This window comes from Diabrotica virgifera, chromosome 6 (genome assembly GCF_917563875.1).
Source record: "Diabrotica virgifera virgifera chromosome 6, PGI_DIABVI_V3a".
Classification (NCBI taxonomy): Eukaryota; Metazoa; Arthropoda; class Insecta; order Coleoptera; family Chrysomelidae; genus Diabrotica; species Diabrotica virgifera.
This window is the reverse complement of record NC_065448.1, coordinates 230,056,517-230,117,464: the sequence shown is the minus strand read 5'-3', so window position 1 is coordinate 230,117,464 and position 60,948 is coordinate 230,056,517. Positions and strand designations below refer to the sequence as shown.

The 60,948-nt window shown below is 32.0% G+C and overlaps 1 protein-coding gene across 2 annotated transcripts; it reads right to left on the bottom strand.

The window, feature by feature from the left end:
* Positions 1–213: 213 nt before the first annotated feature.
* On the bottom strand, positions 214–35,900 carry LOC126886782 (juvenile hormone esterase-like). Of its 2 annotated transcripts, none has more exons than XM_050653819.1 (11): positions 35,742–35,900; positions 32,464–32,679; positions 31,965–32,096; positions 30,929–31,085; positions 17,232–17,417; positions 16,988–17,184; positions 12,639–12,816; positions 10,001–10,167; positions 5,981–6,110; positions 4,382–4,514; positions 214–414 (listed from the first exon to the last, which is right to left on the bottom strand). In XM_050653819.1, the coding sequence occupies exons 2-11, from the start codon at positions 32,677–32,679 to the stop codon at positions 255–257; spliced, it is 1,656 nt and encodes a 551-aa protein (XP_050509776.1). In that variant the 5' UTR covers positions 35,742–35,900; the 3' UTR covers positions 214–254. The 2 variants fall into 2 exon arrangements, with proteins under 2 accessions (XP_050509776.1, XP_050509777.1); XM_050653820.1 differs by lacking the exon at positions 35,742–35,900 and adding an exon at positions 34,076–34,193.
* Between the last annotated feature and the right edge of the window lie 25,048 nt (positions 35,901–60,948).

Here is a 60,948-nt window from a genome sequence, read left to right as displayed (position 1 = left end):
ACATTAGCTCTTAAAGTACGCCTATCATAGGTAGTATAAATATGATCATTATAAAAATGGCAAATCTGACAACATTGCAAGTATGACGTTTGAAATCACCATATTGCAACATAGGCGTATCCCGCTTATTGTAAAATTCGGACCACTCGTTTAAGAAAGAATTAGGCATTTCTAGACTATTGGTTCTCTTTGTATCCTATTTATTAAAACAAATTGTTTATAAAATGCTTTATTTCATACGTCAATAAAAAAAATTAGTAGGTATACTGGATTTCTTCTGCATATTCATTGTAAATTTCTCGTATTTTCTGATAGTATCTAGGGTTTGACTTAAGTTGCAGTTCGTTGTTTATATCCATATAAATCAGATTTTCGCCGCTAGCTTTAGTCCATTTCTCAGTTGGCATAGGGTCTCTGCAAAATTAGTTTTAATAGCATAAGTTAACTAAGAAACGATAATTAAAATAATCCAAATTTAGTTCTTAAACAGAGCACATGCTCCCACATGGGCCCGTGATTTGATCTATAGAAATCTAGAAACCAAATCTAGAAATCAAATCTAGAAACATAGTTTATTTTGGACAAATACCATGGGGAAGTAGCCATAATATTCTCCAACTGATTATAATGGTAAAATCGAAGGACTAATGAGAACTGGTAGATAGCAAGACTCAAAACTCTCGGGTGAAGGTATCAGAGAATGGAACGGGGTCAGGAGACTAGAGCAAATCTTAAAAATTGATCGTTTTGGCGTGTCAATCTCCAGTGTCAAGGGAAAATGATAAGGAACGTAAACAAAAGACATCATCATCATCATCCAGCCTTCTGCATCCAAAGTTGAACATAGGCCTCCCCTAATTTTTTCCAGTTTTGTCGGTCTTGGGCTTTTTGCAACCAATTCCCAGCAATCCTTTTGACGTCGTCTGTCCATCGTGTAGGTGGTCTACCTCTACTTCTTCTGTCTTCTCTTGGCCTCCACACTGTAATTTTTTGGGTCCACCTGCCGTCATTCATTCTGGCTACATGGCCCGCCCAATTCCACTTCAGCCATGCTACTCGCTCTATGACATCTGTGACGCCTGTCCTTCTTCTGATATCTTCGTTTCTGACCCTATCTCTGAGAGTCAGTCCAAGTAGTGACCGTTTTTGGATAGCAACAGTGATAGTTGTTGGCAGACCTGTTGTTGCTAGGCGTAGTTCCAGATTTCGGGAGGCAAGGTATGGGGCCCATAATTCTTCACACATCCGAAGAATAAACTTACGAAAACTGAGTCTAATTCCAGTTAATTCTTTATAAATAACCCATGCATTTATTGCTTCCAAGTCAAGAGTATTATAAAGCACGTACATAGGCCATGAAGTTATCGTCTTGAAGTTAATTTTGTAGCATAAAGACGCATTATTTGGTCCTCCATACCAACAATGTTTATTTTGGGGTGTACTTGTGTTCACCAACAATTGTATCTTTATTACGTAGATGATCAGTACCAGTATAAGGGTAACCATTTACAATAAACATACATAAATATAATTTTACCCATCCGAAAGTAATTTGAAGAAAAGATCGACGAATTTCCCAGAAAACGGTAATAATTTACACAGGGCTAATTTGGCCCCTTTAGATTTCCATGGTAGATTCCTTAGAAAAACCATTTAATAAATTTAGTAAACAATATTTTTTTGTGTTAAAAGGTTTTGTATCAAAATATTAAAAGTCATAAAATATGAAATTAATATTACCTCAAATAAAAAAACTACAATAACTTTAAATCTCAGCAGGGGCCAAATTGCCCCCCAACCCGACTTTCTACTGTTAAAAGTATAGTCACATACAGCAGTGGAGTATGGCAGATAAAGGAACGATACAAGACCAAACATGATGCAACGAAAATGTATCTCTGGAAACGTTCGGCAGGGAGATCTTAATTGGAGAGAGTTACTAACAGAAGAGTAAGACACATCATAAAAGAAAGTCATACAATAGTAGTAGATGTAGAATATATTGCCATATTGGTACCAAACAACTAAGATGGCATGGACAGGTTCAAAGGAAGTCCAAATATTCACATTCCAAACAAATCTTAACAAGACAAAATACCTCGCCTATTTGGAAATAAGGCAGAAATCTGGAAATGACAGAGAAGTAGAGAAAGACCAGATGAAAAGACCAAGAAAAATGGCGATCGAATAGGACCGAAAAACATAATATATCTGGTTTTTGGAAATAAATAGACTTAATAAAACCAAATCAAACGGAGTTTTTGTAGTTACCCATGTACAAAAGTGTGTTTTTTCTCTGATGGTTCAACATACCATGGCACATCTATTTTATATAATGAAAACTAGAGATAATAAAAAATTTGCTTATCATAATATTGGTTTTTCTCGTTTCAAAGTTAGTACAATTTAACTTAAGAGGAAAGGAACATTTTGACGCCTGTCAAAATTTTCAATGTATTTTAAATGTAATTATTTTTTTCGAATCCTGAGAAATCTAATTAGTCCAGAAAGCCACTGCGCATCCGCTAGGAAAAATATTCCGATTTGGATGATTTTTTGCACAATCTTACTCAAAAAGTACCCCTTTTATCAAATTTGCATGTTGCCACTGTTGTCAGGACCAAAACTGGTTCAAAAATTTTTTAAAGGTTTTTTTTTGTTTTTTTCCTAAAATTATTTTTTTTGCATGAGACAAAGTTTTTTTTAGGTTTTTTGGATCATTCCAAACAGAAAAGGTCTTTAGTGACTTTTCTCTAAAGTTGATAGTTTTTGACATATAAGCCATTTAATATTGAAAAATTGCGAAATCGGCCATTTTTAACCCTCAAAAACTATGTTAAAAACTGAAAATTTGAATGTTACCAAGGTAGGCAGATATTCTTTAAACATCGATTTATGAAACCCCGAAGAGATTTTTGCAATACAATATTCAAAACTCCTTTGTTTTTTAATTTCTAATCAAGCGTGCGCGACACTATTTTCCACCGTTGAATGATGTGTATACAGTATGGTCCAAATGAAAGAAATAAATTCGATATTTCGTAAACCGGCGACTTTAAGGAAAAATCCGGAAACAGGCCGATTTTTATTTTTAAGTTATGATATTTTGGCATATATATTGTATACTTGTACACACTGTAAATTTAGATTATAAGTAGGCGTAGATGACTAAATTAATTGTTATTGTAACAAAAAACAAAAAGCAAATAGTCTGGCTAATTGGCTAAACTAAAGCCATTATAAAATAAAAAAATATAATTGAAGAACCTTACAAATGAGCTAGCACACGACCCTTATTCTCATTTAAAAAAATAATCGATTACGTCATCACGCCCAGATGGATGACGTCACTAGTATACCATATATGCCACAATATCATGACTTAAGAATAAAAATCGACCTGTTTCGGGATTTTTCCTTAAAGTCGCCGGTTTACGAAATAACGCATTTATTCCTTTCATTTGCACCATCCTGTATACATATGCAACGGTCGAAAATAGTGTGGGGCACGCTTGATTAGCAATTAAAAAAAACAAAAGGAGTTTTGAATATTGTATTGCAAATACTCTTCGGAATTTCATCAACCGATGTTTAAAAAATATCTACCTACCTTGGTAACATGCAAATTTTCAGTTTTTCACATAGTTTTTGAGTTTTAAAAATGGCCGATTTCGCAATTTTTGGATTTTTAATCGCTATGTCAAAAACTATCAACTTTAGAGAAAAGTCACTAAAGACCTTTTCTGTTTGGAATGATCCAAGAAACTTAAACAAACTTTGTTCCATGCAAAAAAAAATAATTTTGGAAAAAAAAAATAAAAAACGTTTAAAAAATTTTTGACCAACATGCAACATGCAAGTTTGTCCTGGCAACATGCAAATTTGTTAAAAGGGGTCCTTTTTGAGTAAGATTGTGCAAAACATTGGAATAGGAATATTTTTCCTAGGGGATGCGAAGTGGCTTTCTGGACTAAATAAGTATTTTTGAAAAATTTAAACGCCGAATGAAAGATTACTTTATTACCGAGGGCCAAAAGTCCCTTAGAATGAATAAAAAATTTCTTTTGAATGAGATATTTGAAATTAAAAATCACACTAAATTTTCTCTTAGTTTTGCACCCCTGTAACTTATTAAAATAAACATTATAGAAGTTTTCAGGGACATTCAGCCCTCGGTTATAACGTAATCTTTCATTCTGCGTTTAAATTTTTCAAAAATACTTATTAGTTTTCTCAGGATTCAAAAAAAATTATTCCCCATTTGAATAGCATTGCAGCTGAGCATACGTACCCATCCCCTTAAATTCACAGAGCAATGTAATCAATCTACACTTCCACACTCGCTTGTTTACGAAAATCAATTGAGCGCGGAGTAACTTACAAATATTTAATGAAGTTGGTCCATAATGTCAGGAGTTCTTTCTGAACTTTCAAATCTTCTGGCGGGTATTCATTAATATTGCTGTTTACCCACGATTGGAATAAATAATTCAGCTCTTCAGCGTGTCCGACACCTGGAAGTAAGTGTTTGAATTAGTTGTAGGACATGACGTTAGAAAAAATAAAGTCAGCGTGTGGAGCATCGGTAAATTTATGTTAAAAGGTGTGTTTGCCAAAAAAAGTCATTACGATATACATAAATAAAATGTTAAAAACACAACTAAACTGAAAAACCTCTATTTTCAAGAATAATATTATATAATAACTGATGGGCTTAGAATAAAAGAGCTCCAAGTGAAATTGTCTTAGTTAAATACAGAAGTGGATACCTAAAGTATATTTTTTTCACCATCCACCCACCACCCCCTACCCCCTTCATTCACCATCAAAAACTTCATTTTTGGTTTTTATTTATTTTAGGGTTAATAAAATCAATTAAAATTTCAAAAAATTCATAGGCATAGTTGAGAGTTTTACAAAACAAGTCTATTTTTTATAGAGCTGTAGGTTGAGTGTACATAACCTCAAAAAATTTTAAAAAAAATTGGGAGAAAGCTTATACCTTTTTTTTTTGGAGGTGACTAGAGTTCAATTTTTTTTCTCTTTTGAGTATTTTATCGAACACTATATTTTTAATTTTATTTTCAGATTTTTTCGTAAGGTTCGCCACCTTCAAAAATCCAAACACTGTTTTTTGGGGCTTTTTGGAATTTTACCTAGTTTATAGACTTTAAAATAGATTAAATCAATGTTTTTTTATAGGTTTTATGTAAATTGAAGTAAGTAAGTCCTTTGAAACATTTAAAAACGGGAGTAACACGTTTAACCCCCCAAAAATCCCACAAAAAAAACTGAAAAAAAATCGAAACATAGTGTTTGATAAAGTACAAAAAATAGAAAAAAAATTAGACCTCCAGCCAACTCCAATAAAAAGTTACACGCTTTTTTCCAAAAATTTTTTTTTAATTTTTTTGACGTTATGTACAGTCAACCTACGAATCTATAAAAAATAGACATATTTTGTAAAAGCGTCAACCATGCCTATGAATTTTTTGAAATTATAAAATTGATTGGATCCCACCTAAAAAAAATAAAAACGAAAAATGTTTTGATGGTGGGTGAAGGGGGAAGGGGGTGACGGGTTAAATTACTCTGAGTCTAATTGTTTAATCACATATAACTTAAAAAATATTAAAAAAAAATGTATTCTGGGAGTGAGGGAGGGTCCTTTTTAATTTATTTATCCCTTCCATAAGTGGAAAGTTTGATGCGCCACTGTCGACGCATGTGCCACTAAAAAGTGACGGCACAGTGTTCATAAGTTTTCTTTTAGGTTATACTATTTAAGTTACTGGCTATTATAGTGCCTAAAATGATTAGCAAATTTTACCTATAGCGGCTCTTAGTTTATTAGGTTGTAGGGTCCTGCAGATTTATTATTTTTTATACCTTTCGTTTCGTCTGCACTTGAGCAAAAACAATTATAGATTTATAGCTAGGAAAAATAATTGTATAAAAGTTTTTTAAATTTAAATCCTACCAGGTACGCTATTATTGATACGTCCCAATAGACCATCATGTGAAAATTGATACATATAAACATCTGCATATTTGGATTGAAGTTCAATTTGTCTGCAGATTCCAGTTGTATATTTAGCATCACTTGCAAACTAAAAAATAAAACCAAATATTAACAAATGAACTTTTCAAATTTAAATACCTTATAGTTGTAGGTATTCTCCATCTATTTTTATTCCCTTTGTCAATAGATGGAGAATACCTAAACAACTTACGTTTCGCCGATGATATAGTCATAGTAGCTGAGGATCTAGGTATGGCAAGAGAGATGGTACAAGAACTCGTTGTAGCTACAGAAAATGTTGGTTTAAATATAAACATCTCAAAAACAAAAATAATGACAAATTTGGTACCCAACCAGAACATCAGTATTGGTGGGAAGGAAATAGAACTCGTAGATAGATATAAATACCTGGGACATGAAATTACGATTGGCAGGGATAACCAGACTCATGAGCTGAAGAGAAGAATCGGTCTTGGGTGGGCAGCATTTGGAAAACTGAGAGAAACTTTTAAAAGTGAGTTACCCACATGTCTAAAGAGAAAGGTATTCGATCAGTGCGTCCTCCCAGTCTTGACGTACGGATCAGAAACACTTACCTTAACTAAAGCCTCGGCTACCAAACTAAGAGTCACGCAGAGAAGAATGGAGCGGTCAATGTTAGGAATAACTCTGCGAGACAAAATCAGAAACGAAGAAATCAGGAGAAGAACAAAGGTGACTGACGTCATCGCGAGGATAGCCAGGTTGAAGTGGAGATGGGCAGGACACGTAGCCAGAATGACAGATGGGCGATGGACGAAGAGGTTATTGGAATGGAGGCCAAGAGAAGACAAGAGAAGCGTCGGTCGACCGCCTACAAGATGGACTGACGACTTAAGAAAGGTAAATAAAAACTGGATGAGGGCGGCGCAGGATAGATGGGGTTGGAAACGAGGGGAGGAGGCCTATGTTCAGCAGTGGAGTTTTGAGGCTGGATGATGATGATGATAGTTGTAGGGCCACGTTTATACTCAACCACGAAACTAAAACACTAAATTTCTAAAATTTATACCAACAAGCTGAATTTTGCTATACGGTGTCCCCGGAAATAGTGCGTTCTTTAAAGGTGTAGGTAGAAGGCACCATGTAGAGGAAAAAAAGTCTTATAACATTTTTTTCTAAATGCAACCGTTTGGCTAAAAAACCAAAATATATTTAGGTATGTAAATTGAAATCTGACAACTATATATACAAAAATATACACATAGACAATCACAATTCAAAAATAGTTGCAGCATTTTAGCCATTTACATTAAACCCTGTCTTCATCCTAAACAAACAAACAAATTCTTGTTTTGTTGGATTTTCAAACATGGGGTGGTACAATTATTTTGCAAGTGTACCTGTCTGACCTACATTTGTGGTGTCAATAAACTAAAAATTACAAACAGTCCTTGTACAGTGATGCCAAATTAGTTAATTTTATGAAAATAAAAGTTCGCTTATATGGCGAACAATGTAATTTTTTTTTGGAAACGGTTAAACTTAGAACAAAATGTTATAGGACTTTTTTGTTCTACATTGTGTATTATATCCATACTTTAAAGGAGCGCACTATTTTCTGGGACAACCTATATACACCGATTTTAGGCGTCAACGCCCTTCCCGTAAGGATCTACGGAGATCCTCATTCAAGAACGCTCATTCAAGATCAAGCCGAAGATTCTTTAGAATTTTACACTACGACGTTAGCCTTTTTATTTTTTTATTCACCGGCGGGGGCTCGAATCTCGATCGCATTTGATATAGATTTGTCGATCGAGTGCCTCAGACCGCTGGGCTATCTGACCGGCAGATCTGAATTATGTTAAGAATGTCAATTTTTTTCTCTTCCAGTTAGGTTTTAGGGGGAGTAGCAGTGGCAAACTTTTTTCGTTTTTTTTTTTTGGATGCCAAAATTGACATCCTGAGGAAAATTTTGCTTATTCATATGATTTTTAGACGTTCAGTAGCATTTTCATATCTGAGAAATGGACTAATATACTGCCGTGTTAACTCAAAAGGGCGTAACTGCAATTTTTATTAAAAACGAGTTTCATATCCCACGCGTTATTTAGTAATATTTTCTACAAGTCTACCTAGGTTTCATAGCCATATCTGCAATAAAACCGGATATATACAGCTTAAATAAAAGTACAGTATTCAATGTTCGTATTATTTATATCGTCAAATCGTTAGTGAGCTTAATATTTCATTTGCAAAGCTTGGAAACGAAGAGAGCTTTACTTGTGAAAAATACGAAATTCAAAAAAAGAAAGCTCACACGTATTAGATGACGATCTAGTTTGTCCTGAATGCGAAACATATAAAAATCATCGAAAAAATTGTATAAAGGCCCGAGAGATGTACAAGTACAACGCTGATTCCAGATCGTCGGGCGATTCTAGAGTTTATACAGCTGACCTGCAGAAGGTATGAATTTTATTTTGAATAATATCTGTTATATGTGACCTTACACAATCTTTTTGTAGGTGATTATGCTCCCAAGATGCGATACTTTCAAAGAAATTATATTTACTCCTAGACTGATAGCCTTTATTGAGAGCTTTGTTCCAGTTGGTACTTCTAAAACTTCTACAGTTGCTGTTCTATGGCATGAAGCTATTTCTGGACGAAAAAAGGCTGATATTGTTAGCACATTTTATGCATTTTTAAACAAAATTAGGGATTCCGAAGAAGTTGTTATTTGGCTGGATAATTGTTCCGGTCAGAACAAAAATTGGTGCTTGTACACATTTTTTGTGTATGCTGTAAACTCATTATAATTGAACATTAGGAAAATAACTCTAAGATATTTTGAGTCAGGTCATTTATGGCAGGTCACTCATTTCACCATAGAGTCGAGCAATCACTAAATCGACAAGGTAAAGTTTATGATTTCTTTGATTTTGTAAATGCGGTTAAAACGTCAACACGTAATGTCGAAGTTATCGACATGGCTTTTAATGATTTTTACAATTGGAAAGACGAATCATCTCAATATAAAATAACAAAGTTGGTCCCTCGTCCGTACCTTCAACAAATGGTGGAAGTTCAGTTCATGAGAGGTTTCCATACATTAGGTTATAAAACTAGTTTTGAAGGAGAAATCATAAGTGCCAATTTTTTAAAGGCTAATACCCAAAAAAATGGCATTGCAAAACCACTCTCTATCTCTCAACCACGAGGTATTACCATGGAAAGAAAACAGAATATAATCACTAAAATTGATCAAATAATGCCCCCAAATCGCATTACATTTTGGAAAAATATTTTTGTCAGCGAAAATGTGGACACAATTGATGATTAATATAATATAATAACTAGTTCGGAGTAGAAAATTAAGTATTAATTATTTATATTTGTTTGAATGAGTATGATACTTTAGTTAGTCTGTATTGTTGTTTACTTTTTTAACTTTTCCTAATTATTAAGAATAACTTACGAAATTAATACATTAATACTGTAACGTTCATTTGTTTAATGCAATAAATATTTTCAAAAAATCATGTAGTTACATTCTTAATTATATACCTCATGTTAAGTGAAAAAGGCGTATCTGTCAAAAGTGTCGTTTTCGCAAGTTGATACTCTACCAAAATCTGTCACATGATAGTATAAACCTATTTGTTAACTTCTATATGGTACAAGTCACAACTTTTTAAAAAATCACGATTGCCTAATCAAAACCACTAAAACTGATTTTTCTCGCAAACTAGTTTAAAGCAGATACGCCCTTTTGTGTTAACACGGCAGTATAAGATTAATGATTTTTTCATGTATAATAATTTTAATATCATGAGAGTTTTATGTATCAAAATTTACTATTATATTTTTAATTATTTTTTTTTTCATTTTAAAAGGCACCTTTACATAAGTAATTTGACCAAAAAAAAGGCCAATAAAACATCTTTTTTGTTTCCGTTTTATATCCCAAAATAAGACAATTAAATGACCTACCTTAACCAATGCCAAAAAGTCTTCTTCAAACGTCTTGTCACTATAAAGTTTCTTTAACTTTTTTCCAGCTGGTAATATGTTTTCAGCTTTTATATTTAAGTTTCCGTTAACCATATATTTGTTATTACTGTCCATATAACCAGCTTTGGATCTTGTGACCACCAAATCTAGAATGTACATTTATAACGATTAGTAATGTTAAAGAAGAAGCAGAACGTGTGATTAAATAATATATATACACCGTTATTAGGCTTAAACGCCCTTCAGTAGGGATCTATGGAGGAGTATCACCAAGCCGCAAGCCCTTATCCCTTGCAGTACCGCTCCTCCATGGGCCGATCAGACACCAGTTCATTCCAGACCAAGTCGTAGATTTTATTGAATTTTATACTACGACGTTGGCCTTTTATTAACTTCAAATGACCTGGCTGAGGCTCCAAACTCGATCGCAAATCCACTAAACTTGTCGATCGACTGCGCCTCATCCAACTGAGCCGTCATGACAGACAGAATGTGTAGTTGTGCTTGTTCTTTACAGCTCCTCCTTAAAACGATAAACATGCCAGCAGGAAAGAGAAGAGGACATAAATCATTCGGCTCTTATACACATCGTTTTAAGGTCGTCTTCTGAGGCATATTTTTCTCTTTGGTCTATCTGTTAAGTATTCTAAAATTTCTTTGTTGCTCCTACATATATTTGCTAGTCTTTGAACATATCTTAGTTATAACATTTTCTGATTTTTATAAATTGTATAATACGATTATCATTGTTCAAAAAGAAGATGTATAAACCCTTATAACACCAAACATTTCATGTATGTTCCTAGAATGTACACACAGGACATTGAAAACATTCCTGGAATGCCCTCAAAAGCACAAGAACGTCCCCTAAATGTCCCAGGAAAGTCCTGTGTCAGCATTTTAAACATTCCTTGAATGTCTTGTTGAAACATTCCATGAATGTCTACGAATGTTCTTTGGACACTCACAGTATATTTTTTAGACATTCCCATATGATATTTTTTGACATGTTTTGTAGTAAATTCAACTATCTATTTACTACAAAACATGTCAAAATTTACATCTGAAAACAGGAGATGACCCTAAAAATGGTTTTTCGTGTCCTACAAAATTCATGAAAAAGCAGATAGGAGGTATTGTCACATCACCGACAATATACCAGAAGTATATGTGGCCATACCAAATAATATATCCTTGATAAATATAAACATTTTTATTGCAAAAAATCTTGTTATATATTTTTTTCCATAATCATCGCTACGATGATAATTAATTGTATTGAATTGTGCATTACAATTGCAATCTGGTCATAATTGACCAATGAGCAATTTTAATTTAACCTAAAGTACTACTGTTCCTTAAAATGAAGAGCTTACCCCATAGCGTGTCTTATCTAATCTAACAAGATCGTGCACTATTCTAACATACACAGTCACACAAGCACTATGCTCTGCTTTTCACTATCACCTATCTCTCAAACTAGTTCAAAAGGCTTTGTCCTCTTCAATCTTCTAGTTCGCAAAGTACATAGTATCGAGGAGCTGGATTTCCTCAATATTCCCGTACTTCTGACGTTGTTGCTCGTGACTTCCTGCTATCTTCTTGATGATTATATCCAGGTTCCATTTCTAGGTCCTTATGGAGATCACTGTATGTCACATACCAAGGAGCATCTACAATATTTCTCAGTATTTTGTTCTTGAATCTTTGTACAATTTTTATATTATTTGGTCTAGTGAGTACATCCCCATAGTGGGCATCCATAAGTCCATACAGGTCTTAATATTTGTTTATAAAGTAATAACTTATTATGCATCGGCAATGTGGAGTCTCTTCCAACTCGCCAATACACTTTTTATATCTTTCTTTTGCCTTTCATAGCCACAAGGCTATACGTTTCCTTCCTGGTTTTTTTGTAGACCAATTTCAGTTGATTCTAAAAAAATAAAATGAATGGTAATGTTTCTGTTCTCTACAATTAAAAATCAAAAGAAATAGGTACTATTTACAGGTAATAATATGCATAAATAATTCGTTTCATAAAGAATAAAGAAAATTGAAAACGGATTTTATAATACTTACATAATTGTTTAAACAAAAGAGATCCAGCCAGAGCAAAACTAGCAGACAGAACAGCAAACAAAAAGCCACTAATTTCCATTTTCCGTCCGATCATTTTTATGTGATGACCACGCGGCACGCGACCCTACTTACATAGAACACGCGCGGCAAATTTGAAAATGAACGCAAATTGAGTAGTAAATGGCCTCACTTAAAATATAGCATATTGATAGTATGTTCATAAAATGTCTTGTGGTAACATTCCACCAATAATTTAATCAGATGTTCACCGAATGTTCCTTGGATGTCCAGGACATTCAAACATCAATAGAACTTTGATAGTACATTCCTGGAGTGTCTTGTGCTGTTAGGGAATAACATACAATTTTCTAGATGCCACCGAAATATACCAAAATATTTTTTAAGGTTTGGAAGTAATTGAGGTTTTGAATAGTTCTGTCGTTCAGTTAAAGTTGTTATCAAGAATTGTAATATTGTTTCCTGTTTTCAGTAAAAGTAATTATAGAGAAGTGTAATAAGATTTGAAATTTCTTACTGTATGCTACTTCTTCTTCAGAATTAAATCCAATCAAAACAGGTACTCTACTGAACATTCCATATTTAAAATTTTCGTGCATGAGTCCTTTAACAAAGCCGTCTTCCTGGTTTTCGAGTACTGGGTTCCACACCGTGCTTCCTATATTTCCGACACAATTTCTCAGGTGATCTGGTATCTAAAAAAATGAATAAGCCAATAATTTCAGAACAAAGTAAGTATACCGAGAGAAATAAGAGTCCTAGTAAATGAGAGTCCCAGTAATCCCAATAAATCTGAAACTTCTCGTGGAATCAGTTTCTGGTTACATTCTCAATCTCTGCCTTTTATAATTTATAAGGCAAGCCCAAGTAGCACGGAACGGGTTTATTAAATCTTTTAAGGATGCTTTAAAACTGCAAAATAAAACTAAAATTAAAACCAGTTGGTTTTTAAGTAAACCTTAAGGTTGCAATAAAACCGCTTTCAGCATAAAAGGGCCCACACTGAAAGAGGTCAATAAAACCAGAATAAAAACCTTCTTAAAATTTTGTTCTCTTAAGCAACTGGTTTTAAAGCTGCTGTGAAGGTGCTTTTAAAACCATGAGATACTTTAAATGCAAGCAGTTTTAAAGCAAACTTAAAAAGGTTTCTTAAATGGAGACTTTTAAAGACAATTTACCATAGTAAATGATTCTTTAAACCCATATACTCCATACAGGCCAACAAATTTTTACATGTGTTATGATAGGTACATAAATACATATTTGTAACCATAAAATAATAAAAAGTACTTGGTTATTTCGGATTGTCAAGGTAGAACGGTAGCAGGTAGGAAATCCTTTTGGATAGTCCTATCAGGGAAATTGAATCAATCCCTGCCTTCTGCAGATTCCAGGTGTTTCCTGACCCGGGAAACTAGTACCTGCTAAGGGTCCCCTGTCCAGGGTCACGGATGAAGCCCACAACGGCATCCAGGGCGGAGAAGAAGGTCTTCACAACGGTCTGGAGGACGGAGGTGGCAGCCCTCTGGTTTTAGGGCTTGTATAAAATCGAACCTGGAAATCGGCAGCTGGTTTTTCAGTATCTGTATTGAGCGGAAGTCATTTAGGCCAGAACGGTCAATACAGAATAGTACTCGGTGCGGTGGCAACCACTTAAACAGCGTGTACACAGCGGTGTAGAAAGCCAAGGGAATGACTACTACACTATTTCTCCCAGGTTAATCAATATGGCTGAGAAAATAAACGATGGCCCCGAGTACGGGCGCTTCTTAAATGGGGCAGGGGTGCGAAGAATCTCCCGCTCGGCCAAATTTGATATACAGAGAAGTTGTAGAATAGGCACATGGAATGTGCGGAGTTTATATGAACCAGGAAAAACACACAATGCCATAAATGATTTGAAAAGGCTGCAAATATCAATTCTGGGTATCAGTGAAATGCGATGGCCCGGATCTGGCCAATGCCATGTGGATGATCATGAAGTATATTATGCAGGAGAAGATAGTAATTACCATCGTCATGGTGTAGGATTCATAGTCTCAAACAAGGTTAGCAAATGTGTTAGGGCGGTATTCCAGGTATCTGAACGAGTCATAATGATTCAGTTGAACGCGAAACCCAGAAACATAAATTTAATACAAGTGTATGCACCGACATGCGAAATCAAAACGACTATAAGCAACTCAACTCCAAACTTCAAAGAGAAAAATCAAAAGAAGCAACAGTGGATGAACGATGAGATTTTGAATTCGATGGAAAAAAGACGCAAATTTAAGAATCAGAACATCGAAATGTATAAACGCATTAATAAAGAGATAAGGACTAAAATACGAGCGGCAACAGAAACATACTTTGAAAAAAAATGTTTAGCTATATAACCTATAACCTATATCCTCGGAAAAATCGGTTTTTCCGGTTGTTTTTTGTCCCGGTTATAACCGGGTTTTTCTTTTTAAAGTAATAACTGGTGAAAAATCGGATAAGTGGTAAAAATACTAAATTCCGAGAAAAATGGAGAAATTTTTCGCTCCCCGTGCGTAAATGAGAAATTTTTAGCTGACTCAAACCGATTTGACAACACTGATAGTCCAAGTAATGAAGCTTAAAATAGGACAAAACCTCGCAATTTTTACAGAATGGATCGGTTTGCTTAAAAATTTGAGAATAAGTAGTGGATAGTCCAAGGATCAAAATCTATATGATGCCGAAAGGCGCTTTTACCATGGGGGTGGTTGTCACCCCATCTCGGGGGTGGAAATTTTTTATTATATTTTGACCGCAAAAGTTAGTAAAAACATTCATTCTAAGCAAAAAACGTTCTATACATTTTTTTCATAAAATTAATAGTTTTCGATTTATTCGCTATCGAACATGTTAGTTTTATATCGAAAAAATCAATGTTGTTAACAAGTTTTCGGCTAATAACTCCAAAAGTTTTCATTTTATCAAAACAACTTTACTTAACAAAAATGTACCTTTTGAAACAATAAACCAAACCGTTTCTTTTAATTTCTTTAAGACCAATAGTAATCGAGCTATACATTATTAAATGATAGCTCTTCTTGGTCAAATGCTAAATACTGTAGTTTCAAAGTCAAAAGACGGCAAAACTATGCATTTTTCGAGGGTAACTTGTTCAAACTAATTTAAAGCATTTGAAAATATCTATCTCCAGAAATAAAAAGAAAGTCTTTAGCTCAAAAATTAAGTGACGTATATTGAAAAGAATGTTAGTCCCTACTTTTTTCAGCGAAAAAGTGATCCGAAGCAACCTCCGAATCACCACCCTAATTAAAATTAGTCATTAACCTTATTTGGTCTTCTTTATTTTTATATTATTAATAGGCTCTAGAAGTTTGACAGGCTTAGAATGATTAGTTTTTAAAAAAAAATGGAGTTAAAAGCGAATAACGAATTTTTGTAGTTTGGAAAAGAATGGCCTTTCCTTCAGAATAGAAAGATTAGCATCAGAGATACGAAAAAATGTGTAAATATGAAATTGTAGCTTATTTAATTCTCAAGAAACTGGTTTGCAAAAATTTTTACTAAAGTAAAAATTTAGTGAGCTATGGATAATTAAGACCTGTAATAACATGCAAAAACCACCTTTACCAACCCTTTCAAAGTCACCTCTTTTTGCGACTGAGGATTTTAAAAAGAATTAATATTAATAGGCTCATAGATAGACCTTATAAAAACCTACAAAATTCTTTTTCGCCAAACTTTCTAAAATCAAAAATAGAAAAGTTACGGTTAAAAAATCAATATATTTTTTAGAAAAAAAAAGGAGAAATCCAATTAGAAGTATAATAATGTAAGTTAGCGGTGTTTTTAGTCATTGGCCGTATTCATTCTTCTTTATTTATGTATTATTAATAGATTCTAGAAGTTTGACTGGCTTAGAAAGATTAGTTTTTAAAAAACTGGAGTTAAAAGCGAATAACGAATTTTTGTAGTTTGGTAAAAATGTCGATTTCTTCAGAATAGAAACATTAGCATCAGAGATACGAAAAAATGTTTAAATATGAAATTGTAGGTTATCTAATTCCCAAGAAATTGGTTTGAGAAAATTTTTTGTACGGCAAAAATTGGGTGAATCGTAAATTAATATATTATTGAAAAACACTTATTTTTTCGATATAAAACTAACCCTTTCGATAGCGAATAAATCGAAAACTATTAATTTTATCAAAAAAATGTATAGAATCTTTTTTGCTTAGAATGAATGTTTTTATCAACTTTTGTGGTCAAAATATAATAAAAAATTTCCACCCCCGGGATGGGGTGGCAACCACCCCCATGGTAAAAGCGCCTTTCGGCATCATATAGATTTTAATCCTTGGACTATCTACTACTTGTTCTCAAATTTTCAAGCAAATCGGTCCATTCTGTAAAAATTGCGAGGTGAAAAGCTTCAGTTCCTGGACTATGATGACTGATTTCTGTACTGATATAGACTGATATCGATTCGAATGGAGCATCGCAAACTAAAGCTCAATGTAAATGTATCCTTTTGGATATTGGCTATAAATAAAACAACCGGTTTATGGAATAACCGTTTTTTTTTTGACCGGTTATAACCGCCAGGTAAAACCGTAGGAAGAAAAAACCGGTATAACCGAAAACAGTTGTTTTTTTAAAAAAACCGCCATCCCTACTGAAGACGTCTGCGTCTGGGGAGATAGAAACGTACGTATGGGAATGATGCATCACCTCTGAACGGAATTGAAACATAAGTTTTCATTTTACTCATATTTTCGGTACACGAAATCGGCTTTCGTTGGAATTTTTCCTAAAAGAACAGATGGAATGTGACTGCATATTGTAGCATCCCTATAACACCTTGTATATAGTATAGGAACTTACTGGTAAATCACTCTTGTTTTTAATATCTTTTGCGCTGACATTAACAACAACGTCCAAAATATCTGCAGATGAACTTGTTTCAGTTATTCTATCGTCCAATGCTTTCGCCAGTTGAACTGCAAAATATCGAGGGTACTTCATAAACATTTTAGAACACAATGGTGATCCACTTTCTTGGATTGCGGCTCTAAAAAGACCTACAGAAAAGTGTTTGAGTCGAGTTGAACCATTTTTTACTATATACCTTTAGATTTTTCGCTTAGAATTTGATGTCCGACACAATTAGCTCCTGCACTTTGACCTCCAAGCGTTACTTTGTCTGGATCTCCACCAAAATTCTTTATATTCTTTTGAACCCATTGCAGCGCTAGGTTTTGATCTTTGAGGCCATAATTTCCTGGAATTGTTTCGTCTCCTGTGCTTAAAAATCCTGAAAATAATTGATATTTGTAAAGAATATTTTTAGATTTAGGTCAGTCAAAGAATCTAGATATAAATGATGAGTGGAAGAATGCATGATTTATAAGATGAATAACATCGATGGCTGAGGTAGGTTACATAATATACAGGGTGTAACAAAAATACAGGTCATAAATTTATTCACATATTCTGGGACCAAAAATAGTTCGATTGAACCTAACTTACCTTAGGACAAATGTGCACATAAAAAAAGTTACAGCCCTTTGAATTTACAAAATGAAAATCGATTTTTCCCAATATATCTAAAACTGTTGGAGCTTTTTTATTGAAAATGGACATGTGGCATTATTATGGCAGCAGTATCTTAAGAAAAAATTATAGTGGAATTTGAAAACCCCTCAAAAATTTTATGGGGGTTTTGTTCTTTTAAACCCCCCCAAACTTGTGTATGCGTTCCAATTTAATTATTATTATAGTACCATTAGTTAAACACAATGTTTTAAAAACTTTTTTGCCTCTTAGTACTTTTTCGAAAAATTAGTTTTTATCGAGATATTTTGAATATTTTTCAAATCCACCACATATTATTATGGTTAAGTACGATTATGGACACTTTTGTAATAATATGAAAATTTATTTATGATTTACATTTTTAGGTATATTTTGAACCATATTAAAAAAGAAGCCACATCTCGATAAAAGGTGCTTTATCGAAAAATACAAAGAGGCAAAAAAGTTTTAAAAAGACTGTGTTTAACTAATGATACCACAGTAATAGTTTAATTGGAACGTACACAAACATTTGGGGGATTTAAAGGCACAAAAGCCCCATAAATTTTGTATGTAAACGTATTAAAAAAGAAGCCGCATCTCGATAAAAACTGCCTTATCGAAAAAATACTGGGAGGCAAAAAAGTTTTAAAAATGTTGAATTTAACTAATGGTACCACTATAATAAATTAATTGGCACGTACACAAAAGTTTGGGGGGTTTAAGGGAACAAAACCCCATAAAATTTTTAGGGGGTGCAGAAATTTCACTATACTTTTTCGTTAAGATGTTTCTGCCATAAGAATGCCACATACCTATTTTCAATAAAAAATCTCTAATAGTTTTCGATATATTCGAGAAAATCGATTTTCATTTTGTAACTTCAAAGGGCTGTAACTTTTTTTATGTGCATATTTGTACTAAGGTAAGTTAGGTTTATTCGAACTATTTTTGATCCCTGAATATGTACTTTAATTTATGACCTGTATTTTTGTTACACCCTGTATTAGTAGATCATTTGAAAAACAATTTGATCGCATACTATATTAATGTCCAGTTGCACCAACAAATAAACGATTGGTTTTTTTGATTTGTATTACTCGTTTATTTTACAATATAATAATTGTCAATAAACTGTCAATTAAAAACAGAAATTTTAACGATTCTCCCGAAAAATAATAAATTTTTTACAATCAAATATAATAACAGAACACTTTTCTTTTCTTTAGAAAAAGGTTAAAACTTAGTATTTTTTGGGAGAATCGTTAAAATATCTCTTTTTAATTTGACAATTTTTTGACAACTATATTTTAAAATAAAGGACAATCCAAATCAATCGTTTATTTGTTGGTGCAACTGGACATATGTCTGGCATTGACATCTATCTTGTATGCTGATTATAATATAATGCCAACTATCCACTCCTTTGGTACTTAGAGTAGAAATGTCTTAGCAGATCAGGTCCTTCAATTTTATTAAACCAACTGTGACTCCATCTCTAGCTGGAGATTTTCTATTTTATTAGTCTTTATTGTCTTATCGCACAAGACGAAGATAACCTCAGCTTTATAATGAGACAACTGGAACAGGAATATACTACAAATAATGGAACGTATATAAACTTAAAGAAAACCAAATACCGTGGAATACTGAAATAAAACAGCTGGAAATATACGAAATTAAACAAATCAAAGAAACAGAAAATTAAAGTATTTATATTTCAGAATATCAAACAAAGGAAGAACGGAAGAAGATCAGTATAAAAACAAAATAAAATAGAATAGAAATATGCTTTACTGTCACTGAAAATTATACAAATTTTATGGACAGAGCTTAATATAAAGTCAGAAAAAATAAAAAAATAATAACAATAACAATAACAATATCACAAGGAAAAATTCCTGTACTGGCTGTACACCATAAATCACAAAAAAGTAAAAACCTTATTTTGTAAAAGGTATATGTATTTAAAATCCCTAAAAAGGGCTGTATTCGGAATCAATATTCCATCATCAGTGTTATCACCTAAAATAAGTATAACTCTATAAGTAAAACAAACATGAGGTTAAATTTTGACAAAGGTGAAAAAAAAATGAATAAATAGTAGTTATACTTACAGGTTTACATGCTTTAAGCCACCAAAATGTACGGGTAAAAACCCTTAAATTGATTTTAAACAGTTGGGGTTACATTATATTATTTAATTTTGACAGATGTTTAAAATATTTCCAGATTAACCCCTGGCATCACATGACATCAACCATATTGGTTGGAAAATTGAAGGTAGACCTTACATGGCAGAGTTTAGGTGACAACTGATCTAAATGACCCCCGGAAGGATGTCATTACCAGACTGACACCGCACCTTGACAGAATCTGATATGTCTAGTTAATTCAGCCAAAAGAATATAAATTGTATGTTAATATTTAAATAATAACAGCAGTGAAAAATATTTGTTGGGATTAAAAATAATTTACCCTAAATAAGTATGATGGATGAAAGTTAATAAGTATGATGGATGAAATTTGAATTATAGAATCAAACAGAAGTGGATTAGTACTTTCTTTAGGGTAGGCAACTATCATTACATTAGCTGGTAAATTATGTTATTGGGTAAGCTGATGTTATGAGCTTGATTTTGGTGTAATTTTTAATAGAAGGATCCAACAAAATAGATAAAAAGATGATATAGGTTTATTTGGCTATATTTAGTTTGGCTGAAGAAATATGTATTACTAGATGTCAATATAAATAAGAAAAATATTAATGAGGAGACTGAGAAATCCAGAGACCCGACATCAAAGTATCTGAAGATGAGAACATTTTATTGCAATGATGGGATCGGAAGGATATAAGGTTATTGGTGTGTAAGAAAGGAAAAAGAAGTGGTGATGAAAGAAGGGATATAAGTTGACATTGGTGAATTGGTCTGTTACAGAAAATTAGACTGTGAATGAGGATGAGGTTTAATGAGTGTGATAAGTCATAGGTATCACTTATCGAAAATGTGATTTAGAGTCGAAGTGTAAATGAAGATCAATATGTAAAGAGGAATAGATGAATAGTGGATATCTTGACTATGAGAAAAGTTGGCAATGTAATGGAATGAAGTCTCGATTAAACGATACATGACGGTTGACGCAATTAGGGCTATTATGTTTCTCGTTGACTATATCTAGGTCATCATACAGGTCCAATTTTAGGTAGTCTTTCTGAGGAATGTTGTGTAACAAGGAGACGTCTTCTGGGATGTTGAGAGTGTGTTTTTGTTGTTTGAGATGTTGTGAGAAAGTGGAAGTGTTCTCTATTTTGGTGTGTTCTAGGGAACGAGAAGCTAATGATGTACAAGTTCTACCTATGTATGTGGCATCACAATCAGAGCATTGTAATTTATAGACCCCACTACGATTCATATAATGAATAGGGTCCTTAGAATTAGTAAGACACTGTCCTAGATTATTGGACTTTAAAAGAAATATGGGTGTTATCAACTGCTCTTTTTAACAGATATTTAATGTCTCCAGCAAGACGCTCTATAAGGAAGCATAGATGGGTTTGATAGTCCGGTCTCTGGGAAAAGCAGTCTCTTTCAAGATCCTGAGGTGTCTCTTATGAATGATTGTGTTTATGAGATTGGGGTCATAACCGTTATTGAATGCTATTTGACGTAAGATGTTGAGTTCTTTCAATTTCAAATAACAATTTCAAATAACAAATACAATTTTCTGAAATTTGATAAATCGTCAATATAAAAAAATACAAAAATACAAAATATAAGTTAACATAATAAAGAAAAGAAAAAAACCAAATCGATATATTGCAAAAATTAATAGAAATTGGAAAGTGAACATACAACAAAGTAAACTATAGACATACATACAGTGGGTGATCATATTATTAGAGCCACCTCAGAAAATTTTACTTTTGTTTATTAATGGAATGTAAGTTTTTTTTATACGGTCCACGTTGCCTTTGAAACTTTAGAAATGGATGCTATGTTTATGTTGGAGTGATTAGTATTGAACATTAAAGTTTTTATTTCTGCTCTTTTCCTTGGCAAAATATCTTTGGATTTCCCATGATGTTCTGGTACCACTACTGTAACGAACGCGCAATTTTTACTAAATTCACAAAATATAGTATAGGACTGTCAGAATATCACTAGAGAGCAATGGAAACTCACAAAGTTTAGTATAACTCTAAACACCAAGAATACAAATTAATAGGCACACGAGTTGCAAGCTAGGCTGGCCAGCACTGAAGAACAATGGCATCTGAGTCACGCATTGCCACACATGCGTATTGCCACTATTGTCAGACTCTTTATTGCACTTTCATAAAGTGTAACAAGACAGACAAATGGAAACAAATGCATTAATATATGATACAGCGCAATTATATACCCTTCCTCTAAAACATTGAATTTTACTAGGTGGCTCTAATAATATGATCACCCACTGTAGGAACTAATAAGTTTAAGCTGCTGCATGTGACACCCAACTATAGATAAGTTTCTGTAATTTCTTACTTAGTCATTAAGAAACTCTTCTACTGAATAATATGGTCTTTTAGATAGATGTGCTTTTGTCATTTTACGGAATTTGGGGAAAGATGTTGAAGATTTGTGTTGTAAAAGAAGATGATTGTATAGTTTTTTTGCGGAATATAATATAGATTTGTTCACTAACTCAGAGGACGGGATCGATAAATAGACATCAAAAGTTGCATTTCTGATCTTTGAAGTAACTCCTGCAATTTGTTGTTCTTCTGAGGCCAAACAGATACGTTATTGCTCTTTTTTGTAATTTAAAAATAACATCTAATTGGGTAGCTGTACTAGAACCCCAAAAAGAAGACCATATCGAAGATGAGACTCGAACAAGGAAAAATATGTTATTTTAGAAGATGCTAAATTAAGTTCTTTCGAAACAGATCTTATAGCATGGCAGGCTGAGGCGAGTTTCTTACTTAACAAATCGATATGAAGGGACTATTTGAGGTTGCTGTCTAAAAAAATACCAAGAAATTTTACAGAATCAACGGTAGAGATCTGGCTGTTATTAACAAGTACGGGTTGAAGAGCACTTTTATAGGATAATGCTACTGTTTTATTTACGTTAAAAGAGAGTAAATTAGAGTCAGACCAGGTTTTTATCGTAAGTAAATCAGAAGTTATAGTTGCATGAAGAGATGCAATAGTTGAGTTGCTCCAAGTGATACTGGTATCATCAGCAAAAAGAAAGATGTTTCCATCGATTGGACAATTCGACGTAGATCTCAGGATCGAATTGTTTTGTAATGCCCCTTTGTCCGCTTCTTCTCGATCGACGATGGTAAATAAATGTTTGAGTGTGGAGAAAAAATATGGTTTTATTGACAGCTACGTAATTACACTATAGATGATGTTCAGGTAACTTTCTATGATAGACTGCCTTTAATGACAGCTACTGATAATAATTACACTCGGCGTAACTTCTAACAACGACTTACGCACTTGTTAACGAGGTAACTATTTCAATTAGACTGCAACCCAAAATAATCCCTTTGGTTTATAATCTCGTCAAAATATACAATTCATCAATAAGTTGCTTGACAACCGAACTACGGACTTTGCATGTTGAAAGATTGCAACTACAGTTTAAAGGAAGCTATTGCAAAACTTGTAAAGTTCAATTGAAAAATATATTATTTGGCATTTTATTAAGTTTGCAGGTTGAATGGACTCTAATTATTAAAATATTACTCGATGTTTCCCAATGTTTCAATCATACACGGTGAAACTATAAAAGTTTAGCAAGTTAAGAAAAAATGTGAGATTACAAATTAAGGGATTAATTTGAGATTGAACATCGATTTTTAAATTAGTGATGTCATTTATATAGATAAGGAACAGTATAGGACCCAATACTGAACCTTGTGGTACTCCAGATATAGGTAATGTTTTTGAGACTAGAGTCAGTATCATTTGCTCTAACTAGTTGTTTCCTATTATTCAAGTAAGATTGGAACCAATTCGAAGAAATACCTAGAATTCCATAGAAATTTAGTTTTCTAATCAAAATGTGATTTAATCCAAAGCTTTGGCCTAGTCACAGAAAACAGTGGCAGTATAAAGATTATTGTTTAGTGCTTGGTAAACCTCATGAAGCACAGAAAACATGACATCAGTGGTACATTCATTAGTTAAAAAGCCGAACTGATTTTGGGATAAGATGTTGTTGTTAATGAGAAAGGACATAAGTCGGGTTTTTATGAGTCTCTCAATAATTTTGGAGAGTACCGGTAGTAAGGCAATAGGTCTATAATTGCAAGCATTAGATTTTTCACCACCCTTATGAAGAGGAATAATAATGGTTATCTTTAGGCACTCTGGGAATTTGCCTCTTTCAAAGGAATCATTAATTAGTGAGACGAGGATTTCCAACACATTTTCTGTGAGATTTGAGAAGATTTTTATGGATAGTCCATCAGTACTACAGGATGATTTGCTTTTGATACTATTAATCGTTTGGATCAGTTCAGATTTATCGACTGGTCTTATAAAGAATGAATTCGAGAACACTCCTGAATTAGGGAGATAGGAAATGGCATCTTTTTGTCACAAAATAGTAGAAGTTATATTTTTACTCACATTAACGAAGTATCCGTTTAGATTTTCAGGGTTTGGAAGGGCAAATGTTTGAACTGCGTGAGTTCTATTTTGAAGATCGTTTATTATGAACCAAGTTTCTTTTGCAACACTTTTAGAGCTTTCCAGACGATTTTGATAGTAGGCTTTTTTTGCTGATTTGATGAGTTTTAGATAGGTTAGCCTGTACTTGGTAATATATTGAGTGACAGAGACGTTGGTAGCAAACTTCTTGATATACAATAATGAGCGCATATTTTTGGCTGATATGCGGATACCTTTGGTAACCAAGGGTTTGTGATGTTTTGGCTTAATTATATAGAACAATATAATATAACATCATGACAAGAAGTATCCTGATTTATTTTTGAGTGTGAAAATTGGATAATGAATAAGAAAACCAAAAACAAAATATGAGCAATTGAGATGAAATTCCTAAGGAGAAGCAGCAGAGTAAGAAGATGAGATAGAATAAATAACATAGAGATTAAGAAAAGGAATGGAATGAATTCGAATAATATAATAGACTACATAGAACAGAAGAGATTAACCTGGTATGGACATTTCAGAAGAGCAGCCGAAAAACGTTGGATAAACAGAATAACATAATGGAGCCCGACGGGAGGAAGATAGAGATGCAGACCTTCAAGATCTTTCAGAGATAAAGTGGACAAAGGAGTGAAAAAAGAAATTTGCAAGAAGAGGACTGGAAAAATAGACAGAACTGGAGAGAACGGTTAAGTAAAGGAATACAGTTTAACCTGTGGGATCCTCTAGTGTATATGTTACAGTTCAAGTTGATTATCCAGTTGGAGTTGACTAATTCTAGTTCGAGTCAACTCAAACGGCTGGTTTCAGTAAAAGTTGATTATAAATACAAAATTAAGATTTTTATTCAACATTTACTAGTAAAAGTAGACTCCAACTAGTTAAATTATACTCTTCCCAATGCGATATAGTAAAATTTGATTCACATAAACAACCGATTCTATTTAGAAATTAAATGTTACTGGATATTAGTTCAGGAAATGAAACATTTTGGCTCGCAATATTTTCGTTTATCATGGTTTTACTTGAAGTCTTCACAGAAGGTAGGAAATAGCCCAAGGATCATTTTCTATATCGTGACGCTGCTGTACGCTGAAACCTTAGAGGTTGTTGCCACCCCATCTCGGGGGCGGGAATTTTTCATTACATTTTAACCAGGGAAATCGATGTAAAATGCACTTCTAAAAATAATTGTTCCTTACGTTTTCTTCGTAAAACTAATATTTTTCGAGGTATTCGCGGTTGAAAGTAACAGATTTTCGACAAAAAAATCGACTTTTTGGAGGGTTTGAGATTAACAAAAAATACACAGTGAATAAATCAACTGTGGCTTTAAAAATTGTGTCTTTTAGAAACAGAAACAAAATCCTTTTTTTATAATTTTTCTACAACCAATACAAACTGAGATACGGCATGTTAAAAGTTAGCTTTTTTAGTCAAATGCATAATTTGAAATATCCAAAGCCAAATAACGAAAAAACTCTGCATTTTTCGAGGAAAACTTACAGAATATTTTTTTAAGTATAAAATTAGACCTTTTAAAAAAAGTTATTATATAAAAATACATATATAGGGTGTCCCAAAAGTAGCGGAACGGTCGAATATTGCGCGAACTAAACATCGGAACGAAAAACTGAAAAATACGTGTTCAATCACTTTTAAAAATCTATCCAATGACACCAAACACCAATCCCCACTACACCCCCTGGAGGTGAGGTTGGGGGTAACTTTAAAATCTCAAATAGAAACCCCAGTTTTTCTTACAAATTTGGATTCGTTACGTAAAAGTAGACAACTTTTATTCAACACATTTTTTCGAACCGTGGATAGATGGCGCTATAATTGGGAAAAACCATTTATCCTGATACCATAGGTCAATTATAGAAACGGTCTAATATCTCACGAAATACACTTCCAAATGAGAAACCAAAAAACAGATTTTTAATCTTTTTCGAAAACCTATCGAATAACACCAAACATGACCCTCCAACCCACCCCCAGGAGGTGGGGTGGGGGTAACTTTAAAATCTTAAATAGCAACCCTCACTTTTTATTGCAGATTCGGATTTGTCATAAAAAATTAAGCAACATTTATTCGAAATATTTTTTTAAATTTTTGATAGATGGCGCTAATAAATCGTATGTTTCCAATTAAAGCGCCATCTATTAACAATTCTAAAAAATGTTTCGACTAAATGTTGCTTAATTTTTCATGACGGATCCGAATCTGTAATAAAAAGTGGGGGTTGCTATTTAAGATTTTAAAGTTACCCCCACCCCACCTCCACGGGGTGGGTTGGAGGGTCACTTTTGGTGTTACTCGAAAGGTTTTCGAAAAAAATTAAAAACATGTTTTTTAGTTTCTCATTTAGAAGTGCATTTCGTGAGATACTAGACCGTTTCTATAATTTACGTATGGTATCAGGATAAATCGTTTTTCCCAATTATAGCGCCATCTATCCACAGATCGAAAAAATGTCTTGAATAAAAGTAGCTTACTTTTACGTAACGAATTAAAATCTACAAGAAAAACTGGGGGTTTCTATTTAAGATTTTAAAGTTACCCCTCACCCCACCCCCAGGGGGTGTAGTGGGGGTTGGCGTTTGATGTCATAGGATAGATTTTTGAAGATGATTGAACACGTATTTTTTAGTTTTTCGATCCGATGTTTAGTTCGCGAAATATTCGACCGTTCCACTACTTTTGGGACACCTTGTATAAAAATTATTTTTATATGTATTATCAATACACCCAAGAAGTTTGACCTATGTATTTAAAATTTAGAAAAATTGGAGTTAAAATAGATAAAATTGGAGATTGGAGAGATACATTTTTTTTTAAATTTCGTCAAATATCCCCCTTTTATTCAAAATATCTCCGAAAATTTTAGAGATACAAAAAAAAATTATATAGTATCTATTAAATTGTATCTTTTTTATTAACTAAAATTAACCTTTGCAAAGATTATCTTTACAGTGAACATTTAGCGAGGTATAGCTGCTTAAAACCTCTATTTTTACAAGCAAACAAATCATTATTCAAGTCCTTTAAACTCGCCCTACTTAAAAACTAAGGGATCTTATGGAATTTAATTTACAAAGTCTTATAGCTCTTATAGCTTTAAGATAGCCCACCAGTTATAGAAAAAGACGAAGATGACATCGATCTCGATGAAGATGACTTAAAAACTATTTGTATTTGGATTTGTAAATTTGTATTTTTGTGTAAATAAATGATTTTGTACGTAATTCTACTTTTTTTTCTGTATAGATCTATTACATTACCTACTTATAAAAATTGCAATGTTATTAAGGGTGATTTTTAAGGTATGAAGTATTATGATATTATGTCCAAAAGCATAAAACAGTCATTATTTAACCAATCAGTACCAAATTTTACCCATATTAAGGTTTACAATATTTTAATATAATTTTTCACAATCAGGGTTGTTTACACCCCTAAAAATAATCAACACCTTTGGGCATGATATAGAATATGAAGTACAGGGTGAGATGATCCTAGTACCAAATTTTTATGCAAATCGATGCAAGCCGAAATCATTATTTTAGGATAAATAATTTTTTTTATATTTATATATCTCAAACAAGGGTGGTTTTAAGAGTTGAAATGATATAATATTATAACCTAAAGTATAAAACAATGATGATTTAATTAATAAAAACTAAATGTTGACCAAATTAAAGTTTAAAATGTTATTTTATAATTTTTTACAATAATTAGGGGTAGCTATCACCCTTAAAATCCCAAAAGCGTACAACGGCTCAATATAGAAAATGTCCTAGATAGTAAAATAAGCCTATTCCCAAATTTTTTGTACAAATCTATTCTGGACGAAAAAATTTCGAGGCTTTTCCATTTTTTCAGCTTCATTTCCTGTCCTATATGTTCAAATCATGATAAATAGTTGAAACGGTCAAAACAAAGAGACGCACAGCACAGTCATCAAAAAAGCACATGAGATTATACTCGTATAATCAACATTTACTGAATCGATCCACGAATAGTCAACTCAAACTAGTAAAAGTTGAATTACATTTTTCAAATCAACTTTTACTGCTCGTTTTAGTTGGGAGTTGACTCGAACTAGGAATAGTCAACTCTAACTGAGAATCAACTTGAACTGTAACATATACAGGGTGAGGCAAATAAAGGGCCTATTAGAAATATCTCGAGAACTAAAGGCAACAGACTCATGAAAATTGGTATGAAGGGGTTTTGAAGAGTGATCTATTTAATGAAAATATTTTCATCTATTTGCTACTTCCGGTTATACCGGAAGTTGCTTATAACTTCGTTATTTTAAATGGGACACCCTGTATATTTTTACATTTTTGGATTCTAGTCGAAGTCTTATTTCTTAAAATATGAGGTTTTGTATTGTTATACAGGGTAGTTTAAAAGATAATTAAGTTTTTTTATTAATTTCGTAGCAACTTTCACACCCTGTAGAATAGGAGTAGTTTGAAATCAAAAACTTTATTTATGTTCAAATGATTTTTAATATAGTCTACTATTGTCAGAAATTATTAGTATAGCTAATTGTTGAATTTTAGTATACAGGGTTGGTCGAAACTCGGAATGAGTATTTTCTGAGTTTTCTTAAATGGAACACCCTGTATTTTAGTATTGTAATGAAATGATATTTATGTTACTTTTTTTATTTCTTAAGCATTCCCTATACCTAACTGCTTTAATTTGTGCTTAATTGTTAATCGCACCAACAATCTTAACTACGTAAGTATTTTGATAGCTCAACCATTATTGGGAATTTTAACGATCAGTCTAGATTAATATGTATTTATTTCCGAAAAATTATTTGTGACTGAATATTTTCAAGGCCAACCTAATAAAATTTCACGTATTTTTTGTTGCAATTAATGTTTGGCTTGAATCACCAATAGCTCACAAATTAAAGCAGTTAGGTATAGGGAATGCTTATAAAATAAAAAAGTGCCATAAAATATAATTTCATTACAATACTAAAATACAGGGTGTTCCATTTAAGAAAACTCAAAAAATATTCATTCCGTGTTTTGACCAACCCTGTATACTAAAATTCAATATATAGCTATACTAATAATGTTCACCAATAGTAGACTATATTAGAAATCATCTGAACGTAAATAGAGTTTTTGATGTCAAAGTACTATAATTCTACAGGGCGTGAAAGTCGCAACGAAATTGATAATAACACGTAATTATCTTTTAAACTACCCTGTATAATAATATTAAACCTCATATATTAAGAAAGGAGACATCGAGGAAAATCCAAAAGTGTAAAAATATACAGGGTGTCCCATTTAAAAAAACGAAGTTATAAGCAACTTCCGGTATAACCGGAAGTAGGAAATAGATGAAAATATTTTCATTAAATAGATCACTCTTCAAAACCCCTTCATTCTAATTTTCATAATTCTGTTGCCTTTAGTTCTCGAGATATTTCTAATAGGCCCTTTATCTGCCTCACCCTATATATTATATAGTCTTATTATTGCCTTCACCACTTCTTCATGGTTTTAATTTTCTAAATGCCACTGTGTAATACATTTTCCTCTTTGGTCCATGTCATTGTGTCAAATTATATGTGTGTATGTCTTGCATAATATAAACTATGCTCTACTCTAAACGCTACGTAGTGTCTGTTGCTTTGGTCTGATTCCCTATCTGGGCCTGTTTTTGCTTCATTCCGCATGTTCAATTTGATTTAATTCTCTCATGTCAATAAATTGGCTATTGTTGCTTATATCGTTTTATAGTTTTTGCATTTCTTGGTAATTGTTTAAGCTTAGCTTGCTTCTTGTCTTTAGTTGGTTTTCCACATCCCTCATTATATGATTTCATGTTTTTTCTCTCGTCCTAATTTCTTAAATAAGAAAAATAGCAAGTGACGGTAAAAAAATATTTTTTTTTATTTCTTACCGAAAGCTCCAAGTCTATAATTCAGCGTAACCAATATGAATCCATAATCCATTAAAAATTGTGGACCAAATCTTTCGAATGTACTTTCCCCCTTAAAGAGAAAACCACTGTGCAGAAATACGTACACAGAACTGGAGAGAAACCTGTGGAACCCTTTAGTGTATATGTATATTATTAATGGCTTCACCACTTCTTCATGGTTTGTGTTTTCTAAATGACACTGTGTAACACATTTTCCGCTTTGGTCAATGTCATTGTGTCAAATTGTATGTGTGTATGTCTTGCATAATATAAACTATGCTCTAAACACTATGTAGTGTCTGTTGCCTTGGTCTGATTTCCTATCTGTTTTTTATTTTAAGTTTTCATTTATTTGTTTATACAAGGCCTGTTTTTGCTTTCTTCCGCATTGTCAATTTGATTGAATTCTCTGATGTCAAATAATTGGCTATTGTTTCTTATATCATTTTATAGTTTTGGCATTTCTTGGTAATTGTCTAAGCTTAGCTTGCTTCTTGTCTTTAGTTGATTTTCCACATTCCTCATTATATGATTTCATGTTTTTTCTCTCTTCCTAAGTTCTTAAGTTAGAAAAATAGCAAGATTCTATAAAACAATAATTTAATTTCTTACCGAAAGCTCCAAGTCTATAATTCAGCGTAACCAATATGATTCCATAATCCATTAAAAATTGTGGACCAAATCTTTCGAATGTACTTTCCCCCTTAAAGAGAAAACCACCGTGCAGAAATACGTACACTGGCAATGATGCACTGGTTTGAAAATCCTTCTAAAAATAAAAAAAATAATGATAGGGGAGCCCAAGCGGCGATTTTTGCAGTTACTCGAGCGCGTCAGATTATCACATGGGAAGAAACCTTGTACTCTGTAAATGTACCTCTACCATATATTGGCTCTTAATACAGGGGAGTTCGTTAAGGGGGGTCCGAAGAAAAAATATATTGTTAGAAAAACTTAAAATCGTCAGAAAGATAAGGTAAAACTACATGCAAAACAGTGTATACTTCAAAAATCTGACGAATTGGGCGGGGTAAGGAAATGGGTGAGTCACAAAATTTCACGAGAAAAAAGCGAATATTTCACGAAATTAACGACAGATCGAAAAGCTAAAAAATACGTGCTCAATATTTTTCAAAAATCTATCGAATGATACCAAACACGACCCCCACGGAGAGGTGTGGGTGTTAAATTTAAAATTTTAAATACGAACCCCGCGATATTTCGCGAAATGAACATCAGATCGAAAAATTGGCACCGATACACGACCTATACGAAGGTAAGGTGGGGGGTTACTTTAAAATCTTAAATAGGATCCCTCATTTTTGGATTTCTTACGTAAAAAAAAGTAACTTCTATTCTAGATATTTTTTCAAATTATGGAGAGACGTATCTATAGGTAATCGGAAAAACGATTATTAGAAATGGAAAATTAAATTAAAAAATTGAAAGTCCCCACTAAAACGGAAAACTTAGATTAACTTTTTTTTGTTTTAGGACCTAATCTTTACAACCTAATAGGTCCCCATAACTCTCGAGTGACGGCACATTTAGCATTCTTTCCTTCCCTACTATAAATAGTGGTATTAGTCTGCTCGTAAATCAAAATTTGTAGTTGGGTAGTCGAAAATATAAAATATGTTGTGCTTACCGCTGGGGTATAAACATTAAGGTAAAGACAGTCTTCCGTCTCCCTTGGATCGGTGTTTTGTAGCTGCATACAGATCTTTGTATTTTTTGTAGTTTGTAGTACTTCACTCCACGATTTTGGTTCGATTGGGTCCTAAAATAGTCAATGTTTTCATTTGTAATTAACGTAAGATTATAACTTAATTCTTCTTTTATATTTCTAAAGTTTTTATTTATTTATATTTAATATTAATTTGCTATGTTGTATAATCCACTTCCGTAAAAACTATATGATATATTTAATTTAAAATGAATTCAATAATTTTTTGAAATTGGGCAACAATGTCAACTTAGATCTCTGACGTAGATAATGACGTGCAACGGTAAATATATTAGACGGACTGTATTTAATAATCGATTTATTCGGGTGTTTTTAGTGCTGAGTGCCCCGTTCTACAACAGAATCATGCAACTTTAAAAATAAGAAAGATGATTCAGGAGTACCTACTAATACCACTTACCTTGAATCGGAGATTTCCTACTGGAGGTGCTGCATATGGAACTTCTTGAAAAGCAGAATACTTCTTACCGTTGTGAGAAGACAATACTCGTCCTTGAATTTTTCCTCCATTGTCGAGCGTGACTATTGGTCCTACTTCTGCGTCATTCAACGGGAAACAAATTAGAACTATGTGGAAAAGTATAGCTAAAGGATTCATTTTGATTTGGTTGCTCATCTAAAACCAATAAACAAATCGTTTAATATAAGAAGTATAGTAGTCCATGTAATGAGGCTTAAAATAGGACAAAACCTCGCAATTTTTACACAATGGATCGATTTGCTTGAAAATTTAAGAATAAGTAGTGAATACTCCACGGATCAAAATCTATATCATGCCAAAAGGCGCTTTTACCATGGGGACGGTTGCCACCCATCTCGGAGGTGCAAATTTTTATTTTATTTTGACCATAAGAGTTGGTAAAAACATTCATTATAACTAAGCAAAAAGCGTTGTATACATTTTTTTGATAAAATTAATAGTTTTCGATTTATTCGCTATCGAAAGTGTTACGTTTTATATTGAAAAAATCAAAGTTTTTAATCAGTTTTCTGCTGATAACTCAAAAAAGTTTTCGTTTTATCAAAACAACTTTACTTGACGAAATTGTACCTTTTGAAAAAATAAACAAAAGCATTTTTTTATTTTATTTAAGACTAATAGTAATCCAGCTATATTTTATTATATGTTGGCTCTCCTTCGTCAAATGCTTAATATTGTAGCTTCAATGTCAAAGGACGGGAAAACTGTGCATTTTTCCAGGATAACTTGTTAAAATTTATTTAAACTGTTTAAAAATATGTGTCTCCAGAAATTAAAAAATCTCTAGCTAAAAAAAATTAAGTGATTTATAATGAAAAAAATATCGGTCCCTATTTCTTTTTTCAGCAAAAAAGTGATCGTAAACAACGTCCTAATCACCACCCTAATTAAAATTTGTCATTGATCTGATTTGGTTTTCTTGATTTATGTATTGTTAATAGGTTCTAAAAGTTTGAACGGCTTATAATGATTATTTAAAAAAAATGGAGTTAAAATCGAATAACGCGTTTTTGTAGTTTGGTAAAAATGCCCTTGTCTACAGAATAGAAAGATTAACATCAGAGATACGAAAAAATGTTTAAATATGAAATTGTAGTAGCTTATTTAATTCCCAAAAGCTTGATTTGCAAAAATTTTTTTTATGGAAAAAATTGAGTGAGCTATTGACAATTATTAAAACTTGTAATATCATGCAAAAACCAACTTTACCAACCCTTTCAATGCCACCTCTTTTTGTGACTGAGAATTTAAAAAAAAATGAATATTATTAGCCTTATAGATTTTATACAAACCTACAAAATTCTTTTTTAATGAACTTTCTAACATAAAAATTTAAAAAGTTACGGTTAAGAAATTAATATATTTTTTTGAAAAAAAAAGGGGACATCCAATTATTGGAAGCATAATAATATAAGTTAACGGTGTTTTTATTCATTGGCTTTAGCAGGGTTTGATTCTGATGGGCTCTATTAATTATCTCTGGTTATTGAGAAGAGAAATAATAGTAATTTATTATTAATATTTTACTTACAAGACTGTACGTAATCTTAACTGTCAACTAAACATATTTAATGTTGATTATGTAAATATAGTAATAATGTTATTAACGAAGTCTCTGTTCTGACTGACCTACCACTAATTTTCTTATAAGTGATGGAAAACCTTGACACCTGGCGCAGCACACATCATGTAATATTCAGTTCACCTCTACGGAGTAATGAGTAAAATTTTAATTAACTTATAAAATTATTTTACGTGATGTCCCATGTCCCACACTCGTACTACAGTTCATGCAAAAACGAACGATTTCATACCGTTTTCATGATTTAATTTAATTTAAACTTTCCCGAGATATTCTATTTGTTTATAAGCCAAAAAATTGTTTTAAAATATTCCTGAGGCCGCTTATATAGTCCAATTTCAATTCTGTACAATGCGTTAGATATAGTACGTTTAATAGGTACAGTGTCTTTTTATACAAAAATCATAGTTATTCTTATGTGTCATAATTATTGTGGCTATTATTGCGACCGTAAATTTTTAATTAACAATTCAATTGTTGCTAAACTGTTCATTAAATTTCCATCGGCTTTTGGAATTATAATTTATATAAAAAGAGATTTTATATTACCAAGTCATTTAATTATTGATAAACAATTACTTATCTAAAATTTGTGAAAATTAAAGATTTTGTTGGAAAAACCCGCATTTTCCGGGAACAATTTTAGTCGAAGTAAATCGGGAAAACACGTCTTTATGCAGATTTTAATTACGATGAATTTTTATTGGGGTGTTTTTGGTGTAAAGTTAAAATCTTTGGAGTTATAGAGCAAAAATTGAAAAAAACACAGATTTTGAGCGCCATTTTATTTATAAAAAAAGTAGCACACAATCTGCGGATTTTGAATACCTATATTATTAATATGTACAATCATAAAATTCGATTCCAGCAATAATATTGATGCTAAATAACTTTTCCTAAAAATGGCCTATTCTCCGATAAATTTGTTCAGACTATATTCCTATTTTGTGTTTAACTATTTTCTTAATACTAAATTTTCAATCTAATAGCATATAAAACAACATAATATTACTTTACATCCCATCAGACTGAAAACAATGGGAACCTTATCTGGTTACAACTCCGAGGCTTCTAAAATTTGCAAGCAATTCTTTATATAGCTACACAAATGTTAAAAAATTTTAACTGTAGAATACATTTTACATGATATTCCACAGTGGTACCTACTACCTATAGTTCGTGTATAAACGAACGATATACATATTCCTGTTTTATATTTAACTACTTTCTTAATTATAAACAAACGAATACAGTTTCAATATGATTGAATCTATTTCAAATTTAGGACTGTCCAATGTCCATTGTCGGAAGTTTCTTATTCTCGTACTTGCCTATTTCATGCAGCAGTCCTTAGGTTGAAGTATGCATGTCCATGAAATATGATTTAATCCCAGGAAATATGATATATAATTTATTGAAAGTTGATACTTTAAGGGTCTACGTTTTAACTTATATATAGAGAAGTATCTACTAGACGTAGCAGTTTTATAGCAATTTAATAAACGTTGTCGAATTTCGAGTATTATTACAGAATCACATAGATAGTTTATCAATTTCAAAGTTTATAGCATCTAATATTAATTTTAAAGAGTGTGATATTTATAATAATACTTACATACAAGTAACAATAAAAAATTATTAAAACTTCTTTTGAATAACCATTTATGAACACTGATTTAATATTACACTACATAATATGGAGATATTCCAGTTATTATAATGAATAACTATTACACTGGAATTATCACAAAACCACAATATTTATATAAATATGTAAATAATAATTAGTACTAATAATATTTATCTCTAAAAGACCGATTAGTTTATTGACTTTTGTTTTATACCATAAATAGATTCACACTTATACTGAGTGATTCGAAAATATTATTTTAGATTATTAAGCAGTGCATTGAAATATTTATAAAGATATCTATCAAACTTATCATTTCACTGGTTTTCCCCTGGGTAAATTCTTTCCTTCTTAAAGGTGCTGACAATTTCTAGCCTTTTTAACTATTTGCGTTATAGTCCAGGATAATAAGGATTTTCTCAAGACACTCAAAGATCCAGGTAGCTGACTACTTTTTAGTTATTGTAGACCTATAGGAAGAAAATCTACCTGTTTTCTGCCTAGAGTTCGTGTCCGTTTTTTAATTATTAACAATTTATTGCAAAAATCGAGATTTTTTTGATATTTTGCATCCTATTCAAAAGCTAAACAATTGACATAAAACTACAAAATTTAATTTTTTAGAACATTGAAAAACCTTCAAAATACCGATTTTTGAAAGTTAAAAAGTTAATTGGTTGCTTCGCAAATTGCAAAATAAATGAAAATTGATATTTATTAATACCTTTTACTAAAGGACATCGCACACATCTTATGGAAAATATAATGTCACTCAAATTCAATAAAACTTATACGAATAGATTCGTTTTAAAGTAACGGTCAAATCTTATTGCGACAACTCTTAATTACGTATAATTACGGCTCAAATTGCAATTAAAGTTTATCGAAATCACATTTTTTGAGTTAGTAAAAGTGTCAGTTACCATCACTATTGCTCTGGGTGCTATTCAAAAGAGCTTAAAACCCCCGCTGGGCCTAAGCGGATTAGTGAAACTAATCCGCTGATTTATGGAGTACCGACAATCTGGATGTTTTAAAATATTTTTTCTCTCTCTAACTTACGCACGTACCCATTTGATTTCAGATTTATTTATATCAATTTCTGCTGTTATTATTGAAAATATAGAGTTGGCGCAATGATAAGATTTGACCGTTAATTTAAAACGAATCTATTCGTATAAATTTTATTGAATTTGAGTGACATTATATTTTCCATAAGATGTGTGCGATGTCCTTTAACTTAGAATTTTAGGGTTTTACCAAAAATTGGTAATTTTAGTACTTAACAAACCCTCAAAATTTGAGACCGATCCATTAATTAATTTAAATGTTATTCTATTTGTTTATCCCAGAGACATTTATTTTGCAATAACATAAGACATAAAATAATGAAAATTGGGCAATTCTGAGTATGCCAAACGAATGTAGAAGACTGATGCTATTAAACAGTATTAAAAATAGATAAAAAAATTAATCAATATATTCAAAAATCCTAAAGCCAAATTTTGGAAATTTTGTAGTTTATAAACATTTAGAATACCTTGACAAATATTAACCGTAGGAACAATATTTTATATATTCGGAAAGCTAGTATTTTAACACGAACTTGTAAATAAAAAAATTTAGCCTGGGTTCATTAGGGACAAAGTTAGCCATTTGTTTATAATAAAGCTTTGTTATGTTTGTTTATGATATAGCCTTGTCACAGCTAATTTGTTTATAATAATTAAGGAATTTCATTAATACTGTTTTAAATAATGTAATTTGTAGTTTTTGTTAAAAAATTTGCATAAACCTTTTATCTTCACAGCACACTCTACGATTTTTCAAAATTGTAGTTCAAACGGTTACTAGGGGAAACCTACGAATCCACCTAGTTAAAATACCGAAAAAGCAATTTCAAACTAATACAATTTTCTATATCTTCGGATCAACTCAATGGATTTTAATCTTTCTTTCTTTAATTCGTATGTAATTTCTACGTACATTACAAATATGCAATTTGTTTATAAATTTATTAATTAATAATCAGTCTTATTTGTTTAAACCATTCTTGAAAAAATATTTTTTTACAAAAATCTATTTTTTTAATCACAGAATCATTAATGATCATACAAAAAGTAAAATTCACTTTAATAAATAAATTATTTTTATTAGATAATTATTTATTGAAGATAATTTATTTATTAAAGTATACCCTAACTTTTTCTAGTATTAATAATGATAGTCTGATTAAAAACATGCATTTTTGGAAAAAATTATTTTTTCAAAATTTTTTTAAATAAATTAGTTTGTTTATTAATTAATAAAATTGTCAAATTGGAAACAGACAAATTACATATTTGTATTGTACAGAGAAAATATATACAAATTAAAAACAGAAAGATCAAAATATATTCAGTAGATCCGCAGATATAGAAAATGATAGTAGTTTCAAGTTGCCTTTTTTAGCTTTTGAACTCATGCATTTGTCGGCTCCCAGCTCCCCCTTCACTTTCCACGACTAGTCACCAAATGAACAACATTTTTAAAAATTCGTGTAAAATACCAACTTTTCGAATATGTAAAACGATTTTTTCTACGGATAACATTTTTAAAGTTGTTCTAAATGTTTATAAACTAAAAAAATTAAAAAATTTGGCATTAGTATTTTTGACTATATTAGATAATTTTTTATCTCTTTTAGTAAATTTTGATAGTATCACTTTTCTACTTTCATTTGACATACGCAGAATTGCCTTATCTTCATTATTTTCTGTCTTATGTTATTGCAAAATGAAGGTCTCTGGGATAAACAAATAGAATAACTTTTAAACTATTTAATGGATCAGTCTCAAATTATGAGGGTTTGTTAAGTACCCCATTACCCAACTTTGGATAAAACACTAAAGTTCTAAAGTAGTTTTAGTAAAAGTTATTAACAAATAACGATTTTCACTTATTTTGCAGGTTGCGTAGCAACCGATTAACTTTTTAACTTTCAAAAATGGGCATTTTGAAGGTTTTCAATGTTCTAAAAAATCAATTTTTACAGTTTTATGTCAACTGTTTAGCTTTTCAATGGAGTGCAGAAAATCGAAAATATCGCGATTTTTGCACTAAATTGTTATTAATTAAAAAACGGACGCGAACTTTAGACAGGAAACAGGAAGGTTTTCTTCCTCTTTATCTGGGTCTCTCTTCTGGTCTTTCTCTTTCTGGTGTCCACTCCATTGTTAATCTTCTTTTAGCTGTGATTTTTGCTTTTCTGAATACATTTCCGTACCATGTTATGCTCTATGATCTTAATATTTTGCCAGTTCTTCTATCAAGCGGGGCTCTATTTTACTGGTATATGCTCTCTGGGTATCCGTAGCGCCAGTACCCAGAGGTAAGTATGGATACCAGCCGTGAAAAAAGCTGACACCTGGCAGTAGGTATAACATGCATCTCCATTTATTTTTGCTGCCTAGGGATCGCCAGAACAGGACTGGAGCCGACTGTGGAATATCGATGTCAGGATGTTGAGAAGAGGGGCCCCTATGATACCATCAGATACAACATAACAACAACCACGAGTGAGAGAAACAATAACAATATCTCCACTTGCTGAAAGTGTCGCGCTGGAACATCAGACAACGCTCACTTAAACGTAAGGAACGAGGTAGCGCCTGAAATGAACTGTGTTCATGAATGAAAATATTTTGCGGTGTTATCATAAGGTGACAACTTCAGTCAAGAAACGATCGATAGCCAACAACATATGAACTTACAGGTATCTGAACAACGAGTAGCAGACCAATTTTACAAGAAACAAGCTTATCGCAGAGACTAAACACGATGCCATCAGAAGGGAAGTCGAACGGGAGATTCATCAGCAAGAAACAGCTAAAGATCAAGTCTTCTGGATTTTATTATGTAAGAATGTCGTTTTTTCTTAACTGCTATTTTGACTTCTTGTATATCTTAACTTCTTATTCCATATCCGTTTCGGTTTTTTGTCATTTTATGTAATGTCATTTTGTAATAAGTGATCCGTTTGTTTTCCGAGGCTCTTCCGATGTTTCTGTGATGAAAGTCCTTCTTTACTATAGGTAGATTACTACATATATAGTCCCACCTGTGTCCCTTCTCCTTTGTCTGGACTTAAGACCGGCAGTGATAGCAATAAGTCTCCTGGGCTACGCAATCCACTGCTACCTCAGTCGGAGTTGGGGAAGTACGATTTAATATAGTTATTAAGGTACCAATAGGTCTGGATCCGGCGTATGAAAAAAAAGTTGATTAATAACAAGCTGAAAATTTGTTAATAGCTTTAGGGTCGGTTGTTCGAACGCTAATCAAAACTGATCATTATCAAATATTTAATTACAATTATATTTGATTAAGCGTACTTCTGACAGATGTCGCATTTTGAGGTTATGTTGACTGATTTATTTTATTATTTTGGTTTTAATTTAAAATAAAACATACAGTCGGAAAAATGAAAGAATACCCATGAACGAACATATAAAACACGCTGTATTTTCCTGTCACCGTGTCACAAAGAAAATTTCTCAGCGCAAGTACATGTAATAATAATTATTACATGTACTTGCGCTGGCCAATTTTTTGTATGGCACGGTGACAGTAAAATACAGCGTGTTTTATATGTTCGTTCATGGGTATTCTTTCATTTTTCCTACTGTAATTAAACTCTTTCTGATGTTAATTTCTTGTTTTTACTTACAAATCAATAATAATAATAAGCAATTTTTAATAATTTAAGAGCTGCGGCTATATTTTAATTAGTGTTTTACCTACAATCAATAACTGATTAGTGTTTTACATGTATTTTTCATGTCGCGATTTGATTCCCATCAAGAAAATTGATTACAATAAACTGATTGATTATAATCAACTTCTTGATTAGCGTTCGAACAACCGGCCCTAAGGTTGTCTAGTCGGATAAACTTTGATACATTATGGGAACACTGGAACAGGCGCAGTTTTAATTGTGGAACAGGTTAAAAATTTGGAACGGTCAGACCACGAAAACGGCACATTTATTTTATCCGACAGAATACACTTACATCTCTCCGAACAGAGATTAAAATCTCATGCAAAAATCAGACTACTATTTATCACCTGTCATAATTCCTGTCATTTGACATATTCTATATGTTCCAGTCATTAAAACGCCCATTTGGTGATAAATAGCAGTCTGATTTTTGCATGAAAGTTTAATCTTTGTTCGGAGAGTTTAATTCTGTTCTGTCGGACAAAATACATGTCTGTGCCGTTTTCGTGGTCTGACCGTTCCAAATTTTTAACCTGTTCCACAATTAAAACTTCCCCTATTCTAGTGTTCCCATATATCAAAGTTGATCCGACTAGACACCCTTAAGTTATTAACAAATTTTCAGCTTGCTATTAATCAACTTTTTTTTCATACGCGGGATCCAGACCTACAAGGGTATTATAAGGATAATAACGCTTGAGGTATATAGGGTGAGGCAGATAACTGGCCTGTTAGAAATATCTCGAGAACTAAAGGCAACATAATCATGAAAATTTGATTGAAGCTGTTTTGAAGGATTGAAGCGGTCTATTAAATGAAAATATTTTCATCTCTTTTTAACATCCGGTTATACCGGAAGTTGCTTATAACTTCGTTTGTTTTTTAATGGGACACCCTGTATACCTATTTTTGCATTTTTGGATTCTCCTTAATATCTTCTTTCTTAAAATATGATGTTTTGTACTATTATACAGGATATTTTAAAAGATATTTACGTTTTTTTCATAACAATATTCATACTCTGTAGGATTGTAATAGTTTGACATTAAAAACTCTGCCTACGTTCAAGTGATTTTTAATATAGTCTACTATTGTTAGGAATCATTAGTATAGCTAATTTTGAAATTTTAGTGTACAGGGTTGGTCGAAACTCGGAATGAATATTTTCTGAGTTTTATTAAATGGAACACCCTGTATTTTAGTATTGTAATGAAACTATATTTTATGGTACTTTTTTATTTTATAAGTATTCCCTATACCTAATTGCTTTAATTTGTGAGTTATTGGTGATTCGAGCTAAACATTAATTGCAACAAAAAATACGTAGAATTGTATTAGGTTGGCCGTGAAAAAATTCAGTCACAAATAATTTTTCAGAAATAAATACATATTAATCCAGACTGATCCTTAAAATTGCCAATAATGGTTTAGCAATCAAAATACCTACGTAGTTAAGATTGTTGGTGCGATTAACAATTAAGCACAAATTAAAGCAGTTAGGTATAAGGAATACTTAAGAAATAAAAAGGTACCATAAAATATCATTTCATTTCAATACTAAAATAGAGGGTGTTTCATTTAAGAAAACTCAGAAAATACTCATTCCGAGTTTCGACCACACTTGTATACTAAAATTAAAAATTTAGCAATACTAATAATTGTTAACAATAGTAGATATATTAAAAATCATTTGAACGTAAGTAGAGTTTTAGATGTCAAACTACAACAATTCTACAGGGTGTGAATATTGCTACGAAATTAATAAAAAAACGTAATTATCTTTCAGAATACCCTGTATAACATTCCAAAACCTCATATTTTAAGAAAGAACATATCGAACATAATTCAAAAATCTAAAAATATAGAGGGTGTTCCTTTTAAAAAAACGAAGTTATAAGCAACTTCCGGTATAACCGGAAGTAGCAAATATAGTCTTTTTACTACAAAAGCAAGATTACGTAGGTCAAAATTTCTGACGTAAGAGCACTGTCAAAACATTAGAATGTGACTTTTCAAACTTTTCATCATGGCCACGTTTATGTCATTACTTGTCAGAGAATTTTTTTTTGTTTTTGCTTACTATAAAAATAATATCTAATATCTATAAATATTTATTCTAATTAATGATGTTAATTGGTTTTCATTACTTGTCGAAAATATTAATTAACAACAGTATTATCATAGTGTAGGTATAATCATTAAAATAGATTATTTAATATTTTTAAAACTAAGTAAGTACTGCAAACGCTAAAATTTATAGGAAAACTTTCTGATCTTCAAATTTAATAATAACCTTATTTCTAATAAACCTAATCTAAGAAATCTAAATTCTTTAATTTACTTCTCCAGTTAAGGATAAAAGGGAATTCCATTATTTAGTCCTTGTTCAAAATAATCTATTACAGAAGCATTTTGATTTGACATGCTTCTAAATAAAACACAAACATAATATAGTAGGTATAGGTACACAACAATAATTATTACAAAAGTTTTTAAATTAAGTTATACATATTTAATATGTAGGTATTTATAAAAAGAGTACCTACAGTGTTTTAAAACTATATTTTTTAATCCAATTTTGTACGATATGAAGTAAAATTGCAGCAACACAGAACTGTCATATTATCAGTAGCGTACGATCGTCTAATATATTTAAATAAAATTATTATTTTCTGGAGTATTTAACTTAAAGGATTGTTTTGTTTCATAAAATTTATATCATTAATAATAAAAAATGTTTTTGGTTATTTAATTAAAATAATTCTAAAATTCTCAGTGTAACCGCGATTACGTTTTTCTTATTATAATACCATGTTGACACTTTGAGAAATGTCAATTTCAAAGTTGATGTTTATTTACGTTAATTAACATTACAAATATTTACATATTAATTATAATACACATAATAATATATAATAATTAATAGACATAATTAATTATTAGAATAAAGAATTAGAGATACTATTTGTACATGTTGTTCTGAAGCTATTTTCTTGTGGCATTTTTATAATCAAATATATTCAAATGGGAAATATGCCACAATTTTACCTAAAAATGATTTTATTAACGTTTCGACGCCCAAGTCGGGTGTCGTTGTCAAAATACAAAATAATACTAAATAAACAAAAATGTTGTTGCTTAGTAAAAAATTCTTCTAATAATTTATTTAATCTGACACATTTATATCGGCAATTCAGACACGTATTATACATTTTCAAGTAGACGACTTTAAAATGATATTGCCAATATTGATGAGTTGCGTTCCTGGGACGACTTTACTAAAAGATAGTTCATTCGATTACATGAAATCAATCCCAACTCAAGAATATCCGCCACAAAAAATCATAGCATGTGATCTGTCTTTAAAAAGACAACCAAATGCAACCGTGGCACTGAAATGCTCGGGTTAGAGATTCCAAAGTAAATCACGAGGGAAAACCTATTTGTAAAGTAAACAAAGACAATATCTGACAAGTAATGAGATTAACGTGGCCATGATGAAAAGTCACATTCTAATGTGAAATAAACCTAAAAACTATTTGTACAGTAAACAAAGACAATATCTGACATGACAAGTAATGAGATTAACGTGGCCATGATGAAAAGTCACATTCTAATGTTTTGACAGTTCTCTTACGTCAGAAATTTTGACCTACGTAATCTTGCTTTTGTAGTAAAAATACTAGAAAATATTTTCATTATATAGATGACTCTTCAAAACCCCTTAATTCAAATTTTCATTATTCTGTTGCCTTTAGTTCTCGAGATATTTCTAATAGGCCATTTATTTGCCTCACCCTGTATACTTTGACCGAAAGTATTATTGTGAATAGTGATGTAAAATTTCCGGTAAGATTCGAGCGCCGGAAAGTTTCCGGAAACTTTCCGGGAATATTGGAAACTTTCGGAAACTTATGGAAATATTGCATCTTTATTAAAATTATTATAATACCAGGTGTCCACTTATATTTTCCCCCATTTTAACTGCCTATGCCTATAACTTCTAAACGGCTTAAGATAGAAATATGCGGTTTTCGTTGAAATGTTTTATTTTAGTAAAAGTTTTGTCTGAAAGGATTGAGTTTTTTATATCGCTTTCAAATACGAAAATAAAAATGGCGGATTTTTGAAAAAAACGTTGTTGACTTTTTTTTAATGGAATACCCAGTATATTTTTTTGTAAACTGAAAGAAATGTCATTCACCTATCCAGCGATATAAAGTTTTTCAAAATCGGTTGTCAAATCACTGAATAATTAATTTTTAAATTGAGAGGTGCAACGTGGATATCACATACCTAAATACCATAACGAAGCAAATTGATATTATGTTATGTGATTTCCACATTGCATCTCTCAATTTAAAAATTAATTGTTCAGTCATTTGACAACCGATTTTAAAAAAAAATTTATATCGCTGGATAGGTAAATGACCGGTTTTTTTTCAAGTTACGAAAAAGTATACTGAGTGTTTTAATAAAAAAAGTCAACAACGTTTTTTTAAATACGCCATTTTTTATTTAAAAGCGATATAAAATATGTCATTTACCTAAAAACTTGAAAAAACGGTCATTTACCTATCCAGCGATATAATTATTTTTAAAATCGGTTGTCAAATGACTGAGCAATTAATTTTTAAAATAAGAGATGCAATGTCGAAATCATATAACATAATATCAATTTGCTTATATTAGTTATGTTATTTAGGTATGTGATATCCACGTTGCACCTCTCATTTTAAAAATTAATTACTCAGTGATTTGATAACCGATTCTGAAAAACTTTACATCGATGGATAGGTGAATGAATTTTCTTTCAATTTATAAAAAATATACTGGGTGTTCCATTAAAAAAAAGTTAACAGCGTTTTTTTCAAAAATCCGCCATTTTTATTTTTGTATTTAAAAGCGATATAAAAAATTCACTACATTCAGACAAAACATTTACTAAAATAAAACATTTCAGCGAAAACCGCATATTTCTATCTTGAGCCGTTTAGAAGTTATAGGCAGTTAAAATGGGGGAAAATGTAAGTGGACTTTTGGTATGTTATACCTGGATTAAGCAGAAAGCTTGAATTGAGTCGAAATTAATTTCGCTTATTCCCCGTTAGAGGGCGTTCTATCCATACTGCGATATAAATTATTTTAATTTATATCGACAGTCTACGGTCGGAATGGTAAAAATCTGTCTTCTTTAGAGCCTCCTTGACAACAGGTAGACCTAGAAATAGTGCTATCGGGGGATGGAGGAAGACAGATTTTAATCAAAACGAAACCGAAGATTTTCTTATTTTGTTAATGCCATACTGTGCATAGAGTACAAAGACTCATTTCATATGGGCTCTCTGAACCGCAAAGTGGAATGTTTTCCTGGCGGTGCCTTTTGGTATGTTATACCTGGGTTAAGCAGAAAGCTTGAATTGAGTCGAAATTCATTTCGCTTATTCCCCGTTAGAGGGCGTTCTATCCATACTGCGATATAAATTATTTTAATTTATATCGACAATCTACGGTCGGAATGGTAAAAATCTGTCTTCGTTAGAGACTCCTTGACAACAGGTAGACCTAGAAATAGTGCTATCGGGGGATGGAGGAAGACAGATTTTAATCAAAACGAAACCGAAGATTTTCTTATTTTAAATTAATTACTCTTCAAATAAGTACATTTACTAGCAATAGTCGTAACGTAACTGTGGTCATAGCCCATAGTTTAACTTAGGTTATTATTTGTCAACTTGACAGTATTTAACTAGTTATTTAAATTTAATGCCCTTGGGTATAATTTTTCAAAATAACGCCCTAGGGCGTTATATCATACTTAACTGACTTCGAAATCATGTCATTATTTGTTAAATAATATACCAGTCGGACATTAAATGATTTAATACAATTATTATTGTTATTACTAATATAATCACGTTCGATCAAACAAAATTTGTTCATCCGTGTATGCGTAGAATAATAATTTATTCCATAATATGGAAATTCGATAATTTAATGAATAATATTATAACGGATAATATTATTTTATACACTTAAATGAATTTTTTTAATATTCAAACTAAATTTATTGCGGTGCAAAGAATTTATAATTCTATGGATGGAAAAACCCAAATATTTATGCAGTATTCCTGCTTCAGAAAAATATTATGCTACGGTAAACAATTTAGAAATTTATTTAAAAATATTTAGAACATTATAGCAGCAAATAGAATTCAAAATTCAAAATATGTCATTTACGAGTTCGTTTGGCAACAAGCCACTATTTTAGTTTGAAATTAAGGTTAGTTGACGTTTCAGTTTTCATTTCGTTTCGTCTATTATAGTACGGGTCCGAATATAGGTCGATCTGTACCCATCTGCTTGCCGGACGAGACATTTTTTTTTATTATATTTCATACATAGACAAATATTTCTAGCATGGGTTGCCTATCAAAATCGTGTCATAACTATCCTTATGGGGGGCGTAGGGGTTGAAACCAATATTTCAAGACATTTTTTTTTGAAAGTATGGTAGAATTATTTTATTTTTAAATTAAATACGCATATTCAGTACAATTCATAGTTTATTCAAGAAAAATTCAAAGAAAAATATTGAAAAATAAGCTAACGGTGGCAAATTTTTAAAGACACCTCGAGAAAGAATTAATTTTGCGGTGGACATCAGAACTCATAGTTTTATCATGCTAAACAAAAAATTCAAAAAGATTTTATTAGCGTATGAGTCTCCCGAGCTTATCTGCCCTGCTAAGCGAAAAGGGGGTATCTACATTTTATAAAAAAAATGAGGTATTACTGTTTATTCATTAAATACACCTTCATACATGCTCCAAACCCACATATAAACTGTGAAACTATGTACATACCCAGGGCCGGCGATAACGGGCCTGCAAGGGATGCACTGCAGGCGAGCGCCCCTGTTTGGGGTCGCCAAAATGAGCTTTTTTCTGCTGGTGTGATACAAAATATTAATTTAAAAGAAACTGAAGGGCGCCTATGCTTGCATTGCAGGCGGGCGCCTAATACCCTAGCGCCGGTACTGTACATACCTCATAATGAATTTGGACCATACAGTAATAGAAAAATATATAGAATCTTTGAAATTCATATATTAGACAATATACAGTGAGCACGTAAAGGTTGGAATAAATTCATTTTCTCGAGAATGGACGACTTCGGAAAAAAAATCCCGAAACAGGTCAATTTTTATTTTTAATTTACGACTTTTTGACATATATATCCTACTAGTGACGTCACTCACCTGGGCGTGATGACGTCATCGATGATTTTTTTTTAAATGAGAATAGGGGTCGTGTGATATCTCATTTGAACGGTATTGCAATTTCATATTTAGTAATATAAACAATAACATAATTATTTATATGGGGTGTCCAAAAAAAAATTTTTAATTAAATTTATTGACATAAAAAAAAGAACGTATGTAATTTATTTAATTCAAAATACATTTTTTCTACGAGCGTGCAAAAATGTCTACTTTCGCGCACGCATTTTAGTTTAGAAAGTTTCACTTTTCCGCACGCGTGTTACTTTTCCGCACGCGGTTTTTACTTTTCCGCACGCGTGTTAATTTAGATATGTTAAGATGGCATTAAAGTAATTATAATACATGCAATAAACTAATATTTAGATATTATTTACTAATTTATTTCAAATATATCTTATTGTGTTCCTGTTTTAATGAAATTAACGCGACAATTGGATGAAATAAAAATATTTTGACATAATATTCGAAAGTCAAATCGGTAGACAATAACAGTCGTTTTGAATCATCGTCATAGAAACCAAGATCGTCGTCATGCTAACTAATTATATTGAAAGTTTGGTTTTGGCAACCTTGTCAAAGAATTAATTTGTGTATGTATTTTCATATTAATTAAATTAATTGATTAAGATTTGGTAATTTTTTAAAGACTCTTAGAAAAAATATTGTTCCTAACTCTTGCAGAAAGTCTCTTTTCCGCACTCGACTGCTTGCCGAACTCCCGCTTCGCGTCGTTCGGCAAACTGCAGTCGCGTGCGGAAAAGAATGACTTTCTGCACTTGTTAGGAAAATAACTATTACTGGTCTCACAAAACAAAAAAAATGTTTATTTGAAAAATAATCATTGCTTTTCGCTTAAATTAAATGTTAAAACTATCAACAGGCAAGTGGGTGGCTGCTTTAATATTGAATTTAAGCAAAAAACATTATCTATTTTTTAAATAAATATTTTTTCCTGTTTTATGATAGTAGTAAATTGTATTTTGAATTAAATAAATTAAACACATTTTTCTTTTTATGCCAATAAATTGAATTAATAAATTTTTTTTGGACACCCTGTATAAATAATTATGTTAATGTTTATATTACTGAATAGAGAATTAAATTACCTTTCAAATGAGCTATCACATGACTCGTATTCTCATTTAAAAAAATCATCGATGACGTTATCACGCCCAGATGGGTGACGTCACCATATAATATGCAAAAAAGTCGTAAATTAAAAATATAAATTAACCTGTTTCGGGATTTTTTTTTCAAAGTCGTCCATTCTCGAGACAATGAATTTATTCCAACCTTTACGTGCTCACTGTATAAATGAGTATCCGAAAAATAAAAATTGCAGATACCTCCTTTTCGCTTAGTAGGGCAGTAATGCTGTCGAGTTTTTTTAGTTTTATCGAATTTTGATTGTTTACTATCACTCAAAAGTCAAAACAATGATTTTTTTGCAAAGAAGTTAGAAGTGCAAGAATTGTTAAAGAAAAAATAAGCATAAAACAAAAAATATATCGACAGTGTTACCTCAAGTAATGTCTAAAAAAAATATGTACAAAATTCCAGTTGAGTTGAGTAGATTTTGAGTAACAATGCCTACAGGCTTTAAAAAATGCAGTTTTGAGAAAAACGCGTTTAAAGTATTGTGAACTTTTATTTTCAATTTCATTTTTTCTGTCAAATCGTAAAGTGATGCACACCGGAATATGTTTTTAAATAGCGGGGTAATTTACAAAAGAAAATGAGAACAGTTGTTGACCGTTAAACTATTATATCATTCTCGTTTTTTTTTTTTGTAAATCAAGGCTCTTTTTCAGGCAAGGCTTTTTATTAACTCCCCAATATGCATGTGATTTGAAATGAGTTTTCTTTTGTAAAACTTTAATTATCAGTTTTTTATCGGAAAGAAAAAGTTCTCATATATTTTTAATAAATAAAAATGTTGTTCGGCAGTGGTAAATTAAAAAAATTAAATTTTTTTTTCAATTCGATGGGTTTAATTGAATATTAAAACATAGTCCTTAATTTAATACTACTTTTTATAATAAGAATTTTCGATATTCTGAAATATAAAGGTACTTTACTCTTGAGCGAGTTTAAAATTTTTTTGACATAGGTACTCGCATCCCATGTTACAAACAATGCAGAACATTTTACAAAGAGTTTTTTTCCTAAACTTAATAACAAAAAGTTTCCCCTGCGTATAAAATATTTGAATTTTAAGGCTTTTCTATGTATTTTTATTTTATTTTCAAATAATTGACAGAAAAATACTGTATTTTATAATCCAAGCCCTAATTTATAAGTCCTCTCCCTCTTCACAGACCTCTCTCTATCTCTCGCAGTAACCACTCTTTTATTTAACCATCTACACCGCATTAAAGATTAACCATTTAATCGAGAGTTTTATGTACTCATTCCACCCCCAACAAAACCTTAATATATTTATCATCATCATTCTCTTTGTCTTATCCCTATGCGGGGTCGGCTTCCCTAATTGCATTTCTCCACACAATTCTATCTTGGGTCATATCAATGTTAATCCCCTTTACCAACATGTCCTGCCTTACCGTCTCCCTCCAGGTCTTCTTTGGTCTTCCTCTCCTACTCCTTCCAGGAATCTGCACTTCAGCTATTCTTCGTATTGGGTGATTAACATCTCGACATTGAACATGACCAAACCATCTTAACTTATGCTCTCTCATTTTGGCATCAATTGTTGCCACACCTAGACTTCCCCTAATATACTCATTCCTAATTTTATCCTTCTTTGTCACTCCACTCATCCATCTAAGCATTCTCATTTCCGCCGCATGCATTCGTTGTTCCTCTTTCTCTTTCACTGCCCAACATTCAGTTTCGTGCATCATAGCCGGTCTTATGGCTGCTTTATAGAATTTTCCCTTCAGCTTCATTGGAATTTTTTTTGTCACACAACACACCACTCGCTTATTTCCACTTCATCCTTCCAGCCCTAATTCTACTGCATGCATCTCCATCTATTTCTCCATTACTCTGTAATAACGATCCTAGGTACTTAAAACTATTGCTTTTCACAATCATTTCACCATCCAAAGATACCATTTTATTTGTAGTAACTCCATCTTTAAATGAACATTCCAAATACTCTGTTTTTTTTTTCTACAAAGTTTTAAACCTTTTTCCTCCAGAGCTTGTCTCCACTGTTCCAGTTTTTGTTCTAAGTCTCTTTCACTATTTCCTATTAACACTACATCATCAGCATACATTAGGAACCATGGAATACTACCCTGTAGTTTCGCTGTTATCTGGTCCAAAACTAATGAGAATAAAAAATAAGGACTAAGGACCGCGCCTTGGTGCAATCCTACTTTCACCTGAAATTTATCAGTCTCTCCCACACCTGTCCTAACACTAGTCGTTACTCCCTCATACATATCTCTCACAATTTTTACATATTCGCCAGGGACTCCTTTGTTATTGAGTGCCCACCACACAATCTCTCGAGGAACTTTATCATATGCTTTCTCAAGATCAATGAATACCATATGAGCGTTCGTCTCTTTATTCCTGTATTTTTCCATCAGTTGCCTTACAATGAAAATCGCATATGTTGTTGATCTGCCCTGCATAAAGCCAAATTGATTATCGGATATTTCGGTTTCTTCACGTATCCGTCTATCAATTACTCTCTCCCCCTCTAAAACCTTAATATACTTATAACCAGCCTAATACATCGCTTTCTAACTTAGCTATATACCGCACTGAAGATCACCAAGTAGTCTGAAATATGTATATTCGGTTATCTTTCATATTTTTATATATTCGCAGTTCTGGAAGAATATCGGCTTAACTTCAAAAAGTAAAATTGTTCAGGAGAGGAAAAAAACGATTTTTAATACATAAAATAGTGATTAATGAAGACTAATCTTCAAGTAGCATCGGTATGTCGCTTATCCTTACAACGCTGGCTGTTATTTTCATCCCTATTGGTTCAAATTTCATTATTTTTAATCTCCTATTTTCAACCTTATCTACAGATGAGTTATGCCTGGTTGCACCAACAAATCGTAAACTCCTGCTTAGCCCAGCACAGCTTATAGATGGGGCTCGGCTATCTTAGCACGTCTTCACGTGTAAGTTTAAGATGCAATCCATGTGGAAATCCGTTGCGGTAAGCTTAAAATTGATCTAAGACTCAATAGTGCAATGCGTATTAAAGTGCATCGAAAAAGGCGAAAAAAAATTTTTTTTGCGGTGGAAAAATAATACCTCACAAAAGTTGCCCAATCAACTGTTAAGTATTTTAGTAAAATTTTTTCGAACAAAACGAAAACGTAATAGCTCACAAAAGTTGCCTAACACACTATTTAGTAGTTTAGTAAAATTGCGTTGAAATAAAAAAATATTTTTTGCCCCCCACTGCAACTAATAATTAGAAAAAATACATTAATATGCAAATTTTTTTGTAAGGGAAATGTAATACCTTATAAAACTTGAAAAAATAAATTCGGTTGAAATTGGAAAATATTTTCTGGTTTCACAACGCAATTAAAAAGTTTATTAAGAAAAGTATACTAAAACATTCTTTTTATAACAAAATAGCCTTATCCGTCTCACTGACGTCACCCAAGTTTTTTAATACTAAAATAAATATAAAGCAAAGTACAAAATTAGGTATATATTACAAGAAATTATGGTAAAAGCAATCTATTCGACGATGTTTTCCGATTTAGCATTAAAATGAGACATAGTTTTTCTGGAATCAACTCAAGTTTTTATAAATCCATCCCTGGAATACGCTCCACAAACTGCTAGAGAAGCTTGTGTCACAAGCTTGACACATCGTTCTACACATTGTTTGTGGCAGTGATATTTCTCAATCTCAATGTTAAAAGGGTCTAAGTTAGGATTCTTAATAAAATCTCGCAAATTGTCACTCGAAAATCTAGATAATATAGGTGGTTCTGTAAAATGTTATTCTTGTTAGTTAATTAACTCTAAGTAGCCGTGTGAATCAAAATTTTTATCGGAGAAAGTTTGAAGACCCTCACGTTTTTTGATTTGGTCACTGGCAAACTTCTTTTGATGTCCAAGGGGTAGATTATTTGAATGTCGCAGACATATAAACCACTGACGCGGTTTTTTAAGATGTTCTTCTAACAGCCGTATTACATCACCCTTAACTCCAGTATTTACGACTGTTTCGTCACATGCAATAGCTGGATTTGATACTGGCTGAAATACTAGAGAGCGGATACCCACATTCGAAACATTTGGACCCTGGCCCATGCACAAGTGTTATGTGTTCTTCCACGATCGATTGACCATAAAACTTGGTACTGTTTTTTACTTGAGCTAAAGTTTTGTCTTTGCGTCGGTAACTTTCTTCTTTTACCGTTGTTCTCTCTGATTATATTTGTTTTTGTTTTCCCTATCAATCGAGCTTATCACCATTTTTCTTGGACCTCTTTGAAGAAATTCGCGCTCATCCAGAGGCACTTTTTAAAATTTGCTACAAAGACAATTAATCAGTGTCACAATTGCATGCGGCAAGATCGAAACGTGTAGTTTTAGTTTTGTTCTTAAAGCATTGAATTTTATTTTTATAAAATTCACTGTTTTGGCTGTTTTTAAATGGTTTCATAAGTTTCATATACACACACACCCAAATGGAATCATCTGATATTTCTTACTATTCCATGGGAATTTAAAAAAACGAACACATGAAGTTAAACAATATTTATTTTAAAGCAATTTAATAACAAATACATAACAATTAAATAAAACAATAAAGTATTTAACAAACAAATTGAAAGTAGTTATTTTAATGTCAATAGAATACAAAATTTCAATGTAAAACAAATAATGTTTAACTTGTTTTTATTTATTTTTTTTTGTATTTTGTGGTAGTCAGTGTTATCACCTATAGTCCTTATGCAAGCTTTAATTTGCGTGGGCACGTTCCTAATCAAATTATCAACATTTTGTTGTGGTAGGTTGCTCCATCCTTTAAAAGCAGCTTGTACTAGCCGTGCTGTGTTTTGTGGATTATCCCGTCGAGCCCTAATTTGTCTTTTAAGCATATCCCACAAATACTCTATAGGATTAAGCTCGGGTGAGCAAGCAGGTCACTCCAAACAAGGGATACCTTCTACTTCAATGATGTCTGTAGTCACTCTAATGGTATGAAGAGGTCCATTGTCATGCAATAAAATTAAATTTTCTCCTGTTGCACCTCTCCAGAGCCTGACTACAGGTTATCAACATACCTGTGAGCAGTTAAAGTTGATTGGATGAAAATTAAAGGAGTTTTTTTACGGATCACAATTCCTCTCCAGAACATTACACTTCCCCTTGTATATTTGTGAACAGATCTGACAGTTCTCGTTCTTGCTTGTCTTCCTCGACCTCTAAGTACACGATTTTATGGGTCATCTGATTTTCCATCTGATTACATTAAATCCTGACTTTTTTTGAAAATAGCATATTTTGTCAATTCCCAATGTTCCAGTTTTGGTGGTGAAGACACCAATTTAGGCGATCAATCTTGTGCTGCCTGGATAACTCGGGAACCCATAACTGTCTCCTGCTGTATACTTCTTGGTACGAGCTCTTCTTCTTATCGTTTCAACTGAAACAGTTACACCTGTAGCTTCCAAAATCTGCCTTTGGAGCTGCAGGTGAGAAATGGTTGGATGTCTTCTAGATGATTGGACAATTAAATGATCGGAGAGCCGTTATTACTTTTGGCGACTTTCCCTTGCCTTATTTTTGAGCTTTCCTAGTTCCTTTTACCTAGCATATGTTTTGGACAGAACGCCCTGTATTACGCCTAGCTCTGCAGCTATGTCCATCTGAGAACATTACTTTCTCCACAAGACCAATAATCTTTCCTCGTTTTAAGTTTTATAACCCCACATGAGGCATATTTTCGTTTTTGGACGCAAAAGTTAGTTTACTTATTTTCGTTCAACTTGCAACTCAAGCAAATAATCCATACCGTACCGGGCTGTACTAACCGATTTTCTTATATATTTGTTTATTTTCAATAAAAACCTTTAATCTTCGCAACAATAACACGTTTTCTCAAAAGAAATAAATATTACTTTGAAATACATGGTGATTCCATATAAGTTTGGGTGCGTGTATTTGTCATGATAGGCTTTTAAAAGCTGAATAATTCTTGTATGTTAAATTATTGGTATTAAAGCCTTTTTCCATATTTCCTCCAATTTAATTGCAACCTGTTCGGCAATACCAGAAAATTCTGGCTCTTTCTTACTGAGTTTTTTATCCTCTTGCAACCAAAAACTTCATCGCTTGTTTGTATTTCGGTAAAACATTTTCAGGTATATTTGGTGGTTGCCCAAAAATGGGGCGGTCCACAGTACATCTTGATTTTATTCCCCATGGTCCTGGTTTATCTATTTTAAAAATCGTTAATTTACAAACAACTATAATAACAAAATAAGGCAGCGCACCAAACATAAGTGAAAATTACACGCACGGATTCACGAAGCGGGACATTTCAAAGGGGTTAGGGAGACTAAAAAACAAATAAAACTTTAAATATCGTTTAAATTTGTAATTGAAAACATTTTAAGTTTTCTTTAATTGATCTTAGATCGAGTTAGCACATGTTTTATTCCAAATAATAAAAATTGAAATTTCCATAAAAATCAGATATATAATAAAATTCAAGGTCATTGGGGGGGGGGCAGAAAATTCGCTTAAAAAAATTAAAAATACTAATATGCTGAAAAATAACACTAGCAACTTTTTCACGCTATTAGATATAACATTTCCAACTATTATTTTTTCGATGCACCCTAATGCGCATGTCTCGTAAGCTGAGCTTAAAGCACGTCTTAAGCCTAAGATCTATTGGTGCAACCAGGCATTAAGGATTTATCTTAAATTTGTTTATTTTCGGAGAAACCTAGCACAATATTATAATGACCTAATAATCTTTGGTCGGCAATATCGTTAAGAACAGCTATGCGGGTTAAAGAAAAAATTAATAGTTCAACAACGGTGTAAAGTACAGTTGACATTAAATGATAGAGAAAGTTATAAGTCTATAGAGAGCATTGACATAAAATACACTTACGTCGTTGTTGCACAAAAATTTCAGTCCAAAGTGACCTTAGTAAAAGTCTCAACTGACTCTTGTGTTATTGTTCTTCTGAAATAACGACACTACGCAACAACCTGCTAGTAGCTCAGCACATAGTTACAGTTGTGTCATTGTTGTATCATCCGCCCACGGTATTTTAGTAATAGACAGAAATTTAAAAAAATTTCAGTTGCGTCTTTGTTTTTCCGGGCCAGTTATATCGACAACCCCATCGAACAAGGCTGTAACTCATTTTTAGCGATTTTACAGGAGAGGCAGAAAACGAAAACAAGAATTTTTAAAAATCTGTATGAAATGATTAGACCCTTTTACACTAACGTGATATGATATTTAACATAATAAGGGATTACTGTGAGATGTATGCTTTGTAATTTTATTAGCTATTGAGAATCTTCAGTTTGATTGAGATACAACCTTGAGATTAAACATGAATATTCGTAGAAAAAGGTTGTAACTCGCCTAACAACCATTTTACACCCTCCGTGTTAATTATTTTTCCCGTTTAACTATTAAAAGGTTGTATGTTTTGAATTATTTGCAATATAGCTAGGAGAAAGTTAGTTTTTATGGTATATTTAAATAAAATATCAACTCACAGTTTACACAATTTTAATTGGAAATTATAAATTTTACAATAACAATAATATTCAACACAACTTCTATCAATATTAAAAAATCATGGTTTAAAATATCTCAAATTTTTCGCGTTTCTATTGTGTATCTGTAAATATTTAATTATAAACCATTTTACTTTATTACTTTACTCTTTTACTATTAATATCTACTTCAAAATTAACATGTGTGCCCTTAAATGGGTTAAAATTTAGAATTTGCTTCTGATTTATTTCATTTACGGATTTAGGCTTGCCTGATGCTTTGGCATATCGTATCATGGTTATCCATTGGTGTGGAGCATATACGACTCAATATTTTTTCTGTTTTTCTATAAGGACATGCATTGAATCACCCTCGTTTTGTGAATGTGCTATTTCTAAAAATACATGTGTAATGTTAATATTAAACTTTTTCACTACATAGAAGTACGTAACAAATACTATTCGATACTTATTTTGTCTACCGCATCTACCAAAAAGGAAAAAAACTCCGTAAATCCGTTTTAATTTTATTTCGATAATTTGACTTATGAGATGCACCATATGTTTGAATATGTTTTAAATTAAACATACGTGCAACAAGTTGTAACTCATTTAAGAACCTTGTTAATCGTCAAGTATAAAGAAAGTAAATATTTTACATAGGGAGTATCCAGTGTTACTGCCTTCTTCAAGCTAAAATGGAGTAAAATGGCATACGTAACATAAAATACAACTTCTTATTAGCCAAACTATTGAGAATTAAACTATGTCGTTTATATTGACGTGTGCGCAATTTTTTGCTGAATTCGCATGTGTTGAAATCTGAAAAAGATGTAACTTGAGTTACAACCTTGTTTGATGGGGGTGTCGATATATAAATTTTAAGGCTATGTTTTATGTATTTTTAATGTTGTTCTGAAGCTATTTCCTTGTGGCATTTTTATAGTTAACTATTTTGATGGGAAATAAGCCACAATTAAATTGAAAAAAAAATTATTTTATTAACGTTTCGACGCCAAAATCGGGTGCCGTTGTCAAAATACAAAATACTACTAAATTAAACAAAAATATGCTTAGTAAAAAATCCTTTTAATAATTTATTTAATCTGACTCGTTTATATCGGCAATTCAGACATATATTATACATTTTAAAGTAGAAGACTTTAAAATGTATAATAAATAATATTTCAGTAAAGTCGTTCCAGGAACGCAACTCATAAATATTGGCAATATCATTTTAAAGTCTTTTACTTTAAAATGTATAATATATGTCTGAATTGCCCGATATAAATGAGTCAGATTAAATAAATCATTAGAAGAATTTTTTACTAAGCAACCACATTTTTGTTTAATTTAGTAGTATTTTGTATTTTGACAACGGCACCCGATTTGGACGTCAAAATGTTAATAAAATTATTTTTTTCAATTTAATTTTTGGGCTTATTTCCCATCTATATACAGGGTGAGGCAAATAAAGGGCCTATTAGAAATATCTCGAGAACTAAAGGCAACAGAATCATGAAAATTGGAATAAAGGGGTTTTGAAGGATGATCTATTAAATGCAAATATTTTCATCTCTTTGCAACTTCCGGTTATACCGGAAGTTGTTTATAACTTCATTTTTTTTAATGTGACACCCTGTATATTTTTACATTTTTGGATTCTCTTCGATTTCTTCTTTCTTAAAATATGAGGTTTTGTAATATTATACAGGGTATTTTAAAAGATAATTACGTTATTTTATTAATTTCGTAGCAATAATCACACCCTGTAGAATTGTAGTAGTTTGACATCTAAAACTATACTTACGTTCAAATGATTTTTAATATACTCTACTATTGTAAAGAATTATTAATCATTAGTAAAGCTAAATTTTTAATTTTAGTATACAGGGTTGGTCGAAACTCGGAATGAGTATTTTCTGAGTTTTCTTAAATGGAACACCCTGTATTTTAGTATTGTAATGAAATGATATTTTATGGTACTTTTTTATTTCTTAAGCATTCCCTGTACCTAACTGATTTAATTTGTGCTTAATTGTTAATCGCACCAACAATCTTAACTACGTAGGTATTTTGATAGCTAAACCATTATTGGTAATTTTAAGGACCAGTCTGGATTTATATGTATTTATTTCTGAAAAATTATTTGGGATTGAGTATTTTCACGGCCAACCTAATAAAATTTTACGTATTTTTTGTTGCAATTAATAGGTCTGAATCCCGCGTATGAAAAAAAAGTTGATTAATAACAAGCTGAAAATTTGTTAATAGCTTAAGTGTGTCTAGTCGGATAAACTTTGATATATGGGAACACTGGAACAAGGGCAGTTTTAATTGTGGAACAGGTTAAAAATTTGGAACGGTCAGACCACGAAAACGGCACATTTATTTTGTCCGACAGAATAGACATAAACTCTCCGAACAGAGATTAAACTCTCATGCAAAAATCAGACTGCTATTTATCACCAAATGGGCGTTTTAATGAGTGGAACATGTAGAATATGTCACATGGCAGGAATTATGACAGGTGATAAATAGCAGTCTGATTTTTGCATGAGTTTAATCTTTGTTCGGAGAGTTTAAGTCTATTCTGTCGGACAAAATAAATGTGCCGTTTTCGTGGTCTGACGGTTCCAAATTTTTAACCTGTTCCACAATTAAAACTGCCCCTGTTCCAGTGTTCCCATATATCAAAGCTTATCCGACTAGACACCCTAAAGCTATTAACAAATATTTAGCTTGCTATTAATCAACTTTTTTTTCATACGCGGGATCCAGACCTATAATGTTTAGCTTGAATCACCAATAACTCACAAATTAAAGCAATTAGGTATAGGAAATGCTTAAGAAATAAAAAAGTACTATAAAATATCATTTCACTACAATACAAAAATACAGGGTTCTCCATTTAAGAAAACTCAGAAAATACTCATTCCGAGTTTCGACCAAACCTGTATACTAAAATTAAAAATTTAGCTATACTAATGATCCTTAACAGTAGTAGAGTATATTAAAAATCATTTGAACGTAAGTAGAGTTTTAGATGTCAAACTACTACAATTCTACAGGGTGTGAATATTACTGTGAATATTATTGTGAAATTAACAAAAAAACGTAATTATCTTTTAAAATACCCTGTATAATATTACAAAGCCTCATATGTTAAGAAATAAGACATCGAGGAGAATCCAAAAATGTAAAAATATACAGGGTGTCCCATTAAAAAAAACGAAGTTATAAGCAAAGTTGCAAAGAGATGAAAATATTTTCATTTAATAGAGAATCCTTCAAAACCCCTTTATTCCAATTTTCATGATTCTGTTGCCTTTAGTTGTCGAGATATTTCTAATAGGCCAGTTATCTGCCTCACCCTATATAGTTAATTATGTATTTTGATTTGATTTTCAAATAACTGACAAAAAATGCTTTATTATTTATTTAAGTATGTGTTTTCTGTTTTATTTTATAATCCAAAGCCCTAAATCTATATAACAAGCCCTCTCTCTCTGGCATTAACCACTCTTTTATTTAACCATCTACACCGTATTAAAGATTTACCGTTTAATATCGACAGTTTTATGTACTCATTCCACCCCCAACAAAACCTTAATACATTTATAACCGGCTTAATAAATCGCTTTCGATTTGTTTCAGGGGAGCACCCGGCGGCGATGCAGACGAGCAGAGCGGCCCCCCACCACCAGATGGCGCTGCTGGCTTCTTCACTGTGCACCCTCATGGCTGCCACTCTAACGAGATGATTATACATCCAATAAATATCAATCAACTTCCTGCTCATCTTGATCTAGGCGGTATTTAAGAAGATAGAGTAAGTTCCCGCCAAATTTAACTGGTTTTTGGAGGGGAGATCGCGCGAGTTATCGAATCGGTGTGAGTTGATATCGCGAAGAAAACGGCAGAAAATTGCCGTATATATCACCAAATAATGATGTTTTATATTGTAACGACGACATAAATCTGTTTTGCGACGAAAAATTTTAATGTCTTAAATAACACTAGTCAACAAATAAACAAAAAAAGTTGCGACTGATGTTAAAATGGCTGTACCGGGGAGTTTAAAGCGTCCTGAATGCGAATTCAAACACCAAAATGTTCCATCACGTATACATTTTGGGTTATCTTTTTCTCAAAGTGCCGCGCATTTCTGCGTAGGCGTCCACATTACATTGTCTGGTCAGGTGAAATGTTAGATTTGAAGTTATAGAATGCATCAAATATTGCTGTTTATTATAAAAATTCTTATATACTATATACACATAAGTTCAGAACAAGAAACAAAAACTATAGTAACTCTTTTGTATACTAACAATTTTCCCATAACACTATTTGGATTAACACAAACACACATTTTATCCTGCATATTAAAAAACGAAGATAGCTCCTGTTTACGGTTCCTAAATATTATAAGTTGTACT

Bases quoted from the DNA above. Each gene is read 5' to 3' on its own strand.
- LOC126886782 (XM_050653819.1), bottom strand. From the start codon at position 32,679: ATGAGCAACCAAATCAAAATGAATCCTTTAGCTATACTTTTCCACATA. The intron at 17,418-30,928 runs GTAAGAAATTAA...AATTATTTTCAG, and splicing joins TTATAGACTTGGAGCTTTCG to GATTTTTAAGCACAGGAGAC. The intron at 12,817-16,987 runs GTAAGTTCCTAT...TCATTTTTTTAG, and splicing joins AAAACAAGAGTGATTTACCA to ATACCAGATCACCTGAGAAA.